General features: G+C 40.9%; 3 protein-coding genes and 1 long non-coding RNA gene across 6 annotated transcripts; 2 read left to right on the forward strand and 2 right to left on the reverse strand.

The window, feature by feature from the left end:
- Positions 1–16,897: 16,897 nt before the first annotated feature.
- On the reverse strand, positions 16,898–22,512 carry LOC146713230 (antiviral innate immune response effector IFIT1-like). The gene is made up of 10 exons (XM_085452302.1): positions 22,322–22,512; positions 21,711–21,887; positions 20,530–20,719; positions 20,257–20,448; positions 19,872–20,099; positions 19,045–19,186; positions 18,839–18,965; positions 18,610–18,751; positions 17,900–17,947; positions 16,898–17,247 (listed from the first exon to the last, which is right to left on the reverse strand). Exons 1-10 carry the CDS (start codon positions 22,324–22,326, stop codon positions 17,050–17,052), a joined length of 1,449 nt encoding a protein of 482 aa, XP_085308428.1. The 5' UTR covers positions 22,327–22,512; the 3' UTR covers positions 16,898–17,049.
- Positions 22,513–22,520: 8 nt separating this feature from the next.
- LOC146713231 (antiviral innate immune response effector IFIT1-like) lies at positions 22,521–39,020 on the forward strand. 2 transcript variants are annotated; one of them, XM_085452300.1, is made up of 10 exons: positions 22,521–22,861; positions 24,472–24,648; positions 25,301–25,490; positions 25,564–25,755; positions 25,931–26,158; positions 27,686–27,827; positions 27,897–28,023; positions 28,105–28,249; positions 37,535–37,582; positions 37,998–39,020. In XM_085452300.1, exons 1-10 carry the CDS (start codon positions 22,857–22,859, stop codon positions 38,208–38,210), a joined length of 1,467 nt encoding a protein of 488 aa, XP_085308426.1. In that variant the 5' UTR covers positions 22,521–22,856; the 3' UTR covers positions 38,211–39,020. The 2 variants fall into 2 exon arrangements, with proteins under 2 accessions (XP_085308426.1, XP_085308427.1); XM_085452301.1 differs by having other exon boundaries at positions 27,900–28,023.
- Positions 28,936–36,848, reverse strand: LOC146713232 (uncharacterized). The gene is made up of 2 exons (XR_014919138.1): positions 29,566–36,848; positions 28,936–29,520 (listed from the first exon to the last, which is right to left on the reverse strand). It is a non-coding gene; the product is annotated as an uncharacterized LOC146713232 (long non-coding RNA).
- A 17,585-nt stretch (positions 39,021–56,605) lies between the features above and the next one.
- Positions 56,606–67,046, forward strand: LOC146713233 (antiviral innate immune response effector IFIT1-like). Of its 2 annotated transcripts, none has more exons than XM_085452298.1 (10): positions 56,606–56,698; positions 58,109–58,285; positions 59,132–59,321; positions 59,395–59,586; positions 61,006–61,233; positions 64,636–64,777; positions 64,847–64,973; positions 65,055–65,199; positions 65,517–65,564; positions 66,232–67,046. In XM_085452298.1, the coding sequence occupies exons 1-10, from the start codon at positions 56,694–56,696 to the stop codon at positions 66,442–66,444; spliced, it is 1,467 nt and encodes a 488-aa protein (XP_085308424.1). In that variant the 5' UTR covers positions 56,606–56,693; the 3' UTR covers positions 66,445–67,046. The 2 variants fall into 2 exon arrangements, with proteins under 2 accessions (XP_085308424.1, XP_085308425.1); XM_085452299.1 differs by having other exon boundaries at positions 64,850–64,973.
- The last annotated feature ends 4,671 nt before the right edge of the window (positions 67,047–71,717 follow it).

Below are 71,717 nucleotides of genomic sequence, written 5' to 3' on the forward strand. Positions count from 1 at the left end.
CAATTTGGGGGAAATAGGGCATCCCTGACGGATACCTCTCTGCACTTCAAACCTAGGTGTCATTCCAGGGTTAAGCGAGACAGAGCTAGAAATGTTACTGTAAAACATTTTGATCACATTACAAAAGTTATCCCCAAAACCCAGGAAATTCAAAGCTTTAAGCAGGAAGGGATGTTCAACCGTGTCAAAAGCCTTATAAAAGTCCAAAAACAACACTAAGCTTTCTGTCTTTATATACTGGCGATAATCAAGCATATCAAAAATCAATCTAATGTGATTGTGTATATGTCTTCCTTTTATAAACGCCGACTGACATTCATCCACTAAATGTGTTAAACAATCATTTAAGCGGTTCGCATATACATGAGCCAGTAATTTATAATCATTACACAGAAGGGTTATGGGTCTCCAATTATCCAGAAGTAGTTTGTCTTTGTTGGGTTTTGGAATTAAAGTGATTAAACCTTGTTTCATTGTAGGTGAAAGATTAGTTGATGAGATACATTCTAAGTAAGCACTGTAAAGAGTTAATCTAATGTCATGCCAGAAAAAGGAGTAAAATTCCACTGTTAGCCCATCAATACCTGGTGATTTGCCCCTGGGCATTTGTCCGATTGCCTTGTCCAGCTCTTCGATTGCAAGTTTACTCTCCATACGAACCTTTATATCCACATCCAATGTCCCATTAAGGCCTCTAAGACTTTCCAGAAACACAGTGCCATTCTCCGTTGAATAGGTTGACTTGTAAAGGTTACTGTAAAAATGAAGTATTTCCACGTTTATTTTGTCATGGTCCTCAGTCAAAACCCCCTTGATATTCAGTGATTGAATCTTCTTATTTGATTGTCTGTATTTTTCTAAATTAAAAAAGTAGGAAGAGTTTTTCTCACCCTCCTCAATCCACCGGGCTCTTGAACGAACATAGGCACCATTGGCTTTCTCTAAGAACATTTTGTCTAGTTGAGATTGAAAAGTGTTTAGTTGTATATGTTCGTCCAGAGATAAATCCTGTTTGCAGCATAGCCTGTTGCTCTGCCTCCTTTTCGACTACCAGGACATTTAAACAATGAATAATCCGTATCTGCAAGCAATTTTTTGCTTTTCTCCTCAACAGAAAGCGTTCCCCGATTGAGCAACAGCGCCGTAAAATAAGAAGAATGGTGCCTAATGACAGAGTTAATAATACAGACTTTATAATATGTCACGTGAAGATTCAGCAGCCAGATGAAGTGTTTACTGGCAATTGACAGTGATAGCGGACATTATCATCACTTTTCCAACAATCCTCTCCACACAGACAAGCATAAACACACTCGATTATCACTAAATCAAATTTAACACACGTTTGTAATGACGCTAATTCAGTTTACAATAGGGTTCATTCGCTCAGTCAGCAGGTGGCGGTATCCTCGTACACTGGGGAGTACACTGCCATTAAACGAACTGAAGAAGAAGAAAACATCTGCACATGCGCGGTACGGATCGGGTAGACTCGATTTGTACGGTCAGACTTTACACATGCGCAGTAAGGATCGGGGAGTCCTGATCCGTAACTATCTTTTTATTTTTCGTTTTTGTCTACATTGTACTGAAATGCTTCATTATCGGAAACATGTTAAGAGATACTTGTTATTCTTAACATCTTAACAGATACTCTGACCTGTAACTATCGTAAAATGCTTCGACCGGAAGTAGACACCTTTCGCGCATGCGGGGTACCGATCGGGTTTCCGGTACGTAGTGACAGGCCCAAATTTACTGCATGTGGCGTCTATCTAGTCACGTGTCTGTAGGCGGGTCTAAAATGGAGGTTGTTGACGGAAAACGGCCGATGCGGCTAGTTAGGCGTGGTAACTGCTGATAATCACGTAGCTACCGGCGAAAATAACGGAGGAAATCAGGACGGTAAGCCAATTTCTGTCTTAGCGCATTAGCGCCGCTGTGTGTCTTTGTGGTCTTCTTTTGCAGCTCATTCAGTGAATTTTGGTCAGAGTGTGGTGAAACTTGGTGTGTGGAGTAGTGATGGGTCGTTCGCGAACGAAATGGCTCTTAGAGCCGGCTCTTTGACGTGAACGACGAGAGCCGGCTCTTTGACGTGAACGACGAGAGCCGGCTCCTTATCGCGAGCCGTGACGGCTCGGGTTTTTTTTTTTTTTCTCTCACCCTCTGTCTCGCACTTTTTTTCCGCTTCACTCTGCACGCGAGCCTTGTGCTTTACTTTCACTCAGTAGCACAGGAACAGAGCCAGAGGGGGAGAGAGAGAAAGAGAGCCAGGGACAACAACTTCACATTAGAAAGGTATAGTAATCATCTACAACTATTTTCGGTTGCAGATGATAAAGGATTCAGAAAGTGCGGATTCATGCGGGCCCATATGACAGAGAATGTGCATGTTCTTTTTGTTTTCATATTATAATTTATATTTAATTGTGTTTTGCAGTGTTTTGTGTTGTTTTCACTTTAAATTTGTAAAAGGAAACAGCTGAAAATTTAAATAGTTAAAAGTTGAAATGTGAATAGTTGATTTTTGTATTATATGATTTATTTATTACATTTTATGTGGCTTGAATAAATAAAAGTATATTTACAGTGGCCCCTACAGACAAAGCACATACAAACTTCAAATCACGTACGAACTCTGAAGCATGTACAAACTCCAAAACACGTAAAAACACGTACAAACTCCAAAACACGTAAAAACTCCAAAACACGTAAAAACACGTACAAACTCCGAAGCACGTAAAAACTCCAAAACACGTACAAACTCCGAAGCACGTAAAAACTCAGAAGCACATAAAAACTCAAAACACGTACAAAAGACAACAGAAGTGCTCCAGGATGCTGTGCCCAGTGTTGAGCTTTTGTTATCTTGTGGCTACACAATCCAGCAAGTACCAACGACCAGATTTGGTGTGTGATAGTAACAGGTAGATGAACTTTTTTTTTAATTATTTGAATATATTTGAGTGCCTGTGTATAAATACACAAACAATACACACATGCTTTCAATTGTGTAATTTAAGTGATCTAGTAGCTCTGCTTTGGAAGTTCAGTTCATGCTAGAAATGTGTTTTGGAGTTTGTACGTGTTTTGTCTCTAGGGGCCACCGCATATATTTATATATAAACATATATAAATAAAACCACTTTTTTACGTTAGTAATTCCTTTTGTGCATAATTTTATATTATTGTGAATAATAAATTAATTAAAGCAACAAAACAACCTGAAGAGCCGGTTCGGAGCCGAAAGAGCCGGCTCTTTTTAGTGAGCCGAGCCGAAAGAGCCGGATCTCTAAAAGGAGCCGGAAATCCCATCACTACTGTGGAGTCAGTAATAGCTCTGGAAGATAACCAGCATATCTTTAGCCGGTTACATGAAGTTTGAAGAATTTCTTGTTCGGTTTTGTTTGTTCAGCGGACTTCTGCGCTTATTACGTAACTGCTCATTTAATCATGGCTTGTTTTCGATGTGTTTGGTGGTTGTAAAAATGGTTTATATGAGATTTAGCTGAGATTCAGAGGTTTCTGTGGATACCACACATGTCAGGACTCGTGGGGCTTAAGTGGTTTTTAAAAGTAGTAAGATTTTAATCCTGTGTATGTAGGGAAACAATAAGGAAAAATGCTCATTCTCTGTGTCTGGTCAGGTTGATATTTTGATAGTTTTTCTTACTCTTTTTGTACTGTGGTGATAACGGTTGAACATAATTTCTTGGTCTAGGTTCACATCCACACACTCACAAAGGCAGACATTGCAATTTTGTTTATACCAAACACTTGGCCACAAAGGAGTAAAACCTGTGTGTTTCTGTCCAATTTATTCATGTTTACAGCAGAGTTTAGAGGAACACTGAGACATGTCTGTACAGAATGATGCTACAGGAAACTCTGATTTGTCTGTAGTCAGTAAAAACACAGCAAAGAGTTTTGTTTCAGACTGGTTTTTAGTGTTATAAAGATCACCAAAGTAACCATCACACCAAAAACTATCACACCAGCTATCAGTCCAGGACGTCCTCTACTGACTCCATCCTTCTTCTCTCCAACCTCTGTGTGTCCTCCAGCTTGATCTGCGGGTAAGAAACAGGTGTGGATGTCAGCTGATCACATCACTCAGACTAGGCTGGGTATTGTGATTCAATTGCATTTCACAAGACCCCCAATTTCATTTGATCCACGATTTGATTTGAATCGGGAAAGACAGTCAGAAATATTATAATTCTGATCATTTATTAGTACTGACACTTGTGAGACTTGATCAAACAAATAAACAAATAAAGAATCTTAAATCGTGAAGCATTAACCAGCAGAAATTAGCCTTTCTTCTCTGAGTTTTTCTTGTCGGAGTTTAAAAAGGTGGTATTCGGAATACAGTTACTTTGTTGAAATAAAGGGATTACACGGCGGTATTTTCCTGTTTTATTTGTTAGGCTATGCCTTCTCTATTTATTGTTTCCATACGCATTAAGAGGTTCTCTGTCTCAATCTGGCGGCCCATGTCACCTCCAATTGCGGCCTGCATAATGACGTGAAGAAATATTTTTTTTAAAAATATTCAAAAAATTATTTAATATGAAGGTAATAGGCAGAGTGCTACAGGCATCGTCCTAAAGAATGTAGCCTGATGGGCAGTGTAGTCCGTGCTGCAGAGAGAATGGACTGCCATACCTATTATGTGCCTGTGAGTGTGAAGTAGGGACAAAAAAAGTGGAAAAGTACGAGTTGTCATCGAGGAAAAACGGGAGCTGGAAGCATGTAAATATAATAATAACCACTGCAGCCAAGAAGAGTGCCTGACGAGCCCAGTTGTAAGTAAGCTATTAAGACTCGACTGTACGCTGTGTTCGTGTTTTCCTCCGAAACAATAAGCTCCGTTGGAGCGGCCTTTCAACGTCTCTCTCTGTCTCTCGCTAGCAAGATTGACCCAGACAACAAAGTAAAGCTAGTTTTCAGCTACGAGCCCGACACGAACCCGACATATTAGCCACAGGTCCCTTTACTACGGTTCGGAGCCACGGACCTGTTTTATTTACGCACGGATTCGTTTTCAATGCAAGATCGCTGCAAAAAGTGCAGCCTTACCTAATGTTCACCCTACTGGTACTCATTTTATATTAAGATTTAAAAATCTAGTCAGTATTGGCATGGCGAGTAACCTTCAGTTAAAGTAATAAATCACACAGCAATAGTACATTCATGTAGTTGTAAAAAGCATGATAATATATTAACTAATCCAAAGTATTCAGAATAAGTTACTGTCATTGAGTAACGTAAAGGAATACATTACAAAATACATTTTGGGGCATTTATTCTGTAATCTGTAGTGGAATACATTTTAAAAGTAACCTTCCCAACACTGTTAATAACAAGTATGATTCAGCAGAGAGGTCTATTAATACATAGTGAGTGATAAATTGACTGGCAAGTAAAACCTCAATGCATCATGGGTCCCCCCCCCCCCCGGCAGCCTTTGTCTGTTGCAGCATAACTAAGGGAGGATTCAGGGTCACCTGGTCCAGCCCTAATTATATGCTTTAGCAAAAAGGAAGGTTTTAAGCCTAATCTTAAAAGTAGAGATAATGTCTGTCTCCCAAATCCAAACTGGAAGCTGGTTCCACAGAAGAGTGTTTTTCTACCTTTTTCGAGTCGCGACACATTTTATAGATTAAAAATATCCTGTGGCACACCACCAACCAAACTTGTTTCACAATGACACACTGTAGCCCAATACAGTACAGCCTAGAAGTAATAAATGCATGAACTAGTTTTTCAGCATCACTCTGAGACAGGATATTTCTAACTTTAGAGATGTTGCGCAAATGGAAGAAAGCAGTCTTACATATTTGTTTAATATGTGCATTGAAGGACATATCCTGGTCAAAAATGACTCCAAGGTTCCTCACAGCGTTACTGGAGGCCAAGGTAATGCCATCCAGAGTAAGAATCTGGTTAGATACCATATTTCTAAGATTTTTAGGGCCGAGTACAATAACCTCAGTTTTCTCTGAATTAAGAAGCAGAAAGTTAACGGCCATCCAGGTCTTTATGTCTTTAAGACATTCCTGCAGTTTATCTAATTGGTGAGTGTTATCTGGCTTCATGGACAGCACACACGATCACACACACACTCAACTCTACTCACTCACCTGGAGGATCAACACTCAGGCTGACGATGTTCATGAGCTTCAAACTGCCTCTCCGAATGTGGACGACATAACACTCGTATGTTCCACTATCAGCAGTCGTCACATTGTTCAGAATCAAAGACACGTCTCCATCCTTCATCTGTCTGTCCTGCAGATCCACCCGGTCCTTAAAAGATGGATGCTGATCATCTGGCACAAACACTTCATCTCGGTACAAAAGCACATATTCTGATTTCATGTCAGCTCTGGTCCACTTCACAACTATGTTTTTGTTGTCAGGAGCGCGACATGTCAGAGAGACGTTTTTCTGTCCAGGTGAAGATGTGATGATTTTATGGTCTGAAAGAGGAAAAAAAAGAAAAAAAAACAGGAGAAGAGGGGTTAAAAATGTCACCATGCAATTATTAATTTCAACAGCACTGATCAACTGATCAGCAAGATTGTACTACAGATAGAGACCACAAGACTCTGCTGAATCAGAATCAGAGGAAGTGCTTCCCACACTGGTTGCTGAATTTTATCTATTGATCTATCTATCTATATAGTGTATAAGTTGTTTAAAGAATTTAGTTATATATATATATATAAACTCAAACAACCTATACACTAACAGGTAAGTATACACTAATATATAAGATATATTAGTGCTGTCAAACAATTACAGTTTTTTATCAGATTCATCACAAGGTTGCTGTGGATTAATTTTGATTAACAAGGAGTCAATATTCATTTATTCTATATTAATTGCATTTCATTTTGCATGATATAGATGATGATAAATAGACTCAAGAAAAAAGGCAAGGCATATACACACTTAACATGTTTATTGAACATCTTGAACATTCATGTTTACAAAAAACTCTGTAAACATTTATCTCTCTCTCTGTCACCCTTGGGGAGGCAATTCAAGTCCTTGAAAAGAGGAACGAAAGCTATGTAAAGTGTGTGTTGTCAACCATATTAATAGGTCTACAGTTTGTCGCAATCCACATTGTACAAGAAAATTCCTTCTTGCACGATACTTTATCTCGGTCGACTGCTCCGTCTTGTTATTTTTGTAATGCTCAAATTTCCCATCGAGAGGGCCGATGTGCGTTTATCACCTTCTATTTTGAGTTGACTGGTTCAGCTGCCTGTCACTACCAGAGATTATTCCTTGCTGTGGACAGCATGTGCAAAAGCAACCCTACTTGAACAAACAATATATATATATACACACACACACACACATATATGTATATATATACTATTTACATACAAAATGTTGTCTATAAAACATACAGATGTAAATAATTGCTGTATGTGTGTTGATATCCATACAGTTATCCCCAGGTAACATTATAACTGTTAAGGTGGAACACTGAATGTATCACATGTGAAAACATGTGAATATTGTCACTTCTTACCTTCATGGCCATAAACCAGCAGCAGATGGGAAAACAATAGAGTCCAGAGCAGTTTAATGATAAACACATTATTCATGGTCATCCTTTCTCTGCCTCAACAAAACATCAAATCCCTTTCTGAGCATGGCTGTTAAACCACAGATTATTCCTTGCTGTGGACAGCTCGAGTACGCACTGCCAGATTATTATAAACGACACACGAGCATCGTATAAAAGGGCAACTGTGAGTGGTGAGAGTAAAGGATGCGAGAAGGGGTGGGTCTGACTTCAGAAATGAGTAATGTCTCGAGCCATGTGCGGCAAAATACGATCAAAGCTTCCTTGTTTACTTTTTAATCAGGTTTTGCTTCGCGTGTCTTAAAGGTAGCCCTGTGATCTAGAGCAGGAAAACATAAAATATAAAAAGTGACACTGAAAATAGTTTTGTTGTGGATAGGCATAGCTTTGGGTCACGTGGTGTCTGTAATAGTAATAATGATTGCTCTATCACCTGTTCACGTCCCGAGGGAATTTTTGTGAATGAGTGGGTGATGGGGGAAGTCGACTTTTGCTGAAGCTTAGAATGTTTTTGATCACTGTTTTTCTACGGATTTTAAGGATTTGATAACAAATAAAGGAGTTTTTAACCTGGAACTTTGACTTACGTTTTGAACAGCAGGCGCGTCAACATTATTCCCCTATTCAGCTGCTCGGCGACTCAAAGGCTTGACAGTTGCCAATAAGTTTAAACTCGACATATCGCAAAATTAACCCTCCTCCATCATCCGTGGTGGGACACAGGTGGTGCACTTGTTCCATTTTACAGGTCTTCAGTATACTCCAAATATAACCACATCTAAAAATATAAAGGAGTGCTTGAATTGTGCAGATCCTGCAAAATTACCAGGGAAGCCCCTACTGATAAAAAAAAATTCTAGTTTGACTGGACTGGGAGGAGTTAGAGTAAGATGGTGCAGTCCAATGACTGTTTAATTGTTTTCTACACTCAATGGTCCTGCTTTTTTTTACTTAAAGTAGTTTCTGATATGAAGTGGAAATATGTGCGTGGCAGTCAATATGACATATTACACAGCAGTGTAAGTTAAAAAAAACGTACATGTGTAAACTATGAAGCAAGGCTAAGTCCACACGTACACGGGTATTTTTGAAAACGGAGATTTTTCGTTTTAAAAAATAATCCCGTCCACACGTAAACGCAGAAATGAAGGGAAACGCCGATAGGAACATGCCAAAGCAACAGGTGGCGATATATTCCTAACTGTGTAGAAATGTTGGCCAATCAGAAGTCTAGAAGCTTTGTTGGGAAATAGTAAACAAAGCTGGGGCATAGAAGCAGAACCGAGTCGTATGTGTGGACGGACAGTAACTGTGTGTATATGTAAGCATTTAAAGACTGCAGAGAGTAGAATTAACAGTAACAGTATTGTAAAAATTCATTTCACCGAAATAATAACGTGGCGCACAGTGTGACGTCAAAAAAGGCGCACACCTTTGACGCTGTATTTTCTCCGTTTTTCTCGTCCACACGTAAACGCAAAGACTGAGTTTTCAAAAATCTCCACCCTGGGAGGCGTTTTTAGAAATCTCTGTTTTCATTGACCGAAAACGCCATTTACGTGTGGACGAAAGGTGCAAACGCATAGAAAAATCTGCGTTTTCAAAAATACCCGGGTACGTCTGGACGTAACCTAAATATGATTCATCAGAAATAAACAAGCCTTTATAATAAAATCCAAGTGGGTAAAGTAGTGATTTTTTTCTGTGCATAAAACAAAACATTAGCAGGTTTTTAAGTATCTAAGATGATCTTTTTGTAGTCCATCTTGAGGATTTTGTAGTTTGACCACACATTTACAACATCCAGCATCACATTATTAAGCAGCTCAGTCAGAGCAGTAAAAAAGCCTCTTATCTTTACTTCCCTCCATGATGTTTCTTTGTAAAGTCGGGGAAAATGACCCAGTGACCTCAGAGGAGGAAAATTTGTGAACTAGATTTTCTTGATTTGTTTAATGCGATGAAATTACTCCTTATGATGCTTTAAGCAGGTTCAAGAAAGAAATAATTCCTAAAGGCAAAGTTAATCAAATCAGTGGCAGATCTCTCTGAGTAAAACCTCTGATTTGAATTGAAAGTGGATACGTACTGTGCTCACTCCTCGGCACTCTTCATATTTGCTTATTAGTTTAGGATTCAACATAGATCAGAGAAAAATGTCAAAAAGATGTAAATGAAGCTGTAATAGCATGAAAAAAAAAGGAGAAGGAGAAGGTAAATCAACAAGTTTCATAGATCAGGGGTCAGATAGACTCCTCTTATAAGCAGGACAGACATTTATTTATGTGGTTCTAACCCGTGGTTTTTTCTTTCTTTCTTTCTCTCACCCTCTCTCTCGCACTTTTTTCCGCTTCACTCTGCACGCGAGCCTTGTGCTTTACGCTGGGCAGAGGGGGGAGGGGCGGTAGTTACACTGAGTAGCACAGGAACAGAGCCAGAGGGAGAGAGAGACAGAGAGAGCCAGGGACAACAACATCACATTAGAAAGGTATAGTAATCATCCACAACTATTTTCGGTTGCAGATGATAAAGGATTCAGAAAGTTTATTCATGCAGTCCCATATGACAGAGAATATGCATGTTCTTTTTGTTTTCATATTTTAATTTATATTTAATTGTGTTGTGGTTTGCAGTGTTTTGTGTTGTTTCACTTTAAATTTGTAAAAGGAAAAAGCTGAAAATTTAAATAGTTAAAAGTTGAAATGTGAATAGTTGATTTTAGTATTATATCAGAATCAGAAAGGGTTTTATTGCCAAATGTTGAGCAGGTTTACAACATTAGGAAATTGCTGCGGTGCTTCAGTGCAAACATACTGTCATAAAAATATAAAAATAAGAATAAGAATTAAAAGTGCTACGTAGAAAGATATATACATGAGTGCAGGTGGTGATCAGTGCCAAACATGGAATGATGCAGTGAACACAGCGTAGGGTCATGTGTTAGTGGTGGGAACAGTCATATGGTTATTGTTCATGTGTCCGACAGCAGAGGGGAAGAAACTGTTCTTATGGCGAGAGGTTCTGGTGCGAATGGACCGGAGCCTCCTGCCTGAGGGGAGCAGGTCAAACAGACTGTATCCAGGGTGAGAAGGGTCAGCTGAGATCCGAATATGATTTATTTATTACATTTTATGTGGAGTGAATAAATAAAAGTATATTTACGGTGGCCCCTAGAGACAAAGCACATACAAACTTCAAATCACGTACGAACTCTGAAGCATGTACAAACTCCAAAACACGTAAAAACTCAGAAGCACATAAAAACTCAAAACACGTACAAAAGACAACAGAAGTGCTCCAGGATGCTAGGGGCAGTGTTGAACTTTTGTTACCTAGTGGCTACACAAGCCAGCAAGTACCAATGACCGGATTTGGTGTGTGGTAGTAACAGGTAAATGAACATTTTTTAATTATTTGACTATATATGAATGCTTGTGTATAAATACACAAACAATACACATATGCTTTCAGTTGTGTAATTTAAGTGATCTGGTAGCTCTGCTTTGGAAGTTCAGTTTATGCTAGAAATGTGTTTTGGAGTTTGTACGTGTTTTGTCTCTAGGGGCCACCGCATATATTTATATATAAACATATATATATATATATATATATATATATATATATATATATATATATATATATATATAAAATCGCTTTTTTTTTACATTAGTAATTCCTTTTGTGCATAATTTTATATTATTGTTAATAATAAATAAATTAAAGCAACAAAACAACCTGAAGAGCCGGTTCGGAGCCGAAAGAGCCGGATCTCTAAAAAGAGCCGGAAATCCCATCACTACTTCAAACTGGTTTCTTTTCTGTCAGTGTAACAAAGAGTATTAGGGCATCATATGAGGCAACATGATAAAAAGTACACTCATCACCAGAAAAAAAAAATTTTTTTTTACTGTCATTAAAACTCATTCTGAAGTAATTTCCAGTAACTCATCGACACAAAGCATTTGGTAGAGGGTGTAGCATTGTGACAGTTTTTCTTGTTTTTGACTTTATTCTCAAAACAGTATTTTTTTAGGTTAACCTCAAACTTTTCAATTAAACAAATTTTTTTTGGGCTATAACACTCCATTAGGGGAAACAGCTGAACCGACGTGGAAAAAAGCAGATATGATTCAGCTTGAGTTTTTATATACCATCATTATTGAGCCTTTTTGCAGTCTTGTAACTTTACACACCACTCATTTACAAGGTACAAGTACTTGTTGACTTCAAGTGATTGAAATCCTGTTGCGTCAGTGCAAACAAACACACAACAAACCCTCTTGGTTTTTTCTTCAGCAACAGCAAGTGGACAACACAGACCCTATAGTGATAGTGGAAATCTAATGTGTTTCTTTGGACTACACTTTCCTGTCAAATCACATTGTTATTGTCATGCACAGATAAACAGTGCAGCCACATTTACCTGTATTGAAATTCATTTGCTCGTGCTCATCAGCTTTACATGAAAATATATATGAGTGTGTAGTTGTATTAAAGAAGAAAATAACCATAATAATAATAAAACTAAAAATAACTAACAAAACTGTGATGGACCGAGTTGAAAAAGCAGGAAGAGTCACAGGAATTATTGGAAAAATAAGGTTGCCATTTATTTAACCCAAAAATTATATTTGCAAAAGTAATAAATTTGAGCTCATAAAAGAGGTCAAAGAAACAAAACTGAACTCCAAAACCAAATGACTGCCCTAACAAACATAAATGATCTAAACATGAACTGACACACAAAGGTATATATCAGGGGTCCTCAAACCCAGGCCTTGAAGGCCGGTGTCCTGCAGGCTTTACATGTGTCCTTGATCCATCACAGCTGATTTAAATGGCTAAATTAACTCCTCAACATGTCTTGAAGTTCTCCAGAGGCCTGGTAATGAACTAATCATTTGATTCAGGTGTGTTGACCCAGGGTGAGATCTAGAACCTGCAGGACACCGGCCCTGGAGGCCTGGAATTGGGGATCCCTGGTATATATATATATATATATAATGGCTGATCAGACCACTATAACACAGGAGGGATAACTAAACAAAACACAATTGTAAACAAACAATACAAACACTACAGTCTGGTTTATTAATAAACTAAACATCAAAGAAGAAAATCAAAACTACTAAACCCCACCCATATGGAAAAGATATATATATATAAATCTTATAAAGTTTGTATCTGTCTTGTATGAAACTTGTATGAAAAGCATACAAGAGTGAAAACAGATATAAGATCCCTTGAAAAATTATATAATGAAACTTGTATGTTTTGGATACTTACTAAAACAATATATGAAAGTAATGAGAAAGTGGCCACTTTCATGAGTAAATCATATAAGTTTTTACTATTTCTTTTCCATATGGGCAAACTCAATATTTAATTAAATACAAATACTTTGTTTTTAATGAAAGAAAACACGCATTCTACATTTCAACAGGAAATGGTGGTGCGATCCACTTATCCCTCTTTGCATTTAATGGTTTCAAACCCTGGCCACCACCTTTTGTCTGGCAACTCGTTATATCATGGCAGATAAGTAGTAAAAGAAACAAAGGTTAGTCAAAAATCAAAGTAATGAACTGGTATGAATACCTAAGTAAACTAAATGTGCACGCTTACAAATAGAACAAATGTATCCAAACCAATCAATAAACTTATTGGAAACTAAAGTGTGTTATTGACAACACAATAACTTATTGTGTTCTAACAAAGGATTGAAAATACAAGAGTTACCGACTTTACAGTGTGGCAACTATGGGTTTGGCCATCACAAAAACACTAAAGTATTAATATTAAGAGAATTTGAGACAATTGTTTGGTATTCACAGTTTCGTATTTACAGTTGTGCAAAAACAAACTTGTGCAGTGAGAGTTTAAAGTGGTTTAAAGTGACAGTGTGTAGAGTCCAGTAGTTGCAGTGAGTGTGTAATGGTGTGTATAGAATGTCAGCAGTTCAAAAGTCTGATGGCTTGTGGGTAAAAACTGTCTCTGTGTCTGGTAGTGCGGGCCTGAATGCTTCTGTATCACCTTCCAGACGGCAGGAGTGTGAAAAGTCTGTGGCTGGGATCAAAGAGGATCTGCTGCGTCTTCCTCATGCAGCGCTGTCTGTAAAGATCCTGCATGGCTGGCAGTTCAGTCCTGGTGATGCGCTGTGCTTATCTCACCACCCTCTGCAGAGATTCAGAGCATTACAGCTGCCGTAGCAGGTGGTGATGCAGCCAGTCAGAATACTTTCAATGGTGGCTCTGTAGAAGTTTGTAAGTATTCTGGGGTTCATGCCGAATCTTCTCAGGCGCTGTAGGCAGAAGAGCTGCTGTCTCGCTGCTTTTGTGATCACACCAACATGGTGTGACCAGCTCAGATCCTCGCTGATGTTGATGCCCAGGAATCTGAAGCAGCTGAGTCTCTCCACCTCTGCTCCTTCGATGTGGATGGAGGTGTGGCCTCCTCTCTGCAGTCTCCTGTAATCCACGATGAGCTCCTTGGTTTTGCTGATGTTAAGCAGCAAGTTGATGTCAGGGCTCTCACCTCTGCACTGTATGCGGCCTCATCTCCATCAGAAATGCAGCCGATGATGGTGGTGTCATCTGCAAATTTCATGATGGCTTTCTCTTTTATGTAGTAAAAATTAGGTTTCATTTTCACTGCAGTGCTGGGACACTCATATTAATCGATCTGTCAGTGAACACTTTGAGTAATGTAACTGCTGACAGCAAAGGGCAATGCTCTCAGAGTCCAAATCCATGAGTGGCTGTCTACCTTTGTGTTAGCAAAGTGGTTTTGTTTTTTTGTTTTTTTCAATATTTCATTTTGCAAATTTTTTCAAAAAGTGTTACAAAATGTGTATTTTGACAAAACTTGAGTTTTCTTTGGTTGTTAATTTAATTTGTCTTTTGAATGTGTGCCACTGCCACATCTTTGTTAAACTGGTCTGGTCTGAAATTATGAAAATAAAGATTATTCAGGTTTTTAAAAATATAACTCTCTGCTTCTTAATTCAGACAAAACTGAGGTAATTGTACTCAGTAGGGGTGCAACAATACACAAAATTCACGGTTCGGTTCGATGCTTTGGTGTAACGGTTCAATATTTTTTCGATACAAAAAATGTTCATGCCTTTTTAATTTGTCATTTATTAAAATTATAAATATATATTTTAACTCAAAAGTACAATTTTTTAAATTTAATGTTGCTGAAACAACAAAATAAAAATAAAAAAATCTGTCTGATAGAGAAATCACTCATCTTTGGAAAAGAGAGTTTATTACAGAGAAATGGCTCTTTCCAAAATAAAAGCTATACTATACGCTTCTTCTGGGCTATATTCTCAGCAGCATATTAAACATATCAGGTCCCCATAAGGAGAATTGTGTGCTAACGGCTGTCTAAATGACTCAGGTAAAGTTTGTAGCATGCATGCTTGTTGCTTTTGTCTGCTTCCACTTGTCTTTGCACTAGGATGATGCCAGTGTAAATGTGCCGTCATATTTGTTGTGTTCCCACTAGTGCTGCCAGCATTAATCTCGTTAAAATGACGTTAAAGCCACAACGCGGCAAATCTCCGTTAACGAGTTACCGCGGATCGCCCTGGGGGGCTGGGGGGCGTCAACACGTTAATAAGCTAGCTGCGCTAACGCAGTAGTTCCCACCAATTGAGCATTGCGTGGCACATCCAACATACTATTTTACTTTTGTCCATGACGCGCTTACCTTCAGGGTCATGCTTCACATGAAAACCAAAATAGTTCCAAACGCCAGATCTGAATGAGGGTGGGGGAGGTTCAATTTGCCATGTTGCAATGAGAGCTTAGCTTCTGTCTTGCTAGCTTGCGCTGCGCTCAGTGGATCTGCACTCGACAGTGCAGCCTAGGCGGAGTAGTCGAACGCAGATTCACTGAGCGCTCAACACAGACAGCATCGTCAGAAGAAAAGTTGATAAAATAAATTAAAAATTTTGTATTGTTCATACATATGCGTACCGAACCGAAAGCACTGTATCAAACAGTTCAATATCGATACGAGTATTGTTGCACCCCTAGTACTCAGCCCTGAAAATCTTAGAACTATGGTATCTAACCAGATTCTTACTCTGGATGGCATTACCTTGGCCTCCAGTAACACTGTGAGGAACCTTGGAGTCATTTTTGACCAGGACATGTCCTTCAATGCACACATTAAACAAATATGTAAGACTGCTTTCTTCCATTTGTGCAACATCTCTAAAATTAGAAACATCCTGTCTCAGAGTGACGCTGAAAAACTAGTTCATGCATTTATTACTTCTAGGCTGGACTACTGTAATTCATTGGAGGTTATGATAGGGGACAGCAACAGGGACACAGTTACTAATCCCAGTCCCTCTCTACCCTGACTCTAACCCTAATATAGGCACCCAGCCTCCCCTCCTAACACAGCACTCACCTACCTTGCTGTCTTCACTGTCAGCAACACTAAAACAGCTAACAGCACTTTAAAGCGCTGTAAAGCCACAAGCTTGTTTGCTCTTTCACAAACTTCTTCTTTCACCACTATGATGTTGATGGTTGCCTGATATTCTCGGTTGGATCAATATTACAAGGTAACCTGTGTGAGTGTGTGGTAAGATTCCTCTATAATTTTCAGAATATTCTGACTGAAACGTTATAATACTGTAACACTCATGTATCCTGTGTTCACACATACTCAGTTGTCCAGGTAAGGTTCAGGTGAACTGCAGCTTTAAGTGTCCTAAATGATGTGATGATGTGTGAGTGTAACCCCTGTGAGAAGGTGGCTCACAGGTAAGCTGCAGAGCCTTGTTCACATGGACGTGTTTAAATAAAGTTAGAAAAGGTTTCATTTCTTAATGTGAAGCACAGCTGGAACATCTGGAAGATGCCGAGCATCAGCTGTAGATCCAGAGTCACAGTGACCTCTGCCTGTACACATTTTTTGTTAAAGGTAAAAGATGAAAATATTATTTAAAATAGAAAATGACTCTCATGACCCTGAAATCTCTTTTTTTATGATGACATCACATCCCACAGCTGCTTGTGATGCTAGCACTGACCTGCTGTTACAAGTATATAACAAACATTACAGACATGTAAAAACACAGAAAATATGTGAACCTGAAAAGTGATCTGAGATTTTATGTGTTAATCTACAATCTTTGACCCGCTTACTCAAATTTGAACCCTGCTAGCTTCATTTTTATTAAAATCAACAGAAATGGTTTTCTTTGTAACAGTTTAAATTAATATGTAAAAGTGTATCTGAGCAGAGACCTGGACATAAACTTCGTCATGGTTTATAATTTAATACCTAACAGAAAGGTATGAAGGGCCCATTTGTTAAGGTTGTGCAGTTCTGAAAGCACATGGATCAAGTCCACATTCAGCGGGCTGAAGTATGATGTAACAGCGGTGCATTGATCCTGATTAATCAGAGGATGATCACTGCAGTTCCAGGCGCAGCTCGCACAGAGCAGACAGGTACTCTTCATTGTCCTTGTCACAGTTCAGAGCTTTCTCATAAAACTCAGCAGCTTCCTTCCTGTTGCCCTCAGCTCTGGCCACCTGACCCAGCAGAGCGAGAGCTTCGCCATCACCCGGATTCCTTGACAGACGTCTCTCAGCGATCTTCTTGAGTTTCTGCAGGAAAGATGGAGGAACAAAGACAGATGAATTTCTGTGGATTTAGAGAAACTGACTTTTATTTTCAGTGACTTTCTCAGACCAGGATTAAAAAAATATTTAATGTCTAACTGAAGACATATGAGTACAGCAGCTCCCAGCCTTAAACCACAGAACAGGACTGATTCATGCTGGTTGGCAGGTGAGAGAAAGGACAGCTGTGGAAACAATCCAGACTCCACTCCCTCAGTACTGTGTTGAGACGATGTGTGGAAACAGGTACACTGAGTGTGCTTTATCAGATTACAGCCAGGGTCTATATGAAGGTGCAGGAGAGCCAGTCCCTGTTCAGCAGGTGGGAGGTTTCTCAAAATACTCGCAAACACCTTGTTTGTGTTAGTGAATTTTGGCCCTACACAGAGATAAAGGAGTAATCCTTTGATGGACAAATCAAATATCACATACAAAATTTTCTGCAAAGGAAGGAGTCTAAAATCATCTTCCACCACCTGGAAGCTGAAAGCTTCCACCTGACAGATTAGCCTCCCTCTGACTTCACATCCTGCTAATGAAAATGGTCCAGAGGTGCAGCAGACAGGAGACTTGGTCTCAGTACATTTTGACCATAAGCCACTGATTAGACTTTAATCACATAACCTTTAGCGCTCACCTTAGCACAGACTTTCTTCTCATATTTCTTCAGTGGTATCAGGAGACCCTGCAGGCAGGACACAGCAGGAGGCAGATTAATAACACAGATATAACTGATTGTCATTAACAACATTCAAGTGTGAGTGTGTATGTTCTGATTGTTTACTGCCATGTGGCCCTCTAGATTTGGGCTCATTTAGCCTGAATTCCTATTTTAGAGCAGGGGTGTCAAACTCATTTTACATGGTGGGCCAGATGCAGCCCACTTTAATCGTAAGTGGGCCGGATCAGTGAAACATATTTAACTGTTTCCTACATGATGAAAGAAAAGGACCTGTGACAAAGAGGCAAATCTGTAATAGGATCATTTCACTGTTTAGTACCTAATTGCTTTGTGTGAATGGCCATAAGGGAGGTTTTTATCAGCAGTAAAAACTGTAACACTGAAAACACAGTTAAAAGTCCAGAATTTCTGCTTGTGCTTGTTTGTGGTGATCGGCAGATCAAACAAGTTAAGAATTATAAATGGCGTCAAGCGCACATTCAGGCCTGTGAGACTCATTTAGGCAACGTCCACACTGGCCTGGATAGATTTGAAATGGCGTTTTCTTCTGAAAACGCTCTGCGTCCACACTATCGTTTTCAGTCGTTTTCACAGGGTTGCGCGTCCACAATGAAATGGCCAAAAACACTTATGTTCCTGTACTGTACAAGCACCTCTTAACCAACCTTGGTGTAGTGAACGATGGCTTGAGCTTCATTTCTTTTGTGATGGTAATGAAAGTCACCAAAGCGCTGATGGATAGCTTGAGAAAGGCTTTCATCACACTCTGGTAACTTCACCAAGCACTGCTGGAAAATCTCCTCTGCCCTGAGAAACAAAGAGATGATCGTGATGATGACAAACATGCGCCGAGCAAAAAGACAGGAGTCACTGCTGCTTTCCACAGAGGAGTACCTTCTGAAATTCCTTTCCTCTGCATACAGCAGTGCCAGGTCAGCCCACGCAAGATGAAAGGACGGCTTTATCTTAACAGCCATTTCAAATTCACGAATACAACAGCGCCTCCAGCACCGCACCTCTCCTGTGGAGCCAGAAATCATGGTTTATCTCTGAGTTTGAGGATAACTGGACCTTTAGACATGCAGTATGTTTGAGCGTACTTTGGTTGCTGAAGGGCTTGTGGCTCTGCTCAGCAATCTTCTTCCTCTTGTAGCACAGCGCCAGCTGGTGGTGGATGAAAGATGACTGGGTGGTCCTCTTCAACGCTCGCTCCAACATATCAATAGACTCGTCCAGTTGATGCTGAAACAACATTTAATGGTCATTTTCACAAAAATTAGTAAAAAACTAAAGAAGAATGCCTCAATCCTGGAAGAAGCACCTCAACAATTACTGAATCTCCCGGAGGAACCCAGCCGAGGGATTAATAAAGTTTCATCTAATCTAATCTGATCTGATCTAATCTAATCTAACAATTTAGTGGAAACATTAACTTCCTCTATCTTCACTGAAGGAAGGAACTCAGAACCACTAAATTAAGCATAACAAACTTTAGTAATCTGTCTTTTCAGTCTCAAGCCTGATTCAGGTCACTGGTCAGAATAAAATAATAAAGATTTTACTATTTCTGAATCAGGAGAATTCAGGAAGGTGAAAGTACAGATAAAAGGACAGAAACAGATCAGAATTAGAGAATGGGAAACCCAGCCCAACCAGCATGGCTCATTTAAGAAAAGGCCAAGTTAGTCTTTAACAACGATCACAGATAATCTAAAATCTCCGTGGAAGCTAAAATGTACAGAGCTGCACATCTTTGACAGCCTTCTTTGGAGCTGATGTAGGGTCAGGGTGCATGCTTTACCATCTTTAAATAAAAGATCTTCATGGACCTGTGCACTGACTCTTATATTACATGACCCTGGAAGAATCACATTATCTGTGGTTGCATGAGTAGTAAGCATTTACAATATCCTACATTCAGACTTACATGATTACGAAAGTATTTTCCTACGTAGCGGCTGACATGAGGGTTATCAGGATCAGTTTTCAGTGCTTTCTTCAGCAGACCCTCAGCCTCTTTGTATTTCTTATAGGCTCCAAGCTTCACGGCCAGCATGGACTGTAGAACAGCATCATCGGGGTTGAGCTCCAGGGCAAAGTGAAGCTGTTTGATGGATGGAGGCTCCTCAGTTTCCTGTAAATTTTCTAAAACCCACTGCAGATGAGAAACTGGTTAGTCTACTGTGAACTGCTGAGAACCACACCCCAATGAATTGCTGGGGGTTTTTTTTAGAAACTGATAAATTGGCTGTTTTTTAGAACAATATAAACATAATAAATTTATTAACTGATATCAAACTTATAAAACTGACCTCTTCTGTGCGAAAGAGGGCGATGGCGTAGCCAGCATTCCACTCAATGTCATCAGTCTGTATCTCAAGTGCTTTACGAAAACTGTCAACGGCTTGTAAGTAGTAAGATTTTGACAACTTGAGGTAGGTCCAGGCTTGTTCTCCGTAGACCTCTGGAAGGAGACTTGCTGATGAACCAGTGGGATACTTCACCTGCAGAGGGAGAAGGTTCAGCTGCAGTCAGAGGTTCAGAAGCATGTGATCTATAACATTTGATCTGATTGGTGTACATACCAGTATGTCCTCGACTTTCTTACAGTAGCTTTGTGACTGTGCAAAGTCTCCAGCATGATATTTCAGCCAGGCCATGTCTCCATACGTCACAATGAGCCGCCTCTCACTCTCATCCCCATGACGCTCCCTGATGGTCTCCTCTGATTGGTTTAAAAGTGACAGCGCTTCCTCTCGTTGATTCTGAAGATACCTGAGGACCATCAACACATGCTTATAATTAAATCATGTTTTTCTGGAATCATACTTCAGATGTCTACACCTGGCCTGGTCTTCAATAACAGCCCTGCAGCAGGTCTTTATTTGTTGACATTTAGCTAAGGTTCTAGACCCCATGGCTGTTAAGATAAATACTCTACCTGCATTTCCACCAAAATAATCATGCAAACAAGTTTTAGGAGGCAGATTTATATTAAGATCGTACCCACATACAGGATAGGTGGGTACTGTCAGGAAATTCAGCCACAACAACTGACTGATACAATCCATACTGTTTGAGATCAGTTCATATCATGGATCACCACTTCTACTGTCTCCTGGAGTGCTGACTATCTGTCAGAGAGGTCTCAGTTTGTCTGTTGTGGTGATTAGTATAGATATAGATATATATTAGATATAGATACTGGGGCACCAGAGGGGGCAGTCCTATCACCATTTCTGTTTACCTTGTGCTCCTCAGACGTCCAGTGTAACAGTTAAACATGCTACCTGCAGAAGTTCCCTGATGACACTACAGGGGTTGGATGTATTATGGAGTACAGGGAGCTTGTGAGGAACTTTGTAAAGCGGTCCAAAATAAATCTCCTCTCTTTGAATGTCAGCAAGACAAAACAGATTGTGGTTGACCTCCAGAGGAAAAAAAACTGTGACTAGGTTCATCCACACGATCATCAGTGCCAGAGATGGAGCAGGATCAACAAACTAATCCGTAAGAGTGGAAATATCATTGGTTAGAATCTGGAGGTGTTTGAGACATGGAGGGTCACAGGTCACTGAACAAACTGCTCTCCATCATGGACAACCACTCTATCTATCTATCTATCTATCTATCTATCTATCTATCTATCTACCTACCCACCGACAAGATCAGCCTGTTGCTATGTTGCTGGCATTTGCATCTCGCCAGTAGTTAAATTAGTTAAATTACCCAAAAGTAATTTTGCCCACTGCTGTGGAAACTGTACCTGACATAAGCCAAGAAGCTGTATGATCGAGCCACTGCCCCGCGCTGGCCGAGCTGCAGTTTTATGTGGTCCTGTAGTCGAGTGCTGAGGTTCTTCAGGTCCACGTCCTTCTTCAGATCCCAGGTGAAGTGACACTGCAGCTGCTGCAGCCTCCTGAGCAGAGCGCTGCTACCTTCACTTTAAGAGGATCACAAAGAAAAACAAACTAAGTTACCTTTGCATGTCAGAGACTGCACTTTGTTTGTTTTTACTTTAATCTGTACTTCAGCTCTTACTGGAGTATTTTTAACACTAGTACAGTGGTTCTTAACCTGGGTTCGATCGAACCCTAGGGGTTCGGTGAGTCGGTCTCAGGGGTTCGGCAGAGCCTCCGCCATGACATGCATGGCTCATTTTGTGCACCAGTAAAAAAATCACATTTTATTTTTCACTAAAGAGGGGTTCAGTGAATGCGCATATGAAGCTGGTGGGGTTCGGTACCTCCAACAAGGTTAAGAACCACTGCACTAGTACTTCTACCACCTCGCCTAGTAGTAGTAGTGACAATATGTGTAGTATTTGGGGTAGTTTTCGAAAGTCGGAAATCAGCTGTGAAGCTAATGCGAACTCACGTCATGTTACAGGAAACAGTCCTCCTCTTCCTCAGAGTACACACCGATGAAGATGAAGAAACGATTATGCGCCGACTGATCGGTCACTGAGTGGTCGTTCAGTGAGAAACGCTGACCTCAGATCAATCATTTACAGATCAATGGCTGATCAGTGATCTTTGGAGACGCTCTCAGCTGAGATGCAGAAACGAAACCTAACGTCCCCTTGTGGTGCCTTCATGTACCTCTCATATAAAACAGAAAGCCCAGCCTTCTCGTCGGAAAGCTTTCCTCCTTTCTTAAATATGCGCCTTCCGTCTCCTAACATAGTTTCTATTTATGGCCATTAAGTTCTCGAGAGGACAGGAGAGGAGAGGATGAGCGATCTGAGCCGTCAGGCTTTTACCTGTTTTCAGCGAGGCCCTGAAGGCACCACGAGAAGTGTGTGTGGTTTGTGTGACAAAGGTGAGAGCTTCACAGATCGGTCCACGAACTCTTCGTGTTCAGTCAACACTTTGCTGTGTCTAAGGAGGAGGAGGTCTCTGTTTGCTCCAACATGAGGTCAGTTTGCCAAACCTCTGATCAATAATCGATCATTTATCACACATTACACATTTATCACCTGATGGACTTTAAATGCAGCAGTAGTTTAGCTTACCTGGCGCTCAGGTGCACGCAGAGAGATACAAAGTAACACAGTCTGTCCACCTGTGCATGTAACAGGGGACTGATATCAGAGGAAGAGGAGAAAGTGGACATTAACAAATTATAAACCTTGTATGTGAAAATAATAACTGGTGCTGCAGTAATCAATTATTTTATTAGTCAAATATTCTATCAGTTATTTAATTGATAAATCAAATAAGAAATACTTTTGTCTTATTAATGAGTAATAATAAATATTTAAACGAGAAAAACAAAAATGTGTTTTTATGATGAGCTGCTCGTTGGTTTCATATTCTTGAAATGTTAATGTTTGATTAACGGATACTGGATATGACATCACTGTTTTTACAGCCACAATAATATGGTCTGTTATCTCACACACACACACACACACACACACACACACACACACACACACACACACACACACACACACACACACACACAGACATTCACATTATATGTGTTTAAAGATAATGTTCTGATCATTATTGAGCATATTTAACTATCCAGTAAATTCACACATGAATCAGAATTTTATTATTGTTCAAAAGTACAATGACGAGTTAGAGACGCCCATCGTTATCTTCTCAAACTCAGACATGAATAAAAAGGTTGATGATGGATCATCTTGAGGTGACTCCCTTGTTACTTGTCACAGGTTGCACTTTAACCTCAGGACTCTGACCCTTCAGTTCTTGTGCAGTCAACCTTTTATTTGTTGTTTCATGATCATGCATAGAGTCTTTGTACAGTGACTGAACAGTGTCAAGCAAACAGTCTCAGGTCCTGGAGAGCAATGCATGGCACTGCACTGAGGAGTGCACAGAGTGCTGCACACTTAGTGCTGCTTGGAATGCACTTCATTCATTCTACTACTGATCCAGCCTAAACCTCCCAAAATCGACACACTTAAGCCCTGTTTGCTCACAACTACCTAGCATGTACACACAAGTCCATGTTCCTGTTTACCTTCTTCAGTGCTCACCTCTTCAACAATATTAATTCCAGACCATGAACACTGGTAACTGGAAAAACACAAGCAACTGATGCCACTAACAATAACTAGACATCTTAACACTGGAATGTGCTCAAATGAGTTAAACGAGAACAAATTGTGTGGTCTCATATCCAAAAATATTTTACAGAACAATATCAAAAATATTCCACAAGTACAAACCTGTGTATCACAACAATAGCTGTCCCCTAACACAAACTCTGTGTTTGTGTCTCACTCCACATCTAAGGTTTCTTCTTGTTCCCCAGTGTGAGATTCAAACCACAGGTCTGCTTCACATCACTGATTTCACTGATTGGTTGATCACACAAAGTGAATTTTCTCAATGAGAGGAGCTGGGAGGTCTGGGTGAGCTGACATGTGCTGGTTGTAGAAACAGGATCCTCAGGCGTGTCAGAGCACTGAGTGAGCCTCGGTTCAGCCAGTCCTGGTTTGATGCTCTCCCTCTGATGCTCCTCACAGCGTTTTCTTTGTGACTCTCTTACAGTGAAGATAGCAGCGCTCTGCTCAGCAGGCTGCAGCAGTTGCAGTGTCACTTCACCTGGGATCTGGACCTGGACGTGGACCTGGAAACCCTGAGCACTCGACTACAGATCGACATAGATTTTCATCAGAGTCAGCATGAGGGAGAGAGTTGCACCTACAGCCTCTTGGCTTATGTCAGGTACAGTTTCTGTAGCTGTCTGATGAAAGAAAAGCTAAAGTGGATTTATTCTGCTCATTCAAATCTCAACGCTTTCATTTCTGGGACTCTGCTACAGAAGAGAAGAGCAGAACTAACATTAGCCAGAAGAAAGACAGTTTTTCTCACTGAAGTCCGTCTGACCAAAGAGAAATTTGACTGTCAAAGGAAACAGTGGTCAGCATCAGCAGGATCTATATTTGAATGATAGAGAGATAGTTTTGTTTTCAGGATCAGATCCAACCCTGAGCTGTGTTTCTTCTGCTAATGTTACCTACCAGCATAGCAAAGCTACAGCTAGAAGAAAAACGTCAGCTTGCTTTAAGTTTACCTCATTATTTCAACCTTAATACAAACATGTAATATGAAGAGAAACATTATTGGAGTATTGGACTGAAGTTTCTGATTCTTTAAGAATCTTGATATAAATCTGTTTCCTGAAGCTTGTTTTGACTCTTGTTTTTCTGGTGGAAATGCAGTAATTATCTAACCCTGGAGTCATGAACCTCAGATAAAAACCTAAATGAATCATCAACAAGTGTTAGTCTCAAGTAAGTTTCTTGTCAGGTGTTGTAAATGCCTCGTAGTTAAACCCCAGTTGTAGAACAGCTGTTGATGACCTGTTGGTCCTCAGGCATCTTAAGGATCAACGAGAGGAAGCGCTGTCACTTTTAAACCAGTCAGAGGAGACCATCAGGGAGAGATACGGTGATGAGAGTGAGAAGCGGCTGATTGTGACATATGGAGACATGGCCTGGCTGAAATATCACGACGGAGACTTTGCACAGTCAGAAAGCTACTGTCAGAGAGTCGAGGACATACTGGTATGTACACCAATCAGATCAAACATGATGATCACTGCTGTTGAACATCTGACGCTTCCTTCTCCGTCTGCAGGTGAAGTATCCCACTGGTTCATCAGGAAGTTTCCTTCCAGAGGTCTACGGAGAGCAAGCCTGGACCTATTTCAAGGTGTCGAGGTCTTCTATATCAAAAGCCATCGACTGTTTTCATAAAGCACTTGAGGTACAGCCTCATGACACCGAGTGGAACGCCGGCTACGCCATCGCCCTCTTTTGCAGAGAACAGGTCAGTTTTATGATAAGAATGAAGAGTATTTGGATAGACAGCACCAAATGATAAACTTAAGGCTCCTTCAGTGGCATCGGTTGCTTCAGCGTCAGTATGATTTTTAGAAGTTTCAATGACTAATTTTTTTATTCAAGTGAAATAAACTGTAGACTAACCAGATTCTCATCTGCAGTGGTTTGCAGAAAATAAACAGGACGGGGAGGAATCCAAAGCCACCAAACAGCTTCGCTTTGCATTGGAGATCAACCCAAATAACGCTGCTCTGCAGTGCATGCTGGCCGTGAAGCTGGTGGCCTATAAGAAATACGAAGAGGCTGATGATCTGGTGAAGAAAGCACTAGAAAATGATCCTGATAACCCTCATGTCATTCGCCACTCAGGAAATTACTTACTCAATCAGGTAAGTCTGCAACTTTGGTCTTATTAATTCTTACTTCTGCTCACTGGGTCTTGGGCCCAGTAAGGGCCTCAATAACTGCCTTATTGAGGCCCTTATTATTTACTGCCTCAATAACCTCACGCCCGGTGATGGACAAATTGTTCCCTTCGTCCCCAGACTCTGTTTCCTGTACTGAAGGTGTGTCAGTTGGATTAAGGAGCTCCTCAAAGTATTACTTCCACCACCCAACAATATCCTCAGTCGAAGCCAGCAGTGCTCTACTACACTATACACAGTGCAGGTAGAGCACTGCTTTCCATTTTGAGTAGTCTGACAGGCAGAGTGGGACTCAATTAAAAAAATTAATCTAACTAATAAGAGGTTTTGTGCTTAATTAATCTTGATTAATCACATTTAATCACACAAGAAAATTTGCCCCAAATTTAAAGGGTTTTAGTGAGCTGGGGTCTATCACACCAGGCAAGACCCCAGGTGCAGGCTGTGTAAAGATGCTCCAGAGACAATCCAGCACATAACAGCAGGGTGCAAGATGCTAGCAGGCAAGGCATACATGGAACGCCATAACCAAGTGGCCGGCATAGTGTACAGGAACATCTGTGCTGAATATGCCCTTGAAGTCCTGGTATCAAATGGGAGACATCCCTTAGGGTGGTGGAGAATGACCGAGCTAAGATCCTGTGGGACTTCCAGATACAGACGGACAAAATGGTGGTGGCTAACCAACCGGACATAGTGGTGGTAGACAAACAGAAGAAGACGGCCGTAGTGATCGATGTAGCGGTTCCGAATGACAGCAATATCAGGAAGAAGGAACACGAGAAGCTGGAGAAATACCAAGGGCTCAGAGAAGAGCTCGAGAGGATGTGGAGGGTGAAGGTAACGGTGGTCCCCGTGGTAATCGGAGCACTAGGTGCGGTGACTCCCAAGCTAGGTGAGTGGCTCCAGCAGATCCCGGGAACAACATCGGAGATCTCTGTCCAGAAGAGCGCAGTCCTGGGAACAGCTAAGATACTGCGCAGGACCCTCAAGCTCCCAGGCCTCTGGTAGAGGACCCGAGCTGCATTTTGCACCATCTGTAAACCTCTAAAACGTTTCTTTGGTAGCCCAGAAAGGAGAGCGTTACAATAATCGATACGTGAAGACACAAATGCTTGGAGACGGACCTCTGCAGTGTTGCTTGATAAATGTTGTCTGAATTTGGGTATGTTCCTTAAATGATAAAAGACAGTCTTTGTTGTCTCTTTTACATGGGACTCGAAGGAGAGCACCATGTCGAACCACACGCCCAAGTTTTTAACCTTGACATAGTCATCAATTTTCAAGATGAAATTTTGGGACAAGTATGGCTTTGGAACAAAGATTCTAAAGGACAAGATGGAGTTATTGGACTGTAGCAAGTTTAACAAGTTCATTTATACCAGTGACATCACATCACCCCACCAACAAACACCTCAGTGACTTCAAGCGTAGGCTTAGCCTCTCTCCTTATATATTTGTATTTGACTGGTGTTTTTAAATCTGTTCCAGAATCGACTGGATGAGGCTATTGTTGTGTTTAAGCGAGGCCTGAGAAGGCGCGATCAATTACCTTCCTTCACCTACCAGCTGGCTATGTGCTACAAGCAGAAGAAAATTGCTGAACAGCGCCGCGGGCCCTTCAGCAACACAGGTACACAGAAATATACAACATGTTATCCTTTAATCAACACAACTCAAATCATCCTTTAATGCTCCACAGAAGAGGAGGGTAAGTGGAGGCGTTGCTGTATTAGTCACCTTGAAGAAGCTGTGGAGATGAAACCATCCTTTGTCCGGGCGTTGGCTGAACTGGCACTGTTGTACGCAGAGGAAGGGGATTTGAGCAGGTGCTTGTCTAAACAAAGCTGCACGATTTCCTCCTTTATTTCCTCTGGGTGTAAATTCCTAAACATCTCGTTGTTTCTCAGGGCTGAGGAGACTTTCAAGCACTGCTTGGAGAAGTTACCAGAGTTGAAGGAGAAAAGGGTTTGTCTGATTATCCATCAGTACTACGGTGACTTTCATCATTATCACACAAAAAATGAGGCTCAAGCCATCGCTCACTATAAAGAGGTAAGTTTCTAGGTGCCAGACATGTCAGCTGCATGTACAGTGTTAGACATGCAGCTGCCTCTTAATATTCCACGGTTCAACTATGGATGGGCGGATCTAAAATACAGTATTGGTATCAGTGCGATGCTGATGCTGACCTAAATTACTGGGCCGGATATTGGGTAGAAATTAAAAATGTAACCCAATCCATCAAATATCACAAAACTTGCGACATGGTGTAACCCAGGTGGTCCCCTTATCATGTTGGAGCAGTTTGCGTCACGTGATAGAGTGACTGTTGTGTACAAGACCTGTCGGCGGTCTGGAGTCACTTCACACTGAAAGCATTTGGAGCCTCGTTACGTGCTGACAAACCAGAATTTCATCTCCAAGCAAACTATCCCAGAAAAATAAAGCAAGTGTGTAAGTTCATCTCTGAAAGTTTGTAAAACATTCCCACGTTAAGCTTAACAACCGATATATGAAGCTGGGACATCTGTCATTGCTAAGTCTGACCGTACAATGGATAGACTCGAGTTTTACTTTGAAAAGAACTGTGTTGCAGGCTAAACAGTTCTGTGGTTCGAAAGAAAAACAACAACAACAAAACAATGAAAACACTTTTTTCATACGTGTTAAGTTTTGTATAGTGTTGGGGGAAAACTCTGTAAAAGACCCAGGAGAAATAAAGACACAATGAGACAAAGTTACTTTCTTTATCAAACGTGTACACGGGTGAGCTGCTAAGAACAACTCACACCATGCACAGTGGCTTGGTAATTTTTATAGGAAAGACAGTGAGAACAGGATAAGAAAATACAAAACAAATAAAATAAACAACTCCATATGTGGCGCTAGTCTCGTCAGCAGAGAGCTGGGAGAAGGCTGTGAGAGATAAAACAATCTAAAACAATATGTCCCAAAACAGTATGTCTTTGCTGGGAAAGTCTAAAAAGATTATTCTAAACTAATCTAACCATAGGCAAAGGGCAGACAAAAGGCATCTTTGTACATTTAAAAGAAGGTAAAGAAACATAGAATCATTTTTCCTGTAACATTCCCTCCTGTTTTAACTTATTTTAAATGTATACAACAATTGTCTATGAAGGTTATTTATTAAGTATCTTAGGCAATTTTTAATTTCCAAAATCTTCAAAATGTCAGCATAGCAGAAATGGCAGTCATTTGGTCTAAAGAATAAAACAAAAGAAAATAATAAAAAGAAAAACATAGTAAATGAAAATCATAGTAAATGAAATAACAAGTGGAATAAACAAGAAAAAATAATAAAACTACAAAAAATAAAGGATAAAAACCTTATATTTTAAAACGAAAACTTACAAAAAATAAAAGGATGAAAAGTAAAATGAAAACTTTATATTTAAAAATGATGAAAGCCTAATATGTAAAATGAAAACTTCAAAAAATACAAGGATGAAAACCTTATATTTTAAAATGATGCAAACCTTAAATTGAAAACTTTATATGTAAAATAATGAAAACTTCATATTTAAAATGAAAACTTTATGTTTAAAACTGAAGACTTCAAAAAAATAAGAGTATGAAAACGTTATAAAAATGAAAAACTTTATGTTTAAAAGTCAAGACTTCAAAAAAATAAAAGCATGAAAACTTGCATAACCTACTAATGTTTTAATCAGTGCATGATCACTTGACAAGTCATTTTTAATCACCACGTCATTTATTAGCAGCTAGTACAAGTTCTCCTCTAACAGAATTGCAACGGGATGTTGTTCTTCTTCAGGCACGGCAACATAAGCAGTCATTGTAGTTGTTATCATCTGTGAAATCATTACTCTTAGGCATGGCAACACACACAACACTAATATGAGCAGTGCTATCATGATGAGACCTAGAAGGAAAAATGGCTTTGCTACAGCAGCCAGCCATGAACCGCTGAACAGCCAGTCCAGCCAGCTTTGTGCTGTAGCTGCTCCAGGTGTGTGTTCAGTGACATATTTTTGCAGAGCGGTCAAATTCTGCAAAGCTTCATAAATGTCTCCTCCAGTTTCGTATCCATCAGGGATAAAAGTGCAACATGTTTCCCCGATCAGCTTGCAAACTCCTCCTTGTGATGCTGTTAGCAGGTCTAGTGTCAGTCTGTTCTGCAGCACCATCGTTCTGATGGCCTGCTGTTCTCCTGCTAAGGCGGTTCCCAGGGTCTTAGTCAAGTTGATGTGTCGTAGCAGAGCATATCGGTTGATTTCCACATGATCCCGCACCTCGGCAACTCCAATGCCGGGGATCAAGCTCTGTAAGAATTTCACTCCTCCTCAGATGCGAAACTCTGGTTCCTTTACTGCTTGGTGCCGTCCGTGCACATCCTGTCTGGTACTGAGTCTTTGTTTGTAGTATCATCCAGTAGATAGGTGAGTAGGCAGCTCCCCCACTGCCCGCGATCCATTGTTCATCACACATACTGGCAGTTGCGCTGCGTTCAGCTTGTTCAGTAGAATTACATCAGGCAGTTGGTCTGAGACTTGGGGCCAGGTCAGTAGGTATGTCTGTCCGGAACAGTTCACGTTTGTGAGTGATGATGACCTCCAGGTTGCTTTCGCTGGGATGCTGTAGTTGGCTTTGGACCAAAGAGTACCGTAGCCTGGATGTGTTGCCAGGCCCAACAGACACCAACTGCGATCTTCAGGTATGCTGTACGGCCACAGGCCAGACGTCTGCGAGGATAGGGGCATATGGGTACATGCATAGCAGTCAGTTTTGTTATTCAAGTGAGCTGTAGTGTTCATAAACTGCCACCAGAAGTTAGTGGCGTAGCCATGGGGAAACTTGGTGTACTTTCCTTTGTCATACAGTGTCTGCCTTTTCTCCATATAGCGTGACTTGTTGTCCCTCATGGAAGCAAAGGTGAGGAGCCCGGCCATGGTCAGGGCCGCTGCAGTTGATAAGAGCCACCACCTCATGACAACAGGACACACCCTCCTGTCGTGAGTAGACCCCCCGGCCAGAAAGGCTGTTCCCTCCACCGGGCGAGATCACAACAATTGGGCGAGCCTGTGTCGGCTGAGTTTAGATGGCTTCACTTACTCGCCTGCAGTGACTCTGATGGATCCAGGATGGTCGTTCCGCAATTTTGCAAGCGGTCGGTGTAGTGAGGAGGACTTGGTATGGCCCCTCCCACCTGGGTGTGCTCCAGTTTTTCCTTTGGAGCACCTTGATCAGAACCCAGTCACCGGGCTTTAGTCTGCAAGACACTGGAGAAACATCATCAGGTTGTTGATTATGTACAACGATCTCTTTGTTTTCTAACAGCTTAGACATCCACTCTGCTAATGTGTTTTCTCTGATTGCTTTGTCTATTGGTTGACTGGTAATAGGCAGTGGAAACGGCCTGCCATGAATGATTTCAAATGGAGTTAGTTTATGGGAGCCTTGTGTTAAGCGCATCCACATTTTCACTAAACCCAAACATTCAGGCCACGGCCTTCCTGTTTCTGCCATGCATTTCCTGAGCCTTTGTTTTATAGTGCCGTTAGTTCTCTCTACAAGGCCTGCGCTCTGAGGGTGATAAGCACAGTGGTGTTTTATGCTGAAACCGAGTGCTTCAGAGACCTTAGTGATGACATCATTTACAAAATGAGTGCCGTTGTCTGACCGTATCAAAGCTGGGATGCCATATGTGGGTATGAAGTGATTGCACAGGCACTTTGCTACTGAAATTGCATCTGCCTTTTTCACTGGATAGATTTCCGGCCACTTTGAGAACACGTCTATAACCACTAGGGCGTATTTTGACCCTTGACATTCGCTTAGTTCAATAAAATCCATATGAATTGTGTGAAAAGGATGAGGCGGAGTTGGAAAACGGCCTCTTTGTGGTCGCAGGTTACCCTGAGCATTATATTTTTGACACGTCATGCATGTTCTGACAAATTGTTTTGCTGAAGTTTCAAAATTTACAGTGTAAAAATGAGAGTTGACAATACAGGTCATTCCCCCCGATGACAAATGCGTACAGCCATGAGTCACTAATGCCGCCATCTTGTGGAGCGATTTTGGCAACACTGGCTTGCCATAACACATCATTAAATCGTTTGTCAGAACTGCACCGTGTTTTAGCCATTTTGCCTGCTCTGCTGTGCTCGCTGCTTTTTGTTCACTTTGCAACACATCCAGTGGAATCTGATGTGTGTTTACTGCCATCAATGTCATGTTTGTCTTTTGTGCCGCCTGTTTTGCGGCTCTGTCAGCAAAATTGTTGCCTGTAGTAATAAAAGAGCCATCAGTTTTGTGTGCTGCACATTTACACAATGCGAGTTGTTGTGGTAAATTTATTACAGTCAGCAGGCGTTGTAAGAGGCTTGCATGCTGGACTGGTTTACCGGTTGATGTAATCATTCCTCTGTTTTGCCAGAGCTTTGCGAAATGATGCACAGCAGAGAAAACATACTGGCTGTCTGTATGTATGTTTATTAGTTTGTCTTTGTGTATTTAGCTTTCGCGTATCACAGCTATCAGCTCAGCGCTCTGTGCAGAACATGAAGAAGAAAATGGTTTTGCTTCTATTATTTTACTATCTGTGGTTACTGCGTAACCTACACAATTTCGGCCTGTGCTGTAAGGTCAAATGCTGTTCTCCTAGCTTCCACACTTGCTGATCATAAGGTGGATCTGGGCCTGGAGTTTGTTTAAATCTCAGAATGTTGTGATACTCGGTCGGTTTCTGGCACTCAGGTGTAATACCAGAAAAGAATGGCATGACTGCTATCTTAAGTTTTGTCAGAGCGTCTCTACCTAGCAAATTTACTGGACACAACGGGTCATATATGCATTTAATAAAGCACCTGCGGCCACTTGCTGTGTGTACTAGTTCTAAAAGGGCAGTTAATTGTTGTACAGTTGTGTGGCCTGAAGCTGACTTTACAACTAATTTGTCCTCTACTCCTACAATCTCGTGGGAAGTGACCTTCCTCTCCACGGTTCTAGCAGGCGTTGTCTCTATGTTATCTGCTGTTTCTGCGTGGCTGTCTGCAGCCTTGGTGTTTGTAACTTTGCTCACCTCTCTGTTCCTGATAGCCACCTGTGGATTAGTGTTTTAGTCTATTGTCAACAGTCAGCCTTATTTTGAAGTTACAGAAAGCTTCTTCTTTTTTGTTCGTCTTGGTTTGGGAGAATAGATGCAACACTACATTTTCACTTAAGGCAGTTTTGAATAATTTCTAGTTTTTCAAACAATTCATGGATCTCACACATTTCAAACTTTCAAGTTAGGGTTGTTTCCCATTTATACATATATATATTTAACTTTGCATTGCTCACAGCTCATAGCTCACAGCTCTAAACCTAGGCATTTTTCAATCATATGCCTAATCACTATGTGTCACTGTTATTCTCAAGTATTGTCACAAGTTCGTTTAAATTCGTTTCCAAAACCAACAAAATAATCAAACAAAAACAAAAAACATAAACGTGTCAGGACACAAAAGAAAAAAGAAAAATGCTGCCACCCGAACAAGGCAGAAGTCTGCATATGTTGGCTTGTAATAGCATGCAGCTTGTAACATGGTAGACTAATGTGCCTGTGTTAATTCAGCTCCATATTATTGTGTGAAGTTGCACTGGGTTGGGAGTGGTTTTGTGTGTGTCACATTTTTGGTGAGCCAATGGCTGGAATGAGGTTGGACTAATTAGAGGCAGGTGTACTTGATTGCACTGATACACTGGTCTACATATAGCCCACACTACAAACACTGCTGTTTTGTTTTGTCTCTCTGTGCAGGTATGTAATGTGATGAAATCAGATATGATTGGGATGGATTGGTTTTGCGCTATGAATTTTATATTAAGTGTGTCGTTTTGTCTCTCTGTGCAGTCCAGGGCCTATTATATGCCACAGCCTAAAGGCAGCAGGGTTGCAGAGGCTTGAGTGACCACTGACTATATGCTTGCAGGGTGGTGGGTCTCCAAGGACAACTTCTAACCCTGTTAGAGGCAACATGTGGGGTGCAACTTGGCTGTGTGGCATAGCTGGCTCTGGCCTTGGGACTGTGTGTTTTTATACAATTCTTAAGTGGGACACTGGACTGTTTTATCTTTTATCTCTTGATATATTTTTTGTCAATAAATTATCTTTTAGAATTTTATTGACTGACATCTTTTTGCCCACGACTGAGACGGTTGGTCAGACCTAGAGTCTTTCTTCTGCTCTAAAAGAAACAAATAAATAAAAAGAAAAGAAAATGTGGAACATGCTCATCAGCTTAGCAGTGTCTACATATTTAATTCAGCTTCTCAATCCTGTAGTTTTAGCTGTTGTCTACAGGGTTTTGCTTATTGGTTGTTATTATAGGTGTGCTCTATATCTCAGCAATGTGTCATTCTAGGATGATAGGTTTCAAGCTGGTCAAGTGCCTCTATGCACTTCATTAGTTTAGTTATTCTCCGTATTGTCTTCATCTCACATGTCATTACACTGAGTTTCAGCAAACCTTAAGCTTGATGCAGACTACTGCTTAACAATTATTCACCTCACATCATAACCGATTAAGGTGCCTCTTCATATTAATATTGTCATTGTTAATATTATCCTCTTTGTCTTATATGACAGCAATGGCATATTATAATATTTTATCAGTGTGTACCACTATACTACTACTGAGCCAATTTGATAGTTAGGATCATCTTATTCAGCAAACAGATAATTTTGAATTCATCCAATCTGCGGTCACATTTGTTCTCTCTGTTGCATGGCGGACCAGGCAGTTCTATTATAATATATTATTTATATTTTATTTTGTATCCATCAAGGGCTTCAGATGACCTGCAGAATCATCCTTTTCCCAGGGTGGAGACAGTTACCTTTTCACACACTGTCCTTGGCTGAACAGTGACACAGCCTTAATATACCTTATTTATTTTATTAAAATATTTTCGTGTGAATTATTTGCTTTATATTCATTTTATACATGCTGGGCATGGTCATCATGCCAACTGTGTTTCATTGTTAATATCACTTTACAGGTTGTTATCCTTGCTATTATTAATTTCAAATACTCTAAAGATAATTTCTACTGTAATTTTCCCTTTGTTCATCTTTATTTCGTACTTTTTATATTTATATCTACTCAGTGGGGTCTGTTTTCAACCCTTTTAAACTACTTCAAACTACTGTGATCTCTAGTTTTCACTTAATAAGGGATTATTATGTTCTTCCTGATATGGGTGTTGCTGCAGATGCGGCTGCAGGAGTGAGTGATGGTTTACTAAAAGGATTGTGGGAACTGCACAGTGTCTCGTCTTCTGGTTTTACTAAACTGGCAGTTGAGTTCTGTTCTTCTGACTGTTTATATTTTGTTTTCTTAAATCTCTCAGTTTACAGACACTGTTTTTGTCCGGCGTCTGGACTTTTCTTTTCTCACCACTGCTCGTCAGCAGGAATGAGTTTTAATTTCACTTGCTTGATTACCCATCTTATTTATATATTTACTTATTTTTGTTTAAGTAATATATACACAATACAGCTGCTATCACCTTCGCTGGTATTAGAGACGAGAGTGGTTGCTCACACGCCCTTCTACTTTCGGACTATTTCCAAAAGCGGTGTGAACTTTACGAGACGGAACTCGACCGTTCTCTCAACTCACCAGCACGTCAGTGAATAGCAGTAAAAGAAAAACACAGTAGGAGCAGCTCAGTCTCTTATTGGACCGTGAAAATTCAGCTTGCTCCATTAATTAAAACAATACACACACACACATTCACATTCACAGCTTCGACGCGCGCGACCGGAACCCTTATAATAAGGGGAGCTCCCAGAGCTACTTACTCCCTAGACCCAGTCTAGACCCAGCTGGGGGAGCTACCCAGAGCTCCAAAGCTACCAGTCGACGAGCTTCCAAAGCTTCCAGTCGACGAGCTACGCTACCAGTCGACGAGCTCCCAGAGCTACCAGTCGACGAGCTACTTCCGCTATTCTAAATTCCCTGAATTCAAAATGCGCTTTTACGCAAGATTGTGTCAGTGTGTCTGTATCTACCTGGTCGGTGTCGCCGGGTCTGGTCCACCTCGATCGGGTCCCACCACCGTGGGTCGCTTTCTAAGACGTTGGCCAAGACCCGAATTTAACGCTCTTGGTCTTTTTCCACACACCTGGTGTGTGGGCTGTCGACAGGCGAACAACGTGGACTGGTCACGGAGATGGGACACGATGGAGGTGATCCGGCTGTCGAAGGACCAAGAAATGTTGGGGGAAAACTCTGTAAAAGACCCAGGAGAAATAAAGACACAATGAGACAAAGTTACTTTCTTTATCAAACGTGTACACGGGTGAGCTGCTAAGAACAACTCACCCCATGCACAGTGGCTTGGTAATTTTTATAGGCACAGAGCACAGAGACAGTGAGAACAGGATAACAAATAATAAACAGATAAAATAAAACAACTCCATATATGGTGCTAGTCTCGTCAGCAGAGAGCTAGGGAAGATAAAACAATCTAAAACAATATGTCCCAGAAACAAGATGTGTTTGCTGGGAAAGTCTAAAAAGATTATTCTAAACTAATCTAACCATAGGCAAAGGGCAGACAAAAGGCATCTTTGTACATTTAAAAGAAGGTAAAGAAACATAGAATCATTTTTCCTGTAACATATAGAAATTACACAAAAGTCAATCTCAGGTTAAATGTGACAGAAACTGTCAGGATGGATGTGTATTTATGTTCAGCTTTAAGTACAAAAGCGTCCATTCTACAACCTGTTTTTTTTTAAGTTGTTGAATTATTTTGTGCTGATATTGCGCTTCTTTTTTTTTCAGAACCAAAGAGTAGTTGAAATCTACATAAAATTGCATTTTAAATTACTTTTCAATATTACTTTAAATACTTTAAAGTTCTGCTAAAGGTTTAAGTAAAAAGCTCAGTATTGCTGAACTGAAGTATTTTGGGTGCAGTTTTTTTTGCATCCAAGTACAATAGAATAGCTTTAGTGTTTTGGCTTTTTAAACATGAGTATGAACTTATACAAAATGCAGCAAATATAAAAAAAAAAACAATTTTATTGATTTTAAAATAGACAATATCGGATTCATATCGGTTTCAGCAGATTTTCAAATTTATATCGGTATCGGACTTAAAACAAGAGGTATCGTGCCATCATCATCTCTAGTTTCAACCCAAGAAGAACAATGAAAGAAGAAAAACTAACAGGCCTTGTTTGGAGGGTGGAGGTGTCGGGGCAGTAATGTGAAACATGTTACCGCTCACATCCACCACATGAACTTAGTATGGATGGATTTATCTTCACCATAGTCTTCTGCTGTTTTCTCTCTGCAGGGGCTGCTGATACCACTGAAAAAATATGAGTGGAGACAGTGTGCTAAGGTGAGCACTAGAGACATAACAAAGGTTACGTGTTATATAAACTCGGTGTTGTTACTAACTCGTGCGGTGTGAGCAAAACCTCATATCAAAGCTCGCTTGATTTAAATGATTTGTTCAATACCACCTACTTGTGCTCCTGAGGACTGTTTTCAACTTCATTTTTGAAAACTACTGGTGACTGTCAGCTGTTCTGTCTGTCACTAGGTCTTGTGAGGAGATGTGGCATCAGTCCCACTTTGGATGGTGCACCTGTCATTTCTAAAAAATGTTGTAAAATTGTAAAACATTGTTTTTTTTTTAATTAAAGCATAATGTAATGTTTTCTCACACTGAAAACTTTACGTCCAGATGAACAGAATCTACTTCTTTGGAACATAAATTAATATTTCATTGTTCCTCTATTTTTTTCCCGCAGAAACTGAAGCAGATCGCTGACAGGCATCTGGCAAAGAATCGGGGTGATGGTGAAGCTCTCGCTCTGCTGGGTCAGGTGGCCAGAGCTGAGGGCGACAGGAAGAGAGCTGCTGAGTTTTATGAGAAAGCTCTGAACTGTGACAAGGACAATGAAGAGTACCTGTCTGCTCTGTGCGAGCTGCGCCTGGAGCTGCAGGGATCATCCTCTGATTAATCAGGATCACTGCAAAAACTGGCTATAACTAACTTACAATCTTACAAGGAGCCAAAAAGTATTTTAATTTTGTTTTAGGAGTGATACACTCAGAGAGAGCAGGATGGAATTCATCTTTTACAATATGTATTTTATCTCTTAGCTTTTAAATCCTAAAATGAGTTATTTAATTGCATATTAGGTTAATCGATATCACCAAGGCACTGAGATGATGCACTTGTGAATGTGATCGTGTGTGGTGTAAATGCTTTGTCTTGGTCCTTTAATAAAATTCTTGCTCAGTTGCTCTTGTTTTAAGATATTTTCCCTTAAAGTGAGAAAGAAGTAGAGACATTTTGAGTTTACTTGACATAATTTCTGATGATTTCTCACTTCAATAAATGCAAGACTTTGGAAGTAATGATGTAGAAATACTTAGTGTAACAGTGTTTATGCATATTAAACAGTAACATGAGTACTTCCATACTCTCTCACACAGTTTTCCTCCTACTGATTAAAAATGGCAGCAATCTGTATTTTCACATGGGGCAACTTTGATGTGTTTATATGATCACAGAACAAAACATTTCTGGGGAGTTTTGGATGATGTGTGGAGCAGTAAAGTTGTGGATTCTACTGTAATTTTGAGCTACAGATTTAATTGAAAACATGTCAGTATAACAGACAGTGAGTTGTCTGTATGAACCTTATAACTGATGTTAGATTTAAATAATTTAAAATAAAGTTCATGATAGCTAAAACATGATCAGCTGGTGCTCATTGAGCGTGCTGTTAGGGGCGGGTTGAACTTCAACATTTCTACTTCAGACTTTGTTGTTTTTCTGCTCTTCAGTTTGAGCTGAACCACTTTGACCCTGTTGCTGTGTCCATGTATCATCTGGATAAATTTGTAGTTGGCACAGATTTCCATTCAAAGTGCTGACTGCCAAACTTTTATCCGTGCCTGGTTTTTATCCGGAGGAAAAGTGTTGAATGACTCTCTCACTTTCAGTCAGAGGTTAGCCACTTTCAGTGGAATGTGGAAACACAGATGAGACAGGAAAGACAATAAAATGGAAGAAATTAAATATGGAGTGAAACATTTGTGGTTCTGTTACAGCAAACAAAGAATTTCCTCTTTAAGAAGACTTAACGTGTTATGAAGAGAATCAAGGTGAACTCCATATAATGCAGCTGCTGACTGTTTACTGACCAACAGGAACAGTGCCTCACTTCACTTGTGCTTGCCATCATCTCTATATGCAGTATAAGATAATGCATATGTAATTTTTTATTTTTGGTTATACATCTTGGAGAAACATTGTCAAGTGTTGCACAGTTTTTAAGAGAATTGTATTTAAAAAACAAGAACGACATCACAGGTTTAGGACTGGAGACATCAGAGGGTAAAAACAGCTGCTGATAATTTACTGTCAAAGTTCAAGAGGATGCACATAAGAAAACTAACCTTTATGATAAAAAGAAAGTTAGGAGAACTCAAATTAAAGTTTAAGTGAAGAAATTTATAGACAACACTTTCTTTTTTTATTCTAAACATGTTTTTTTCTGTAGAACATAATTAATGATGATTAATTTATGAGAATAAGAGAATAAAATGTCCACCTTTCAACTGCAGCCAGGAGGTGGCAGCACATCCTTTATCCTCACTTTCTACTCTACTACATGTACCACTGCTCTTATCTCAGTCTACAAGGACGATTGATTATAATGTAGAGGACAGAGTGTGTACAGTGACACACAGTCATAAAGATAAATGGAGTAAGGGATCTTTACTAGTAAGTAAAGATATTAGGCATAAAAACACAGAGAAACCTGCAACACATTGTTATTGTGTTATTGTACACAAACAGGAATCCATATACAACACTGAACACAAGCAAGAACAACATTCAAATAAACACAAAATTACTGAGACTTTTACTTTTCACTCACAGCTGTAAAGTGACTCTACACAATGCTCCTCTTTCTCTTTTTGTTTTTCTGTGCTGATGTCATTATACACTAACAAAACAATGGCTACACATCATACTCGTACTTGTATTCACTCTCTCTGTGTCACTCTTCAGACACTGTGAAAACTAAAGAACACAAAAGTTAGCAACGTGTGGACATGTTAGTGTCAGTGCCAGGCCACAGCAATGGTTTCTGCTCAAGCAGCCGGCCCCCTGGGTGGACATTAAGGGTTCTCAGGAGGGGCCGTGCTGAACCCGCTGCGCTCTGGCAGAAAGCACCATGCCCCATCCTGGGTTCTAAATGCGCTCCGAACAGCATGCAGCAACACCACATATGAGTGGGCGGAGGGAGGTATAGGGTATAGGTTCTCTGCTCGCCATTGGGGGTGGGGGGCTGGGAGAAGGAGTTGGCCGTCTGGTCGAGGTCTGGGATGCTGGGCCTCTCTGCTACTGCGGGACTGGGGGAAACCTGCTTGTCTCCATCGCAGGGCAAAGGGCACCATCTCCTGGGTCTGGGGCAGATTGCCCCTCTGGGGGTGATGGTTCCTGGCCTGGGGGTATAGAGTATGTTTTGGGAGTGTTAGTGTGTGTACAGTGTTTATTTCTGTTTGTCTCCATGTTGGGCAAGTGTAACTGCATATGAGTGCATGAGGATGGGTGTGATGGCATCAGCCACACATGGGTAAAATCAGTCCATACCCCCGCCATGCCATGTTTCTAGATTAATATACAGCAGGAGCTGAAGCCGGGCAAGCTGTTACTGTGGGAGTGTTTAGGTGAAATTCAAATAATTCAAATAATCGCTGCGCTACACACATGTGCTCTAATGCAGTGTCTGCTTTCATTCACATCCTGCTGGGAGTTTCCCTTCTACACTGTTGCTCAGTTTATGTTGGAACAACTAGAACATATACAGGACAATTACTGCCCTTGTTGAGTTCATTCACTTCTCTATTGCCTCTACAAAGGAAAAGTTTCATTTAGTTAATGGATAAGAAATGGAAATCCAGTCTTCATAATAGCACAGCTGCCGTGCAACCAGACTCACATTCAAACTGCTGTCACTTTGTTTCTGAATGAAAAACATGCTGCATTTGTGTTGGTGTTTGTGTTTTATTCTCAGTCATTACAAAACTACATTATTTGGCTGATAACATTTTAAACAAAGTTGGTGATAACAAGCAGCTGAACCAGCGCTGAGGTTTCAGCATGATGCTGTGTTTATTTAGAAGCACTGCCGACAATTATTGTTCTCCGAAAAATGTCTAACTGCATAATTAAACAATTAAACCATACTAGGTATGGTTCCTACGCGCAAATTTTCATGTATTTATTTATTTATTTCAGGTTCAACATTGAAATCAGGTGAAACAGTATCAAAGGTTAAAATGCTTTAATAAGTCATAAATCACGGAGGAAACCTCGTAATACGAGAAAACAAACAAGCCCATGAACAACTGTACTCTGATCCACTTCATATGCTTCATAAGCAGGTGTGATGCAGCAGTGTCATGAAGGTTTATTTATTTACAATGTTTGAATGTTCAGGCATCTCTTGCTGAATCACTGAATTTGTAGTATTATTAATTCATATTTGGGATGCAGGAGTTATTATAAGTCATTCTGAAAAAGGCTCTAAGAGAGAAAAATAAAGTAAAGCTGTTATGTAGAGGCTAAGCCTGGGTTTGAAGTCAGTGAGGTGTTTGATGGGCTGACGCGATGTTATTGTTGTGAATGAAAGTTGTTGTATGGGGAAAGTCCAGCCATACTGATCTTATGAGCTCAAGCATTTATTGCTTACCATGTCACAGTTCATCATCCAATATAAATCAGCATAGCCGTCACAGACAGGACCAACAACAGCCTGATTTAATGTTCCTACCTTAAATACAATTATTTACAAAGACAAAAAGAAAGAAAGTCACACATAAGTTGATAACGAAAGGACGAAAATGGAGAAAGTTAGTTTCGTTTTACAAGAAATGAGGGAGGGTTGGGCTCCACCTACTCTGTAGCAATTTGTCAGAACTGATTCACTTTTTTTTTTCAGTTCACAAAAGAAAAAATAAATAAACAAGTGAGCTCATAACAAACGAAAAAGCTGGAAGTCCAAGGTCAGATTTAAACACTAGGAGACGTTTCTTATAAACAGGACAAACTAACATTTTGAGAAGATGATGTCATTGTGGTTATTTACCTAGTTATCATTGAACTATACTAACTCGAGCACACACTCATGTAGGTCACACCTAAACTTGATGAGGCAGATTTACTCACCCTGATGCTGTCAATGAACTTCAAAACTGTATCTAGTCAGCCTGATGAGGAAACGGTACACATGCTATCAAAGAACATTCAAATAAGACTGATTGACTCACAGCCCTGATCCCACATTTAGTTTTTTAAACCATTTTATCGAGTTACTGAGTTCATGAGTTGCTGCTTGTAAAACAAATTACAGGAAAACAAAAGAACCGGTTCAAACTGGTAACGCAAACCATTGTTAAAACTGACCTGACCACATTTTTAACATCCACAGTTTTCCTTCAGGCAGTTAAATGTTCTTTGGATTCTTAAAGACTTGAATAATGAGCTTGTTTTAAAACAAACAAACAAAAACGATTACACTTGCATGTGATGTCTGTTGTGTCTTAAAACTGCTTCCTCAAACTGAACAGTGGTTTTAATGAACCTGAACACAAACCACAACACTGGCTTGTTAGGAGTTGTGCAGGTTACATTTTAATTGCATTTTCTCTGTATCGTGGTTAAAGGTCAATATTCAGGTTTATTAGCAGCTTTGAATGGATTGAATCATGATGTAAAGTTACGGCTTCACTTAGCCTACACGTCTAACCTGCATGAGATCTCAAATATATTATTAATACATAATTTATTCTCACCAGATAATTAACCATTTTGTTTTTTCCTCTTTAAACAACAACAACAGAAAATCTGCAGTGCTTGAAACATTCTTTCTTTTCTATTTTTGTATTAATCTCAATATTGAGTTTAGGACTTTAGTATTGAGTTTTACTGCCTCCTCTGGACTAGATATATCGTGCTATCTCAGATCTTGTAAGCTGTAGTACTGAGCTAACTCTCTCTTCCCGAGAATATCAGTTTGAATAATCATTACGGTCTTTCAGATCCCTCTTAAAGAGATATTTTTTTAATAAACAGGACACTTTCTGTGCCTCCACTTCATTATTTTTGGGTTATAAATATTTCAAGGTAATACAACAATTTTATACCAGCACCCGCGGCTCTATATCAGTGTTCATTTCAGATATAGTGCTGACTTAAACAAACTTCAGCCGTGGACACGCAACATGAACCGTTAAACAGAGAGCATAATATTGCACTGGGCATGACAAACTCAAACTGAAATCAGGAAAATCAATACAATTGAGGTTTATGATGTTTTTAAAAAAAATACATGCTAATAGTCGTATATACGTGATGGTGTACGTGCAAAGTTTATATCTGCACTATGATCATTATATTGAAGAGAATATATCTATATATATATATATATATATATAGATATATATATATATATAAAATTGTTATTATCATTAACAACAGCAATAATAATAATGATGATGATGATGATAACCACCATCTATTTTGAAACACTAACCCTAGAAGTATGTATACAGTTATGACCACAAATCATCACTGGTTAAACACGCAAAGTGCTCAGTTTACCTTTATGGACGGACGCCTGCAGTACTCCAACAAACAGCAGAGCCCAGAGCAGTTCAATACGAAGAAAATTCATCATACTTTCTCTGCTTCGATAAACCATCAAAGATCTGTGTATCACGGAGAGTGACAATCCGTGTTGTCCGTAAAGCCAAAATTGTCCTTAATGTGGACAGCTCACAAACCACTGTTTACAAACTAAACGGGCCTCGTGTGATATATGTAGCCTAGATCAGGAGCAATTGGATTGGCCCATTGTTTTCACTTATAGGGACTCCCCATCTGTCGTGAGCAGTTAGGGACTGCCCACGACAGACTCTATGCTGTCACACTCTTTGTCACATATGCCTAAACCACCGGTCGGTCGAGTTTGTCCTGTTGTTCCTCTGTAAGCAGCCACGGAGAAGAGGGAAGTTGAAGTAAAGTAACAGAGCAGTGAAGAGAAACGGAGTCTTAGAAACAATGAAGCGTCCACTGCAGCTGCTGCCTCGGCTTTTCCTAAATATTGATCTATGAAGTTGTTGTTTTGTTATTTGCTGATTGTCTTTAGATGACATAGTAGGTCAGTAGCTACTACCTGTGACTGTCAGGTCCCAGCTAAATTCACAGCAGAGCTCAGTTGAAGGTTCAACGTTCAGGTTTACCAGCTTTAACCAGACATCCCTGTTTGCCTCACATTAGCTGTGAAGCTCGCACTGTGAACTAAGCAGGTCAAAATAAAAGGAAAACAGTGACAATGAAAACAATTTAAACAATTTAAACACGACCTCACCATTAATCTCCCTCCATCGTCCGTGGAGGGACGCAGTTGTTCCACTGTCTCCTTTAGCTCCATTTAAATGTCTTCAGTATATTTCAAATATATCTGATAACTTAAATATAATCTTCAAATCTAAAGGTATGAAAAAGCACTGAGGGTGCTTATTGAGCCACTGCGGAAAGTCCCCAAAGTGAAAGCAACAGCTGTGTTACAGCTTATATGTTCTGGAGGAGTGGTTCCCGCTGTCACACCCAGGCTTCCTGAAACGACAGAGCACATAAAACAACAACCACAGGTGTAGATCATGAGCTCAATATGACAGATTTGTTGAAATAAACAAGTCTTTAAAATAAAACCAAGTTTTCCTTTTCTATGAGCATAAAACAAAATATTAACATCACACTGAGGTCACTGAGTGAGTTTCATTTTGAATGTTTTACAAAGCAAGGACTGAGAAAGTCCCGCCCAGCAAGCAGTTTGTTGATCAGCGGCAACAACAGTTATTCTGTGATATTAACGCTTAAATTAAATGCAGAGAAAAGGCTCGAACTTTGGACGAAGGTCAAAGGTCATCAGCGTCTCCTGCTGTGTTTTACTGCTGTTTCATGCCATGAAATTGTTTCAAATTATACTTCTTTCAAACTTAAAACTGTTTGCTCCTACCATTCAGCAGGACAGGACAGTAAACAACAGAGATCTGCTGTTGCCATTAAAAAAAAACCATATAAATATTATGATCTTAAATACTCGGAGGCTAAGTGTATGAGGAGAGTGGACTCAGCAGGCAGTGGATCAGAACCACAGATCTCTGACTAAAACAGACCCTGTACTGTGGCCTGATTTGAATTTCAAATGTGCAAACAAAGTTTCTCCTCTGCTGTTATCTCTCATCTTATCTGTGTACTCTCTCCTTTGTGTGATGGCTCTGCGCAGTCAGAGCAAATAAACCAAAGAAGTTTAACTGAGGCTGTTTCAGATTGAGGGGATTGGTGATTGTAAGTTATCTCTAGCTCTCTTTTGAAGAGGGGAGATGTTTATTTATGGACTTCTACTATTTATGTGAGAAACGCTCTTCAATCATATTTAATAAAAACAGAGTGGTGAATCAGAGGAGGCGCATCTCTCAGCATTCATCAGCACTGCTACACACACACACACACACACACACACACACACACACACACACACACACACACACACACACACACACACACACACACACACAGAGTATGTAATCCTGTCTCATCATGTCTGGAATGCAGTTCAACCATTTCTTAGAAAACCATGAGAGTTTATGATGTTTCATAACAACACACGTTGGCACTGACTGATTTGTAGTTTGAGTGTCCTGTTTTACTCTCAGTCATTACAAACATTTTAAACAAAGTTGCTGATAACAAGCAGCTCAACTAGTTCTGAGTTTTCAGCATGATGCTGTGTTTATTTAGAAGCACTGCTAACCATTATTGTTCTCAGATACATGTCTAACTGCAAAACAAATTAAAGAATAACGTTTTATAAAAATTACTGTTTATTAAAACAAAAAACAATTACTTCTTTTTTGTAAATAAACAGGTATTTGTATGGTTCTTATGCACAGATTTTTGTTTATTTATTTATTTCAGGTTTAAAATGTATAAAATGATATTATTGACTGGCAGTACATCCCATGCAGATTTAGCTCCTTAAAGAAAAGCAAACAAATAATTTCAACACACTGTAATAACCAAATATGTGTTTTGTTGCCTGGAGGCAGTACCATGCTGCAGACAGCACTGTGAACACAAAATAAACCTAATAAAATGAGATTTATAATTCCAAATAATGTTTCCAACGATGTTTTTAAGATGAAAAGATGTAGAAATGGACTACATCATGTTAGCTAGTAGACTATTTAGCATTGAAACCAGATGAAACAGTAGCAACGGTTAAAATGCTGTAAAATGCAAGAACAGAAACGTCACAGCAACAATAAAACAACATATTTAATTAATAAAAATAAGACTAAACAAAGAAATCATGGAGGAAACTTCAGAACATGTACAGTGACCAACATCATATGCTTCATAAGCAGGTGTGATGCAGCAGTGTCCTGAAGGTTTATTTATTTAACATGTTTGAATGTTCAGTCTCTTTTCTACAAAACTCAACAAAAAGGAATCAAAGCTAAATGTGGAACATGACCGTCTCTCTCTCTCACTGCAAACCTGCTGCTGCAGTCGCAGAGACACAAACAAACCACCTGAGCTCAGCTCCAGGCACAAAGAGATAAACTGTCAAGGATTAGCATTATTTGTTTAAGTATGTAAAGATTTAGATATCATTTGAACAATAAAGACCTAAAAGATCTATGACTCGAGGTATAAACAAAATAGATGAAAGCTGTAATGAGTATTTTTCACAGGCTGCCAGGAAACAGTTTAGTTTTTGCTTTTTCTACTTTAAACACAACCATGTGTGTCAATGAGTGTGGACTGTTTATGTTAATGTGGTTTGAAATGGGATATTTTTCTTTCACTGATCTGTTGTTAGTTCAAACCAGTGCACAGAAAAGGAAACACATAGCTGCCCTTTACCCTCTTAGGCTGTTGTGTAATCCCATTGACTGAGTGTAAGAAAGAAGACACTCTCACTCTCTCCTCACTCTTTCTGACAGCAACAAATATGTGAAAGCAAACATGAGCTTTGCTGCAGGATTTCCTTTTTATTTATACTTGTATAAAAGTGAGTTGATTGAAAAGTGAATGATTGAATCTGCAGACTAACAGAGCAGGAAAAAATAAATGTGTAACTGAGTAAAGAAAGAAAAAGTTTGTGCCTGAATGACTCAGCACCTCCTTCAAGCTGGAAAGACTTTCTTCTTTCACAAGACTGCACAAACCCAGAGTTGAAACCTTTCTCACAGTCCTTTCAGGGTTTACACAGACACAACAGTTACTCTACACTTTCTAAAGGTTTCTTTAATTTGATACTGTAAGCATGGCCAGGACTAACTGACTCATCTTCAGGTTAGATGAATCAGTACCACATGTCTGAGTAAAACATCCACTGTGTATCCACTGAATTTAAAATGTGGATACACAGTTTGCACTCTGTGTGTCAGAACTGTTTTATTTGCTTAATACTTCAGGATCCAAGATAAGTATAAGTGAAGGTTTTTAGTACACAGGGGATTTCAATAGTTCGTATGATTCATTAAGAAAAAAATATAAAGGCTCTTGGGCAAAAAAAAGTAAAGCAGTAAGTGTAGGAGAGGGGGAGGGCTACAACTAAACTGTAGCAGCCTCAGAACTGATTCACTGTGTCTGCGAGTATAAAAAACACTGCTCTTATAAACAGGACAGACATTTATGTGTTTGTCATATTTTGTAACATTTACGATGTTTATTCTGCTTTTTAATTGTATTTGATAAACCCAGAGTGTTGGCTCGCAGGAGGAGTGTTTGAATGGGATATGTGGGAGAGTATGCAGTATAAGTACAACTGTAGCTGTATTTAGAAAAAGAAAAACTCTAAGACAGAAAAGGAGAAGTAAAGCAGTAAGTTTCGTTTTACAAGAAATAAGCGTGAGGGAGTGTTGGTCTACACTCTGCAGAAGTCTGTCAGACAGAAACGGCAGAACATTTTTTCTGTTCACAGAAGACAAACATATATAACAGCTATATTTGGAGGCCCTCTAGAGGTAAGAAGTCAGATAGACTTCTCTTATAAATAGGACAGACATTTATGTCTGTGTTTGTAACATTTATGGCGTTCATAGACATGGACAAAATTGTTGGCACCCCTCAGTCAATGAAAGAAAAACTCACAATGGTCACAGAAATAACTTTAATCTGGCAAAAGTAATAATAAATAAAAATTCTATAAATGTTAACCAATGAAAGTCAGACATTGCTTTTCAACCATGCTTCAACTGAACTATTTAAAAAATAAATACATATCGTCCTTCAAAAAAGGCGCCACTCCGACAGCCAAACCCATCTGTTCTCTGATTGGATTGTTACATTTGTGATTGACATGATATTGACCAATCAGATGAAAGAAAGAAACATAGGGTCAAAATCCGTACTTGTAACTTGCACGTTTTCCACACACAAATCTTTTTTTATGCACACAAATCTTTTTTACACATACAAATCCTGATTTTCAAGTACAAAATATTTATGACCACATTTTGAGCCCATACTCTCAGCACCACATCCAGAACACCTTGGATTTTGTTGAGAAGGTGAGAGATGTCATTATGGAGGCAGATGAAACCGTGGTCTCGTACGACGTTACATCACTTGCATCCCAGTCACAGAAGCGTTGGAGGTAGTCCGTAAGAGATTACAGGATGACACCAACCTCAGCAGCAGGACCACTCTCAGCATCGACCGAGTGTGTTTGCTTTTGGAACTGTGTCTTCATTCCACCTCTGTCACATACAAGGGTCAGTTCTACAGGCAGAAACATGGGTGTGCCATGGGCTCCCCAGTTTCACCCATCGTGGCCAATTTGTACATGGAAGAAGTGGAAAAGAGGGCTTTGCTATCCTACCCCGGAACACCACCAAGCCATTGGTTCAGATATGTGGATGACACCTGGGTGAAAATCAAATCTCAGGACGTACCACAATTCACAGATCACATTAACTCTGTGGACCGACACATCAAATTCACCAGGGAGGATATGAAAAGTGGCAGGTTAGCCTTCTTAGACTGTGAGAGTTCCATCAGTAATGGGGGACATCTAAAAGCTGACGTGTACCGTAAACCTACACATACGGATCAGTATCTAAGGTTTGACTTTCATCATCCACTGGAGCACAAACTGGGTGTCATCAGGACACTACAACACAGAGCGAACACCATCCCCACTGACACAGCGGCCAGGGAGGCAGAAGGACAGCACATCAAGAAGGCCCGGAGTAAATGTGGTTATCCCAGCAGGACTTTTGTCAAAGCTGGAAAGGCACCTAAAGAAAGCTCCAGCTAATCCAGGAGAGAAGGACAACTGCTGCACAAGCGAAAACCTGTAGTGATCCCGTATATGTCCGGAGTATCGGAGCAGTTGAGACGCATTTTTTCTAAACGCCGCGTCTCTGTGGCTTTTAAACCCTAAAACACGCTTCGCCAAAAATTGATCCACCCAAAGGATCGGGTCCCCCGACACAAACAGAGTAACATAGTGTACGCTGTTAAGTGCCAGGAGGATTGGCAGGATTTATGCAGTGGGGCAAAAAAGTATTTAGTCAGCCACCGATTGTGCAAGTTCCCCCACTTAAAATGATGACAGAGGTCAGTAATTTGCACCAGAGGTACACTTCAACTGTGAGAGACAGAATGTGAAAAAAAAATCCATGAATCCACATGGTAGGATTTGTAAAGAATTTATTCGTAAATCAGGGTGGAAAATAAGTATTTGGTCACCTCAAACATGGAAAATCTCTGGCTCTCACAGACCTGTAACGTCTTCTGTAAGAAGCTTTTCTGTCCCCCACTCGTTACCTGTATGAATGGCACCTGTTTGAACTCATCATCTGTATAAAAGACACCTGTCCACAGCCTCAAACAGTCAGACTCCAAACTCCGCCATGGCCAAGACCAAAGAGCTTTCGAAGGACACCAGGAAAAGTATTGTAGACCTGCACCAGACTGGGAAGAGTGAATCTACAATAGGCAAGCAGCTTGGTGTGAAAAAATCAACTGTGGGAGCAATCATCAGAAAATGGAAGACATACAAGACCACTGATAATCTCCCTCGATCTGGGGCTCCACGCAAGATCTCATCCCGTGGGGTCAAAATGATCATGAGAACGGTGAGCAAAGATCCCAGAACCACACGGGGGGACCTGGTGAATGACCTGCAGAGAGCTGGGACCAAAGTAACAAAGGTCACCATCAGTAACACACTACAACGGCAGGGAATCAAATCCCGCAGTGCCAGACGTGTTCCGCTGCTGAAGCCAGTGCATGTCCAGGCCCATCTGAAGTTTGCCAGAGAGCACATGGATGATACAGCAGAGGATTGGGAGAATGTCATGTGGTCAGATGAAACCAAAGTAGAACTTTTTGGTATAAACTCAACTCGTCGTGTTTTTTTGTTTGTTTTTTTTTTCACTTTTATTGTCACATCACATGTGCAGGCACACTGGCACAGCACATGCGAGTGAAATTCTTGTGTGCGAGCCCCACAAGCAACAGAGATGTGCAAACACAACAACACAAACGAGCAAAATACAAGAATGGCCAACCTGAAACTAATAAATATATGTACAATATATAATAGTGTATGCATTTCTGGATGTGTATACTAAATATTATCCTACGTGTGTGTGTGTGTGTGTGTGTGTGTGTGTGTGTGTGTGTGTGTGTATACACATTTTTACAAATTAAATAGTAAAAAAAATAATAAAATAAAATATATAAAAATATACAGAGTTGAATATGTGCAAAACAGTGGCATTACTGTACAGTGTGTAGTGCATAATGTTGAAGTTCCAGTAGTGAAGCTGAGGTGTCTATGACGTGTTCAGCAGTCTGATGGCCTGATGGAAAAAGCTGTCTCTCAGTCTGCTGGTACGGGACCGGATGCTGCAGAACCTCCTTCCTGATGGAAGCAGTCTGAACAGTTTATGGCTGGGGTGACTGGAGTCCTTGATGATCCTCCCCGCTTTCCTCAGGCAGCGCTTCCTGTAGATGTCTTGGAGGGAGGGAAGCTCACCTCCAATTATCCGTTCAGAGCACCGCACTACTCGCTGGAGAGCTTTGCAGTTGTAGGCGGTGCTGTTGCCATACCAGGTGGTGATGCATCCAGTGAGGATGCTCTCAATGGCACAGTGATAGAAGGTCCTGAGGATGCGGGGGCTCATGCCGAATCTTTTCAGTCTCCTGAGAAAGAAGAGGCGCTGCTGCGCCTTCTTCACTGTTTTGTTTGTGTGTACTGACCACGTAAGATCCTCAGCCAGATGTACTCCAAGGAACCGGAAGCTGCTCACTCTCTCCACAGCAGCGCCGTTGATGGTGATGGGGGTGTGTACTTCTCTGCACCTCCGGAAGTCCACTATCAACTCCTTTGTCCTTGCGACGTTGAGGATGAGATGGTTGTCTTGACACCAGTGGGTCAGGGCGCTGACCTCCTCCCTGTAAGCCGTCTCATCACCGTTGGTGATAAGACCCACCACTGTAGTGTCGTCCGCAAACTTCACAATGATGTTGGAGTTGTTAGTGGCTGTGCAGTCGTAGGTGTAGAGTGAGTATAGGAGAGGGCTCAGTACACACCCCTGTGGAGCACCAGTGTTCAGTGTGATGGGGGATGAGGTGATGCTGCCCAGTCTGACCACTTGGCGTCTGTCAGACAGGAAGCTAAGGATCCAGCTGCAGAGGGAGCTGCTCAGTCCTAGATCCTGCAGTTTCCTGTCCAGCTTCGAGGGAACGATGGTATTGAATGCTGAGCTGTAATCTACAAACAGCATCCTCACATACGTGTCTCTCTTCTCCAGGTGTGACAGGGCAGTGTGTAGTGTCAGGGCTATGGCATCATCAGTGGACCTGTTGTGGCGGTATGCAAACTGTAGAGGGTCCAGTGAGTCGGGTAGTGCAGAGCAGATGAAGTCCCTGACCAGCTTCTCGAAGCATTTCCTCACGATGGGGGTCAGGGCTACAGGTCGCCAGTCGTTCAATGAGGAGATGGTGGAGGATTTGGGTACAGGGACGATGGTGGCCATTTTGAAGCAGGCTGGGACTACAGACAGAGAGAGGGAAAGGTTGAAGATGTGTGTGAACACTCCAGCCAGCTGAGCAGCGCATGACTTGAGGACGCGGCCGGGAATTCCGTCCGGACCAGTAGCTTTGCGCGCGTTCACCTTCCTGAAGCACCTCCGCACATCCTCCTCAGACACAGTGTGCGCACTGATGTCATCCGCGGTGCGCACACTGTCCGGTCTCATGGTGTTCGCTGTGTCGAATCTAGCGTAGAATACGTTTAGATCCTCACACAGAGAGGCCGTGGTCTGCGGTGTGCTGGTTTTCCCTCTAAAGTCTGTTTAGTCCCTGCCACATACTCCGAGGGTTGTCAAACTGTTGCTCCACCCTGTCCCTGTACTCACGTTTGGCTGCTTTGATCGTCTTCCGGAGTTGGTAATGTGAGTGTTTGTAGTCCGATGTGTTCGCGGAGGCAAAGGCGGTGTTCCGTGCCGCCAGTGCCGCGCGAACATCTCCGTTAATCCAGGGTTTTTGATTTGGGAAGGATTTAACTGTTCTGGATGGGACGACATCTTCCACGCATTTCCTGATAAATCCACAGACTGAGTCTGTGTATTCATCAATGTCTTTAGCGGCTACGTGAAACATTTCCCAGTCCGCGTGATCAAAACAGTCCCGCAGCGCAGACTCCGATTGGTCCGTCCAACAGTGCACCGCCCTCCGGGTTGGAGCTTCCTGTTTCAGCTTCTGCCTGTAGGCGGGCAGGAGCAGGATGGAGCGGTGATCTGATTGGCCGAATGGGGCGCGGGGGAGGGCTTTGTACGCATCCCGGAAAGAGGTGTAACAGTGGTCGAGTAGCCGGTTTCCACGTGTGTTAAAAAGAATGTGTTGATGGAGTTTTGGTGAGACTTTCTTCAGGTTTCCCTTATTAAAGTCTCCGGCTGTGATAAACGCTGCCTCTGGGTGTGTGGTTTCCTCGCTGCTGATCGCGCTGTACAGTTCCCTGAGTGCTCGGTCAGTGTCGGCTTGTGGGGGAATGTAAACAGCCGTAATAATCACTGCTGTAAATTCCCTCGGTAGCCAGAATGGCCGGCACTTAATCATCAGGTACTCCAGGTCCGGTGAGCAGAAGGATTTGACCGGGTGCACGTTCGCATAATCACACCAGCTGTTGTTGATCATGAAACATACACCACCGCCTCTGCTTTTCCCAGTAAGATCCTGTGACCTGTCCGCGCGGTGCACAGAGAACCCCGGCAGTTGTATTGCTGAGTCCGGTACCTTGTCCGATAGCCAGGTTTCTGTGAGGCAGATCACGCAGCAGTCCCGCATCTCTCGCTGGAATGAGATCCATGCCCGAAGCTCGCACAGCTTGTCCTCCAGAGACTGCACATTAGCCAGTAATAAACTGGGTAACGGTGGTCTGTAAGTGCGCCGTCTCAGTCGAACCAGAACGCCAGATCTTCTCCCTCTGCGTCGGCGTTTGCGGCCTCCAAACGCCGACGGAGGACGAAGAATACTGAGTTGCATCCCAAGAACACCATACCTACTGTGAAGCATGGGGGTGGAAACATCATGCTATGGGGCTGTTTTTCTGCCAAGGGGACAGGACGACTGATCCGTGTTAAGGACAGAATGAATGGGGCCATGTATCGTGAGATTTTGAGCCAAAACCTCCTTCCATCAGTGAGAACTTTGAAGATGAAACCAGGCTGGGTCTTCCAACATGACAATGATCCAAAACACACCGCCCGGGCAACAAAGGAGTGGCTCCGTAAGAAGCATTTGAAAGTCCTGGAGTGGCCTAGCCAGTCTCCAGACCTCAACCCCATAGAAAATCTGTGGCGGGAGTTGAAAGTCCGTGTTACTCGGCAACAGCCCCAAAACATCACTGCTCTCGAGAAGATCTGCATGGAGGAATGGGCCAAAATACCAGCTACTGTGTGTGCAAACCTGGTAAAGACCTATAGTAAACGTTTGACCTCTGTTATTGCCAACAAAGGTTATGTTACAAAGTATTGAGTTGTATTTTTGTTATTGACCAAATACTTATTTTCCACCCTGATTTACGAATAAATTCTTTACAAATCCTACCATGTGGATTCATGGATTTTTTTTTTCACATTCTGTCTCTCAAAGCTGAAGTGTACCTCTGGTGCAAATTACTGACCTCTGTCATCATTTTAGGTGGGGGAACTTGCACAATCGGTGGCTGACTAAATACTTTTTTGCCCCACTGTACATCAGGGAAACCAAACAACCTCTGGCGAAGCGGATGGCACAACACAGAAGAGCTACCTCGTCAGGCCAGGACTCTGCAGTCTGTTTACACCTACAGGCCAGTGGACACTCTTTCTATGATGAGGATGTACACATCCTGGACAGGGAGGAACGCTGGTTTGAGCGCGGAGTCAAAGAGGCTATTTACATGAAAAGGAAAAAACCATCACTGAATCGAGGAGGGGGCCTAAGGGTACATCTTTCGCCATCTGACAATGCTGTGATTGCAGCCATTCCCCAACTCTCTGTGAATGGTACTCATGGCCATTGATCAGTGGGCTTTGGTCAGTGGTTGTTGATCAATGGTCATGATCCTTCAGTGGGCTGGTTTCAGTCATTATGCAAATGTACTGTTTATAAGATCGGGGAAACCTGCAGTTAGCTGAGACTGAAGAAGTCACTTGGATGAGTGATGAAACGTTTGTCCCACAAAATGCTATGCCCAGATGAACAGAATCAACTTTTGGAGATGCTAACTAAAATGCTCATTCATAACGAAGAAAGCTTTGTAACTATCCCCATAGGAAGGTGAGTCTTGGAGGGGAATAGAGGTCCGGGTGAGGCTTAGCCAGTTCGCGTACACTCACTGTGAAGTGTTGGGCAGGGAGGCAGGCAGGCGTATAGCGCCAAGAACAGAAAACAAACCAGCGACAGGAAATTGTCATGGTTACTGACAACAAGATCCAACCCTCAGAGAAGCTGCAGTGGAGACTAGACAGGATCGGATTGAAAAGAAAGAAAGAAAAAACACTGAAGAGGATTTACTGAGCTATGACTCTCACTAACGTGGGTTAGCTGACATTCCGGCGAGCAACGTTCGAGAATGCTGGTCTTAAGAGTCGGCCAGCTGATTGCAGGTGCCACAAACGAGGGGGTGTGGTGACTCTGCCCAGTGATGGGTAGACTGGGTGGGTTTACTGTTACCTGTGCTTATGTTGTTTGTTGCTGTAGTTTTCCTACTGTGCTCTTTTCATTTTGCTTGTTTGTTTTTCAGCAGTTGGCGAAGCAGATTTTTAGTGATTTTCTCACTATCCCTCTTCTCCCCTCTTGTTCTTTCTCTCTCCTTCTGTTTACTTTACTCCCAACTTCTCTTTTCTTCTTATTTCTCTTTCCTGTCCCCGAGTCCGTCCGTTCTGATTGTATTAACTTGAAATAAGAATAAATAATAAAGCTTGAATAAACTATGACAATCAAGTGGACCAGTATAGCAAAAGGACCACTTGTGGAAAAAATGAGAAGAAAAAATAATTAAATGTCGATGTAATTTATTAAAACTGGAAATAAATACTTTATTGCATGTTTTCAATAAAATAAATAGACATTTAATTGTTTATCTATTTATTAATTAATTCCAGTTTCAGTTAATTATTATCATATTTTATTCATTCATTTTGAAACTCCTGGCCCTCTTTTTCTACCTTTTAAAAAAAACTTATTTTTTTACTTGAGCAAAGAAGTTGAATCTGTACTTCAGCTTTTACTTGAGTATTTTTACTACTGGACTACAGATTGTCTGTACTTTTGCCACCTCCGATGGTATCTGTATTATTTGTGGTGGTTTTCAGAAACTAGAAAGTTGCTGCGAAGCTATTGTGGACTCACGTCATGCTACAAGAAACAGCCCCTCTCTTCCTCAGAAAAAATACAGATAAATCGCTTATTTACAGATCAATGGCTGATCAGTGATCTTTGGTGACGCTTTCAGCTGAGATGCAGAAACGAAACCTAACGTTCTCTCGTGGTGCCTTCATAAACAACTCCTGAGGTCATGTAAAACAGAAAGCCCAGCCTTCTCGTCGGTACGCTTTCCTCCTGTCTCAAATGTGTGTCTCCCGTCTCCTAACATCCTTTATATTTATGGCTATTACATTCACGAGAGGAGAGGAGAGGAGAGGAGAGGAGAGGAGAGGAGAGGAGAGACACGAGCAGATGGATTCTCACTTTTACTTGTTTTCAGCGGGGCCCTGAAGGCAGCAGGAGCAGGGGTGTGTGGTTTGTGTAACTGAGGTGACAGCTTCACAGATCGGTCCACGCACTCTTTGTGTTCAGTCATCACTTTGCTCAGTCTGAGGAGGAGGAGGTCTCTGTGTGCTCCAACATGAGGTCAGTCTGCCAAACCTTTGATAAATAATCGGTCATTTATCACAAATTGTCCACCTGATGGACTTTAAATCCAGCAGTAGTTTAGTTTACCTGGCGCTCAGGTGCACGCAGAGGGATACAAAGTAACACAGTCCAGGAGTCTGTGAATCAGAGGAAGAGGAAAAAGTGGAGGTTATAAAATTATAAACCTGTTATGTAATAATAATAATCTGTGCTGCAGGTATCGATTATTTTAGTAAACAAATATTCTATCAGTCAAATAAGAAACAAAATAAAATTAATAACCTCCCACTTGGGTATCAAAATCCACACAATTTAGCCCTGATTGCTCACCACTACCTTGCATGCATGTTCGAGTCCGTGTCCCTGCTTGCCTACTTCAGTGCTTAACTCTTCAACAATATTAATTCCACATCATGAACACTGGTAACTAAAAAAACACGGGCAACTGATGCATCTTGTCAGGGTCCTGGGTTTTTTGATGAAGTGTTTTGAGTTTCCTGTGTTTTTTGTCACTTTGTGTTGTAAGTTATGTCCTCATTGTTGGTCTTCAGTTACTCCCTTAAATTTAGTTTTCTTGTGCTCCATGCCTAGTATTTCCGTCTGTGTATTTTGGTCCTTAGAGTGCTCTGCCTTATGGTTTATATCTCTGTGTTTCTTAGTTGCTCTGTCTCCACGGTGTCAAGTTCACGTCTCAGTGTTGTACTTCCTGTTTTACTTTGAAGGTCTGTCTCATGTGCGTGCATCCTGCTTTGCTTCCTTGTCTCGTCAGTTCTGATTTCTCCCAGCTGTGCCCTCCTTCTGTCTCATTCCCCTCGTTACTTCACAGTGTATTTAAGCCCTGTGTTTCTCTGAGTCAGTGTCGCGTTGTCCCTCATGTTGTGTGTTACTTGTGTGCCTCACTGTGAAGTTTAGTTTTGTATCCTTTCCTCAAGTCTGAAATAAAGCGGTGCTTTTGAGTTTATTTCCCGTGTCCCCGTGAGTTTGTGTTTGGGTCCTCTCCTGCCTGAACACAGCTGAAACATGACACATCTTACATCAATAACTAGACATTTTAACACTGGCATGTGATCAAATGAATTAAACGTTGTATCACAACATTAGCTGTCCCCCTGTGTTTGTGTCTCACTCCAAATCTAAGGTTTCTTCTGGTTCCTCAGTGTGAAATTCAAACCACAGGTCTACTTCACATCACTGCTTTCATTGGTTGATCACACAAACTGAATTTTTATCAAGGAGAGGAGCTGGGAAGTGTGGGTGAACTGGCATGAGAGTTTCTGAGTGAGGATGTTTGATCATGTGCTGGTTGTAGTGTGTCAGAGCACTGAGTGAGCCTTGGTTCAGCCAGTCCTGGTTTGATGCTCTCCCTCTGATGCTCCTCACAGCGTTTTCTTTGTGACTCTCTTACAGTGAAGATAGCAGCGCTCTGCTCAGCAGGCTGCAGCAGTTGCAGTGTCACTTCACCTGGGATCTGAAGCTGGACGTATCCCCGAAAAAACTGATCACCCGAACAGAGATCGACATAGAGTTTCATCAGAGTCCGTATAAAGGAGCAGGTTGCTTCTACAGCCTCTTGGCTTATTTCAGGTACAGTTTCTGTAGCTGTCTGATGAAAGAAAAGCTAAAGTGGATTTATTCTGCTCATTCAAATCTCAACATTTTTATTTCTGGGACTCTGCTACAGAAGAGAAGAGCTAACATTAGCCAGAAGAAAGACAGTTTTTCTCACTGAAGTCTGTCTGACCAAAGAGAAATTTGACTGTCAAAGGAAACAGTGGTCAGCATCAGCAGGATTTATATTTGAATGATAGAGAGATAGTTTTGTTTTCAGGATCAGATCCAACCCTGAGCTGTGTTTCTTCTGCTAATGTTACCTATCAGCAGTGCTCCTGCTGCTAACACAGATGAATTTTATTTCACATTACAACGTTTTGTCTGGAGTAGATATGGCTGGCTCACATTCAACTCACTTCATAAGTTAACAATATAAATAAACAATCACCAGATTTATGCAGCTTAGCAAATACAGCTAGAAGAAAAACTTTAGCTTGCTTTACGTTTACTTCATTATTTCAACCTTAATAAGATAAGATAGAACTTTATTAATCCCTCGGGTGGGTTCCTCTGGGAAATTCGATTTCCAAAAAGCACAGCACAATAGATACACCTGATAGAAAGAGAAAACTTATTGGAGTATTGGACTGAAGTTTCTGATTCTTTAAGAAGCTTGATATAAATCTGATACCTGAAGTTTGTTTTGACTCTTGTTTTTCTGGTGGAAATGCAGTAATTATCTAACCCTGGAGTCATGAACCTCAGATAAAAACCTTAATGAATCATCAACAAGTGTTAGTTGAACCCTCAAGTCAGTTTCTTGTCAGGTGTTGTAAACACCAGATGTGGAACAGCTGTTGATGACCTGTTGGTCCTCAGGTATCTTCAGGATCAACGAGAGGAAGCGCTGTCACTTTTAAACCAATCAGAGGAGACTATCAGGGAGAGTTACGGTGATGAGAGTGAGAGGCGGCTGATTGTGACATATGGAGACATGGCCTGGCTGAAATATCACGATGGAGACTTTGCACAGTCACAAAGCTACTGTCAGAGAGTCGAGGACATACTGGTATGTAAACCAATCAGATCAAACATGATGATCACTGCTGTTGAACATCTGACGCTTCCTTCTCCCTCTGCAGGTGAAGTATGCCACTGGTTCATCAGGAAGTCTCCTCCCAGAGGTGTATGGGGAACAAGGCTGGGCCTATTTCAAGGTGTCGAGGTCTTCTATATCAAAAGCCATCGACTGTTTTCGTAAAGCACTTGAGGTACAGACTCATGATGTTGAGTGGAACACCTGCTACGCTGTTGTCCTCTTTTGCGGAGAACAGGTCAGTTTTATGATAAGAATTCTTTATTTATTCATAAGGAACCCCATCAACTTGAACAATAGTGGTTGCTAATCTTCCTGGGGCCCAAGCCATCAAGTATAATATAATAAAACATTATAAAATAAAGATGATTGTAATACAGATGCAAAACATCCACATAATTTGGCTCTTACATCCACAATAATCGTAAAAATATAAGCATTGAGGCACAATACATGTGGAAAACAGGTCACAACATTACCCACTTACAATATTTACAATATTTATTAAAACTGTATAAATAGGCTTTTAAATGTTTTTTTAATTATGAATAGTCACTAGTTCTCTAATTGCATAAGGCAGTTTATTCCACTTAAAAGATGCTCTGAATGTAACAGAGTTTTTCAAAAAGTTACTTTTTGCTCAAGGAATCTCTAAATTGCTAAAAATGATGTAGCATAATTATGTAGTTTATCTGGATACTGCAGCTGAGCACAGAAGAAATGTGGTGTATTTAACAGTATTGCTTTCTTTACAAATAAAAGTAAGTCATAGTTTAATTTAGCTTTTACTGGAAGGCAAAAAAGTTTATTGTGCTTTTAAAGGATACTGGTATAGTATCAACATCTTAACACTAAGGATGAAGAGTTTATTATCTTATATGGGTCCTCCTCAATTCAATTCAAATTCTTTATTGTTCCACAAGGGGAAATTAGTTTAGCAGCAGGATAAAAGTAAACAGAACAATAATATGAAATAATAATGACAATAGTGATAGAAAGTCCAAGGACAGTTATTTGCCATTAAGGAGACAAGATGCAAGGGATAAAAGAAACCTGGAGTCTTTTGGTCTTCCTCTGAGGTGCTCTAAAACAGCGCCCGGAAGACAACAACTCAAACTCACTGTGAAGTGGATGGTTCACACAATTAATAATAGAATGAGCCTTACTCAGCACATTTCTATTGTAAATGGCCAAAAGTCCATCGTGCCAATGCCCTGAAATTTTGCGAGCAGTTTTTACCAGAAGTCCCAACCGATTCTTATTCCTCACCGTCAGGTTACCAAACCAGGCAGCGATACAAAAAGACATCACAGATTCGATAAAACTTCTATAAAACAAAGAAACATCTGAGATGAGACATTAAAAGATCTCATTTTACTTAAAAAGAACAGTCTTTGTTGAACCTTTTTAGTAGTGGCATCAGCATGAGATTCAAAACACAGTTTATGGTCAAGTCAATCAGCAGCTTTAATGACAGTAGGTGATGAGCTATAAGAGGACTTCCTAAAATTGAGACAGCACCAAATGATGAGAGTAAACTTTAGGGCTCCTTCAGTGGCCTCAGTTACTTCAGCGTCAGTATATTTTTTAGAAGTTTCAATGACTAATATTTATTCAAGCAAAAGAAACTGTGGACTAACCAGTTTCTCATCTGCAGTGGGTTTTAGAAAACTTACAGGAAGATGAGGAATCCCAGGCCATCAAACAGCTTCGCTTTGCATTGGAGATCAATCCAAATAACGCTGCTCTGCAGTGCACGCTGGGCGCAAAGCTGGCAGCCTATAAGAAATACGAAGAGGCTGAGAGTCTGGTGAAGAAAGCACTAGAAAATGATCCTGATAACCCTCATATCATCCGCCACTCAGGAAAATACTTACGTGATCGGGTAAGTCTGCAACTTTGGTCTTATAAATTCTTACTTCTGCTCACTGGGTCTTTGGCTTAGTAACAGCAGACCAAACAAAAGTTAGGAAATCCGTCTGTAGAGACTCATCCTCAGTTTTTTAAAAACGTTTTCTTCATAGAAACTATTCTAACATTATTTACAGTATGTCAAGGCACCTACAGTGTTATACTTAGAAATGAATTCAATGTTAACAACTTGGTGACAGTGGGGAGAAGAGAACGCCAACAGACTCCAACTCTGCTTGAACCGAGGGTAAAGGTACCAGATGATAGAAGTCCAAGATTCTAGTCTGGGAATCTTCCTGGGCCCACCATTCATGCCATTAGCTTCTGTCTATAAATGAAAGCACATTCACCATCCACTTTAAGGCATCCTCAACCATACAAGCCTTAATAGAGCATCATCAACAGCAGCCAGGTCAATAAAGACACTTTATTTAAAGGTTATAAAACCTGTCCTCATATGACTCCAAAAGTTTGGTGTTCATTTTTGGCTCCTGGGAATTTTTAGAACAACTCTGTGATCTCTGGGGATGCTGGCTTGCTTTAGGCCTTCATTTCCTTTCCTATTTTGTAATCCTGAACAGCTTGGGTGTTTTTGCTCTCCTTAATCCTGATACTGTATTGATTCAGGGACGAGAACAACCAGCCATTAAACCTGAGGTAGACAGTCAACTGTGGCGTCCACTGCTGCAAATTTGTATTAATGTTTTACAGGAAGTTGCATAAATTTCCCATAGTAAGTACAGACACACTGATTACATTTCAAATTTATGAATATCCATCCATCCATTCATCTTCTTCCACTTATTTCAATGTGGAGGAGCAGCGGCTCTACTCTGAGCCCCTTTTGGACGGCCAAACTCCTCACCCTATCTTAAAGTGAGAGGCCAGCCACCCTTTGGACAAACCTAATTTCTGCCCCTTGTATCTGTAATCAGATTTGGTCACTAGTCAAAGTTTGCGACCATAGGTGAGGGTAGAGACGTAGATCAACTGGTAAATAAAGAGCTTCGCTTTTATGCTCTCTCTTCACCACATCTGACCGGGGCAGCATCTGCATCACAGCAGCTGCAGGACCAATCCATCTGCCAATCTCCCCTCACTCGTGAACAAGACCCTGAGACACTTCAATTCCTCCACTTGGGGCAGTACCGTATTTTCACGACCATAAGACGCACCGTACTAAAAGGCGCAGTCTCAGTTATGTGTGCCATTACTGTATTTAACACACACATAAGGCACACCTGATTATAGGGCGCATACAAGTATGTGTGTTTAAAAATAAAGCGGGAGCAAAACTGAGTTTGGTACTCACATTTTTATTACCGGTAATTGTCATCAATCAAACCCATCGAAGTCCTCATCCTCTGTGTCTGAATTGAACAGCTGCGCTAAATCTCCATCAAACATTCCAGGTTCACTTTCTTCACCGTCAGAGTCACTTTCCGTGCCGTGCGGCTCCTCGGAAATGATGCCGGCTTTTGCGAAAGCTCGAACAACAGTGCCAGCAGACATGTTAGCCCAAACATCTAAAATCCATTCGCAAATTGTGGCGTAACTCGGCCGGCGCTGCCTTCCACTCTTAGTGAAACTGTGGTCTCCATCGGTCATCCATCGCTCCCACGCCGCTCGCAGCCTTACTTTGAACGGGCGGTTCACACCGATGTCCAGCGGTTGGAGTTCCTTTGTCAGGCCTCCCAGAATGACAGCAAGCTCACAGTTCATTTGTTTTTTCACATCGGCTGTGAGATGGGCACGCATAGAGTCACAGATCAACAGCGATGGTGATGCGTGGAAAAAACCACCTGGTCTCCTTACATACACCTCCCTCAGCCAGTCTTTCATCATTTCCTCATCCATCCAGCCCTTTTCATTTGCCTTAATGATGATTCCTGCTGGAAACTTCTCTTTAGGCAAAGTCTTTCTCTTAAAAATCACCATAGGTGGCAGTTTCTGTCCATTAGCATGGCAGCCAAGCACAACAGTAAAAGAAGACTTTTCGTGCCCCGTTGTGCGTATCGCTACCATGCTGGTCCCCTTCTTCTCCACAGTGTGACTCACCGGGATGTCAAAAGTGAGCGGGACCTCGTCCATGTTTGTGATGTGGCTGGGCTGGATGTTTTTGTCGCCGATGTGTTTGCTGCAGTAGGACCGGAAGATGGCCAGCTTTTCCTTATAATCCGCTGGAAGTTGCTGCGCTACCGTAGTCCTGGTCCGGATGGAAAAATGGCACCGTTTCATGAAACGAAAGCACCAAGACGGACCTCCTCGGAAATGTTCAATTTTCATTTCTTCTGCTAGCGAAACGGCTTTTAGTCGAATGGTGACCGTCGAAACGCTTCTCCCACTCGTTCTTTGCTCGATGATCCACCGCTCGAGTCTTTCCTCCAACTCGGGCCACCTCGCCTTATGTCCGCGGAAACTCAGCTGCGTTTTCTTGACCTGCCGGAGCTTGTTTTCTAGCTTCCTCCATTTGCGAACCATCGATTCATTAATCTTAAATTCTCTCGCCGCTGCTCGATTTCCATGTTCCTCCGCGTAGCTGATGGCCTTCAGTTTAAACTGTGCTTCATAAGCGTGTCTCTTTGCCATTTTCAGGGTTGTTAAAACAACGATGTTCCACATAATGCACATACCTGTCCTTTTATACAGGTATGTGCGATTGTCCCGGTATATGCGATCAATGCCCACACTTCACCCTTTAGCGTTCTCATGGTGTTCTCTACTACGTCCTCCTTACAACACACAGGGCGCACTGCACTATAGGGCGCGCCGCACTTTTTAAAGAAAATCTAAGGCTTTTATGTGCGCCTTATAGTTGCGAAAATACGGTAATTTGTCCCTGAATCAGAGTGGGCACTCCACCCTTTTCTGGCTGAGGACCACGGCCTCTCATTTAGAGGTGCAGATTCTAATTGCTGCCACTTCACACTTGCCTGCAAACCGCTCCAGTGCAAGTTGGAGGCCAAAACCTTATGAAGCTTATAGAACTTACACTTACAAAAGCAGAGCCGAAATCCTGATCCAGCCCTAACTATATGCTTTAGCAAAAAGGAAAGTTTTAAGCCTAATCTTAATAGTAGAGATAGTGTCTGTCTCCTGATTGTCTCCTGAGCTAGGAGTCTGGGTTCGTCTGAGTGATTCCATTCGTCTTTTTTCCCCTTTTTCTCCTTTTTTTCCCTTTTTTATAGACTTTCATGCATTTAAATATGTTGCTGGTGTGAACAAGAGAGAATTTCCTTACAAATTCATTACCTTTTCAGTGTTTGCATTTATAGCTGTTAAGAGAGTTTGAACCATTTTTCTGTTATTTTTCTTCTTCTATCCTCAAATTGATCTGAATATTTGTATCTGATAAGTGTTTTTTAATGTGTTCCAGAATCGACTGGATGAGGCTATTGTTGTGTTTGAGCGAGGACTGAAAAGGGGCGATCAATTATCTTCCTTCAACTACCAGCTGGCTCTGTGCTACAAGCAGAAAATAATTGCTGAGGAGCGTCGCAGGCGCTTCAGCAACAGAGGTACACAGAAATATACTGCATGTTGTCCTTAAATAAACACCACTCAAATCACCCTTTAATGCTCCACAGAAGAGGTGCGTAAGTGGAGGCGTATTTGTATCAGTCACCTTGAAGAATCTGTGAAGAGGAAGAGACCTTTTGTCCTGGCGTGGGCTGAACTGGCACTGCTGTGTGCAGAGGCAGGGGATATGAGCAGGTACTTGTCTAAACAAAGCTGCAGGGTTTCCTTCTTTCTTTCCTCTGGCTGTAGATTCCTCATCATCTCTTTGTTTCTCAGGGCTGAGGAGGCTTTCCAGAAGTGCTTGGAGAAGTTACCAGAGGTGGAGGAGGAAAAGGATTGTCAGACTATCCATCAGCGCTGCGGTGACTTTCTTCATTATCACAAAAAAAATGAGGCTCAAGCCATCGCTCACTATACCAAGGTAAGTTTCTAGGTGCCAGACTCTGATTGGTCCTATCTGAAGAAAAAATGAAGGTGACAGGCAGCTGATCCATCAGAGGGCAAATTACACCAAGGTGAGGCAGCTGCATGTACAGTGTTAGACATGCAGCTGCCTCTTAATGTCCCACGTTTCAACCCAAGAAGAACAAATGAAAGAAGAAAAACTAACAGGCCTTGTTTGGAGGGTGGAGGTGTCGGGGCAGTAATGTGAAACATTTCACCGCTCACATCCACCACATGACCTTAGTATGGATGGGTTTATCTTCACCATAGTCTTCTGCTGTTTTCTCTCTGCAGGGGCTGCTGATACCACTGAAAAAATATAATTGGAGACAGTGTGCTAAGGTGAGCACTAGAGACATAACAAAGGTTACGTGTTATATAAACTCGGTGTTGTTACTAACTCATGGGATGTGAGCAAAACCTCATATCAAAGCTCCCATGATGTAAATGATTTGTTCAATACCACCTACTTGTGCTCCTGAGGACTGTTTTCAACTTACGTTTTGAAAACTACTGGTGACTGTCAGTGGTACTGTCTTTCACTAGGTCTTGTGAGGAGATGTGGCATCCATCCCACTTTGGATGGAACTCCTTTCATTTCAAAAAGTCTGGCCAAATTTATGAAAACCCCCCAAGTCACTATCCAGAGTTGCAGTCTTACACACCTCTCTATAGCTTTTCTCCTTCTGTTGTCCCCCGAAAACTCTTAGAAACATTTTAAGCTGGTAATCAGGCCCCATCTTATCTTAAAGACCTTATAGTACCATATCACCCCATTAGAGCAATTCAACCTCAGATTGTGGGCTTACCTGTGGTGCCTATACTATTTAAATGTAGGATGGGAGGTAGATCCTTTAGCCTCCAGAGTTCAAATTTCAAAATGTCGCTTTTTTTAATTAAAGCATAATGTAATGTTTTCTCCCACTAAAAACGTTACACCCAGATGAACAGAATCTACTTCTTTGGAACATAAATTAATATTTCATTGTTCCTCTATTTTTTCCTGCAGAAACTGAAGCAGATCGCTGACAGGCGTCTGGCAAAGAATCGGGGTGATGGTGAAGCTCTCGCTCTGCTGGGTCAGGTGGCCAGAGCTGAGGGCGACAGGAGGAAAGCTGCTTTTTTTTATGAGAAAGCTCTGAACTGTGACAAGGACAATGAAGAGTACCTGTCTGCTCTGTGCGAGCTGCGCCTGGAGCTGCAGGGATCATCCTCTGATTAATCAGGATCACTGCAAAAACTGGCTATAACTAACTTACAATCTTACAAGGAGCCAAAAGGTATTTTAATTTTGTTTTGAGAGCGATACACTCAGAGAGAGCAGGATGGAATTCATCTTTTACAATATGTATTTTATCTCTTAGCTTCTAAATCATAAAATGTGTTATTTGCATATGTAATTTTTTGTTGTGTTCATATATCTTGGAGAAAAATGTTAAATGTTGCTCAATTTTCAACAGAAGAGTATTCAAAAACGATAAATAGGAAAGTTAGGAGAACTCAAATGAAAGTTTAAGTGTAGAAAGGAAAATCATGTCAAAATACTTTTTTGCAGAATATAACTAATGTTGATTAATTCATAAGAATAAGAGAAAATTTCCACCCTTTAACTGCAGCCAGGAGGTGGCAGCACATCTCCTTTCTTCTTAGCTTTCTACTCATCTACATGTACCCCCTTAGTGGATTTTAGTCCTGTGTTTTTTTTTCTGTACCCTCATGGTTGTATGTTTCCCTGAGTGCCTTTCTGTGTGTCTAGTTTATATTATTTCCCAGAGTAGTTTGTATTGTTTTACCAGCCAGCAAATAAAGCTGTGTTGTCTTCGCCTCCATGAGTCTGCATTTGAGTCCTCTCCTGCCTGCACACAGCCAGGAACCTGCCCAGTTTCCAGACAGTCGGTCACACACTCCCCACTCTGACCAGCTCTGCTCGAGCCTTCATGTTAAAATCTGTGTAAACAATAACCTGGCACCAGAAGTGGCTCTATATTAATTTCTATGAGGTGAAATGATTTGCTTTTTTCCGTTTGATCCCACTCACTCAAACATGCAGTATTTGATGATTAACCCCATCTTAGGAAAAGTCATGTAATGTGAGATCTTTGGGGAGGGGGGGGGGGGGGGGGGGGTTGTTTTTTCTTAAAGCTTTGAGGTTCCAGTGGTGGTTCTAGTGTTAACAGAGTGGACAGACAATACAGATACAAACAACATGATGCAGACACTAGCAGCATGTAGGAGGACTACAGGGAGGGTGTGAGACTTTTGCAGGATGGTGCAGTAACAGAAACTTGTTCCTGGATGCAGAAAAGACCCCAAACAAAACTGGTATTCGACTTCAGAGGAAAGCAGCCCATGCACACCCCGATATGACTCAAGGACACTGCTGTGGAGGTTGTGTAGCATGTAAGATTCCTGGAAGTCTGCCCTTGACCCCGTACGCCTCCTTCATTGTATAATTTAAAACAGTAAAAGTTTGCCATTACCTGAACGTCCTCATAGAAGAGCTCATCTCAACTCTGCACCTGTCCTTTCTACTTAACTTTATTCCATATTTTACGGCCTCGGATCACATACATGAGTAAAAGTAAAAATGAGATAAAAGGAAGATTTCTGCCTTTATTTCTGTTAAGAATGCTGCAGAAAACAGCTAAAGCGTCCAGATGTGCCGTTGCAGTGCAGGAAGGGTTCTGCGTAGGAAAGAAGTTAATATTTACTCTATGAAATCATGATAACATCCACTGCTTGATGGAAAAATCTCGCATTACATGGAACGTATTTTTCAGATTTAGAGATTCTCTACAAAGTGATTACATCTGCGATATCCGTCAAATGTTTAGATAATTTTAATAAATGTATGTTCTTACTGGTCCCAAGAACCGGTGTGTTTGAATGTATTTCTTTGAACTGTGTCTCAGGGTTTGCATCTGTTTTTAATTCAAAGCAGAGATTTTTGTTGAATTTGTTTTTATTTATTCTGTTCTTATTCTAATGAAATTGCACATTCAATGCATATAAACATATTTTATCAGACATTACAGTCTGTAAGGCAGGGTTAGGAGAGGTGTGCTCACATGTTGGTGTCATACATTCTTCTGACAGCTGTAAATAAACACTGATTAGAGCATCCGAGAGCACGGCAAACATCTGGCACTTTAGTTAAACACAGTTTAACTGTGGGCAGGATTGAACACAAATATTGCAGGAGTTGGATTAGAAATACTCCCACATACAGCTCTACTCTGAACTAACCTGAGCTTAATTTCTCTTTAGTTCTGATCTCACTGCTGAGCTGCACCACAAACCAAGGTCAGTAACCTTCTTCTGTCACACTGTAAACCTGACTCTTCAAGGAGACTGTGGGACACATTTATTAAGAACAGGGTGCAGCTAACTGCAGACAGACTTGCCTTCAGTCACATCAGTGATATCTATCCTCCTCCTCGCAATCCAAAGGTTTTCATTTCCTACTTCCTGTAAACATAATACAAATCCTGTTGTTGATGATCAGACAATTTTAAGAAATTAATTTTTTTCTTTTAAACATCCAATACTCAAGAATGGCTGATTTGAGGAGTTTAGTGTTTGTAAGGGGTGTCTCAGTGCTAAATTAATTAAACATTTCTACGTGTCCCTTTTTGTTCAAGATACAATAAATTCTCCCCCAGCTCGTCTGACTGTGAGTCCCAGCAGCTCTCAGTTCTTTAAGGTCAAGGTCAAATTCATTTATATATCACATTTCAAACAGCCGATGCTGCACAAAGTGCTTAACAATATAAAAATGGTATTAAAAAGCAACAATGTCATACAATAATAACAATAAAAAACAATACGGTAATAGGACAGTAAAAGAATTAAAACAATAACTAAACTAATTCAAATAAGAACAAAATGCTTGGGTCATAGTGTGTTAAAAGCCAGGGCATAGAAATGTGTCTTTAGTAAAGATTTAAATTGCTCAAGTGTTTGTGCAGATCTAATATTTAAGGGGAGACTATTCCAGAGTCTGGGACCTGCCACAGAGACGGATCTATCACCACGGGATTTGAGGTTAGTCCGTGGGATGGACAACATTAGTTTTAAGCTAGACCTCGTGGTTTTTCCTGGAGCATAGGCAGAGAGGAGCTCAGACAGGTAAGGAGGGGCTCGGGCGTTAAGTGACTTAAAAACAAAAAGTAGAAGTTTAAATTGGATCCTGTAGGAGACAGGAAGCCAGTGTAGAGAAGCTAAAACTGGGGTTATATGCTCTCTCCGTTTGGTACCAGTTAGCAGGCGAGCAGCAGCATTTTGAACCATCTGAAGACGATGGATGGTGGCCTGATCTAGACCATAATACAATGAATTGCAGTAGTCCAATCTGAAGGAAAAGGGAAAAAAACACGCTAAAAGACATTAGGTATGGCTTTACCTTGGCTAGCTGTCTTAACTGAAAAAAACAGGACTGAACTGCTGCACTCACCTGCTTATTCAATTTAAAAGAACCATCAATGTAGACACCGAGGTTTTTTACATGTGTTTTACAATACGAGGAAAGGGTGCCCAGAGTGCTGTCGATATGATTAAAGTTGCCAAAAATGACAACCTCAGTTTTATTTTCATTTAGCTTTAAAAAATTTAATGACAACCACTGTTTGACATCATCAAGGCAGCGTAATAAGTGCTGCGGATGGTCTGACCCTGCTTTTAAAGGTAGATAAATCTGCAAATCATCAGCAAAACAATGAAATGAAATGCTGTACCACGAGAAGATGGAGCCCAATGGCAACAAATAGAGTGCAAACAGGGCAGGACCCAAAATAGAGCCTTGAGGTACATCGTATTTAAGAGGGGCTATTCTGGAGTTGTGGGGGCCCATATTGACATAAAAAAAACCTTTCTGACAAATAGGAACAAAACCACTGTAGGGCAGATCCTTTTAGGCCAGCATGAAATTCTAGCCGTGATAACAGGATGTCATGGTCGACCGTGTCAAAAGCTGCTGACAAGTCCAACAATAAAAGGGCAGCAGCAAATTATTTTCAAGTTGGGCACCTGGTTGTTTTTTTTTTGTCCTCTGTGTTCACGCTTATAAGAAGTCTTCAGTCTGTGCTGTAAATATGTTGCAATAATCCACTTCTTTGAAGAACCACAGGAATGTGAGACTGGGCAATCGACTTTTTAACGGAAATTAGACCTCCACCTCTCAGCTGCTGCATGTCTCTTCTCATGGAAAACCTGATGAACGGCTGCCAAAGAGCAAACAGCCAACAGCGGAGCTTTGTTTTAGGTGGTGGCCACATTATTCATAAGCGATGTGTGCTTCCTTCAACTTTGTTTAAAGTCAGGCTTACAAATCAGGCTTTTTCTTAGTTATATGCTGACTTATAAATAAGTAAGAAAACTAAAATATTTTATAACATCTGGCAGTAAAACTTCTTTAACTCTAACTCAGAATCAACGATGAAGTTGTTTGGCTGCTAAAGCTCAGTCTGCTCCTGTGAGACAGAAACAAGAAGACAGATCAGAGTTTGTGAAACTTTTCATTCTTTTTATTGATTGAGGAATGAAAGTCAGTGTCAGTGGTGATGATAGCTTTGTTCACTCAGGCCCGTATAGACCTTGGTTAGATAGCAGTGATGTTTGTTCATCATCGTCATCATCAACTTTATTTATAAAGCACTTTAAAATAGAATAGAATAGAATTCAACTTTATTGTCATTGCACATGCACAGGTACAGGGCAACGAAATGCAGTTTGCATCCATCCAGAAGTGCTTTAGTGATATAGATATATTACAATATATATTAGCAAAACAACCACAGCTGTACATTGGAACTGTAAAATAAAATTACATGAGATATAAATAAAAACCAAATAAAAGAAGAGGTCAGAACACACAGGACTCTTAAATAAACTTCTTTACTGTCATTCTGCAACAAACAGCACAGGAATGCAAACACCGGCTTACAGGTGTGGAGAGCGCTCTGTAAACGAAATGTATACAAACGTGCTGAATGTAATTAACATCCAAGTCATATCTTACGTTTAATTAACTCTCTAATAGTAAAACCAGAAACACAAATGAATATGTCTGTGTATGATCACCTTTATGCACAAGTTTCATCCTCACCAAACCAAACAGTACTTTACATTTTGTTGTGTTCACTGCAGACATACAGAAGCTGTGTGTCAGCAATATTTCAGGTGACCAGTGTGTGGTGGTTTAATCTGTCTGAATAACTCCAATCACATTTCATTGGCTGCTTTAGTGTTATAGAAATTTTAGTTTATCCTCACATCTAGATTTATGTGTTTACAATCTCACTGTAGGATTTGGCATAACCTTTGTTTGCTTAGAGGAAGTATGTGTGTGTGTCAGTATGACCCTGTGAAAACTGCTTAGCTTGGCGTAACAACGTTTCACTATGTTATCCTCTAACTGTTTTACTCAGAAGGACAAAACTCCCAAGATGACCAGTGCCAGGAGCTTCCTGGGAAAAGACAGTGGGAGCTGCTCTCTGC

The sequence above is a fragment of the Copadichromis virginalis genome, linkage group LG3, assembly GCF_057382275.1.
Source record: "Copadichromis virginalis isolate Kocher_CV1m ecotype Utaka linkage group LG3, C_Virginalis_male_GT1.1, whole genome shotgun sequence".
Lineage (NCBI taxonomy): Eukaryota > Metazoa > Chordata > Actinopteri > Cichliformes > Cichlidae > Copadichromis > Copadichromis virginalis.

What these genes read in the sequence shown, in the direction of transcription:
- LOC146713231 (XM_085452300.1), top strand. An exon ending in CGGGCCCTTCAGCAACACAG is followed by an intron (nt 27,828 to 27,896) that starts GTACACAGAAAT and finishes AATGCTCCACAG; the next exon opens with AAGAGGAGGGTAAGTGGAGG. An exon ending in GAGGAAGGGGATTTGAGCAG is followed by an intron (nt 28,024 to 28,104) that starts GTGCTTGTCTAA and finishes GTTGTTTCTCAG; the next exon opens with GGCTGAGGAGACTTTCAAGC.
- LOC146713233 (XM_085452298.1), top strand. An exon ending in GAAAATACTTACGTGATCGG is followed by an intron (nt 61,234 to 64,635) that starts GTAAGTCTGCAA and finishes AATGTGTTCCAG; the next exon opens with AATCGACTGGATGAGGCTAT. An exon ending in CAGGCGCTTCAGCAACAGAG is followed by an intron (nt 64,778 to 64,846) that starts GTACACAGAAAT and finishes AATGCTCCACAG; the next exon opens with AAGAGGTGCGTAAGTGGAGG.
- LOC146713230 (XM_085452302.1), bottom strand. An exon ending in CAAGCCCTTCAGCAACCAAA is followed by an intron (nt 18,966 to 19,044) that starts GTACGCTCAAAC and finishes CTGGCTCCACAG; the next exon opens with GAGAGGTGCGGTGCTGGAGG. An exon ending in GAGGAAAGGAATTTCAGAAG is followed by an intron (nt 18,752 to 18,838) that starts GTACTCCTCTGT and finishes TTTGTTTCTCAG; the next exon opens with GGCAGAGGAGATTTTCCAGC.